Source organism: Musa acuminata, chromosome BXJ2-10 (assembly GCF_036884655.1).
Source record: "Musa acuminata AAA Group cultivar baxijiao chromosome BXJ2-10, Cavendish_Baxijiao_AAA, whole genome shotgun sequence".
Taxonomy (NCBI): Eukaryota; Viridiplantae; Streptophyta; class Magnoliopsida; order Zingiberales; family Musaceae; genus Musa; species Musa acuminata.
In genome coordinates this window covers 3,185,851-3,257,939 of record NC_088347.1, presented here as the reverse complement: position 1 = coordinate 3,257,939, position 72,089 = coordinate 3,185,851, and the positions used below count along the sequence as shown (strand labels likewise).

Genomic DNA, 72,089 nt, shown 5'->3' with positions numbered 1-72,089 from the left:
TCTCATATCCGAACCTCTACTCATCGCAATGCCTACCATATGTGTGTTACCCTCTAGGCCCAATATCGAGCTGGCCGTGAGTCATACCTGTCAGAACTCCTTCTAACTCAGTGAATTATTATCTCTGTAATAATTCACTCGACTCATCGACTACGGAAGTACTAGGCCACTACGCCGTAGTCCCCAGACGATACAGGGGAATCCAATCCATTGGACCTGTCTGTCCTCAGTTACCATGTACCTATAGTCCCTCATCCATCTAATATCCCAGAGACCGTATATCGAGCATGGTGCTGTCAGACCCATACGGTTTCTACTTGAGTCTCGCTCTAATCGGATTCTCCCGGAGAACTCTTTCTCTCTCAACCCGAATGACCCTGGCCAGGGATTTGTCTAAGCAAGAACACATGGGATATTCCTCTCATGATGCCGAGAGTGGATGATCCTCTGTCGACACTCAATAGCCCTCGTAAGGTCGACTACCACTCCCAATGACCAGCTGTACTAGATCTGGGAACAGCCAAACCTATAAGTCTGGTATCAAAGAGTGGAGCACTCATACAGGACATCCTTGGTGTCTCAAGTCTAAGAACCAGATACACCACTAGGACTACGGAATCGTTGTCTGACAATAAGGCATCATCAACCATCCAGCATTCCGTAAGCGGATCAATCAGTGAACTCATTCTCCAATGAGCACTTGTACTGTATCCCTAGTGTCCCTACACGAGCAGCTATGAGATCAGCTGCATCCATCATATGAACGGGTATACAGCACACCAGTCTATCCGGTTATCACGATGTCCCTCTCGAGTAACCTATGACCGGGATTATTTAGGATATGTGTTTAAAGGTGAATCGATCTCATTATCATGATCTCATCACGATCCGATTCCCATTGCACAAATCCAAGGACATCACAATATATGTATGCATTTATGCAATAGTTATAAAGTGATATATGCCAAAATATAATAAGCAAAAAGATTCTGTATCAAGTCACACGTGCCATCACTCACGTGATTGGCTTGCTGGGCACCTATGACTAGCATATTACACGTCCACCCATGTTCAGTGGGACGAACTACACCTACTGGAAGACCCGAATGAGGATCTTTCTTATTTCTATGGATTTTGAACTATGGAATCTTGTCGAAAATGGATTTTCGAAGTCTTCTCTTCCAATGATCGATTGGAATAAATTGGAGAAGAAGGCTTTCGCTCTTAATGCAAAGGCTATGAATGCCTTATTTTGTGCACTTGATAAAAACGAGTTTAATCGTGTTTCAACTTGTGAAATCGCATTTGATATTTGGCACACACTCGAAGTGTCTCACGAAGGCACAAGTAGAGTGAAAGAGTCAAAAATCAATCTGCTATTGCATTCTTTTGAACTTTTCCGGATGAAACCGAGTGAAACCATTGGCGACATGTTTACCCGTTTCACGGATGTCGTCAACGGTCTAAAAGGACTCGGAAAAAGCTTTTTGGATTGAGCTCATAAATAAGATACTAAGATCCCTTCCTAAGAGTTGGGATCCTATAGTCACTGCTATTCAAGAGGCAAAAGATCTGCGCAACTTCCCTCTTGAAGAACTAATCGGGTCATTAATGACCTACGAAATGACTTGTAAAGCTCATGAAGAGCAAGAAGACATCCTTCCAAAGAATAGGAAGGATATGACACTTAAAACTTCAGAATATCACTTAAGAGAAAACTCAAGTGATGAGGACTGTGATGATGACTTGGCACTTCTAATAAGAAAATTTAAAAAATTCTTTAAAAGAAACAAGTTTAAGAATGACACAAAAAATAAACTTGAACCCAAGAAGGACCAAGTTATTTGCTATGAATGCAAAAAGCCAGGACACTACAAGAGTGATTGTCCCCAAGTCAAAAGGAGAACATCAAAGAAGAAGGCGCTTCAAGCAACATGGGATGACTCGAGCGCATCCGAAGAAGAGGAGTCCAACACCGAGCAAGTTGCTCATAACGCCTTAATGGCCATCGGAGATGAGGTAACAAATTTAATAGATGCAGATTTATCATTTGATGAATTATTAAATGCTTTCCATGAATTATTTGATGAATGTAAAACTATTAGTAGAAAATATAAATTGCTAAAAAAGGAGCATGATAGTCTTATTTATAATTTTGATAAGTTAAAAGCTGAACATCATGATAGTTTAAGCTCATGCATAAAATGCTATGATCTAGAAACCTTCCAAAAGGAAAACATGCTACTTAAGGACACCTTGAAGAAATTCGAGGTTGGTAGCAAGTCATTAAACATGATCCTTGCAAACAAGGGCCATGTTCCGAAAAGAAGTGGAATTGGATTCGTGAGAAGTCCTCACCAAAATTCAACCACCTTCATAAAAGGCTCCATCTTACATGTTCGACATCAAGACAAATGTAACTTTTGTTGCAAATTTGGACACAAGACGCATTATTGTCCATTCAAGAAAATAAGTCCAAACAACTTGATTTGGGTTCCTAAAGGAACCATGATAAATTCTATGCAACATGATAGACAATGTAGATCTATTTGTGAGGCACCCAAAAGCAATTGGATACCTAAAAATCATCCCTTCCTATAAAAACATTAAAATTTTAGGCTGGAGCAAGAAATAATATTCTGCTCCTTGATTCTCGATAGTCATGACCCAAGATTCAAAAAGGAACTCGCAACGCTTAAATAACAAGTGGAAATTATGAAATCACAAATGCGATTTGAATACAACCTTATTTGACTTTTCAGAATTAGAAATGTATGATTCCCAAATTCACATATCCCCTTGATCTTCGAACCCGTCAATTTCATCCATTCATCATCTTCAAATCCAACCTTGTATCATGAAGAAACTAAGTATGTCATGAACTTGAAAGGGTTACTAACTTGAACAAACTATCACAAACATGTGTACGACATTGGGAATATGCACGTTAAAAGATCTATCTTGATCGTACAAGAGTTTTTGCCTTAAAATAAAAACTCATACGTAATTACGTAAGAAAAGTTAATTGCTCTGAATGAAAACTCTTCTCAAGACAAAAAACTCCCAAATCAAATCACGCTGATCAAAACAAAGTGCTCACTGCCTGCAGGCGGTGGCACCTCCCCAGCTGGCGGTGGCACCTCCCCAGCTGGCGGTGGCACCTCCAGCTATCACGGGATGCCAGCGGTTTCACCGCTCCAGCCAGAGGTGTAACCGCCCGCAACTCTGCCCCTTTTTAACCCGAGCTAGGGCCGGCGGTGAAACCGACCCCAACTCACTCCCTTCCCTCCTCTACTCCTCCAAGCCTCCTCCATCCCTATTTCACCCCATTTAGCATCCCAAATACCCCTCATTTCTGAGCAAAACATCAACAATCCTTCCCTCTCTTGAAGATTTCACTAAGGTACTCTCTAAGAACCCCTTAAACTCTGTTTTTACATTCATTTACTCTTGCTTATCACTATCCCTCTAAACAACAGTAGTTATGGGATCTAGAAGATCCTCAAGGGACAAGGGAAACAGGAGATTAGTAGAAGATTTTGATCTCACCCTTTTTTATTCAAAAATCCATGCTGAAAAATTTTCCTCTTTCGAACTTAGGAGTGTCAATAAAGGAAAATACGTAGATCTGCATGAACTAAGAGACTTAGAGACTATCCAATGGTTTGCAAACCTAGATCTACTTCCAATCTTGCAAATTAACGAACCCATCTATCCAAGACTTGTTAGATTATTTTACAATAACATACAAAAAGATGATGAAGAAAGAATGTCCACCTATCTTTTAGGACAACACATCTCAATCACTGATAGATTCATTTGTGACATGATAGGCATTCCCATGAAAAGCATAGGACTTTACTTTAGAGGATCATGGGATGATGAAACTATTGGAACATCCTATGTTGAAGCCTTAGGAACAATCTTTGCCAATCCCAACTTAGCATTTGTTCCTAAAAGTTGTGAACATCTACTGCCTTTAAATACTAAGATACTTCATCATATCCTGACTAGCATAATTCTTCCTAAATAATACCATCATGATGAAGTGAGTCAATTAGAATTTGGAACTATGTATTTGATCATGAAACAACATGACATCTGTCTTGGTTATCTTATCCAACAAAACATGTTAGAATTATCTAAGAAAGACATGATGCTCCCATATAGTGGTATAATCACTAGAATAATGAAAGCTTACGATATTCTAATACCACTAGAAGAAGAAGTAATAAAAGTAGATAGATTTAGCATAATAAACAAAAATCTACTTCACCGACTAAGATGTTATTATAGAAACGGTAACTGGGTTAGAATGCCAAGAAGAACTGATCCCCCTCAACCTGAACCAGAACCGGAAACACCAGTATTTAGGGGTACCCAATCTCCTCCGATCTGTCCCTTTGAGGAAACACATCCATTTGAGCAAACTCATACATCATTTGTCGAAGATATTGGGATTCGGATGAACCAATTCGAACAGAGACAAGAACAGATTGAACAACGACAAGATCAAATCCTATCTGAGCTGCAACAAATTCATAGTCAACTTGACTCCTTGTTTAGGCACTTTAATTTTCCACCTCATGAATAAGCTTGTATGAACACAATCAGCTGTTGTTGTAAACTCCTTATGTTAAGCACCATGATGTACTTTGTCTTGATCCTTGATATGGTTGCCTGATATATTTTGAGCATATGTGGAGTTGTAAACATCTATCATTGTAAATATATGCTTTGTGCCTTGTGGTAAATATAAACTAAATTGTTGAATCTTGGATTTTATATTGAAACTAAAAGTTTTGAAAACCTTGTACTTTGATTTCCATGACAAATATAGATTGAAAAAGTAATACCAATACATTTGATAAGTGATTGCCATTACATGTGCTGAAATGTTTTGTCTTCATGATTATATTTGAAAATCAGTAGCATAATCTTGTCCGAATGCATCTCATTATCTGAATTCTATAAAATCAGATTTTCTCGTACACTTTTATCAAAAATATTTTTCTGAAATAAATTTGATGAAATGATTCCTGCGTATGAATTCTATCTTGAAAAATCTTTACTTGTACAAAGGATTATAAAAAAAGGGGAAGAAATATTCAAAGCAATCTATGTATAATACCTTCCTCTATATGCTTGCTTATATTATTTTCCTGGTATCATAACTACCATGCTTTTTATTGATGACAAAGGGGGAGAAATGTATGAATTGATGCTATAAACACCGCTATAATTATGCCATGCTTGCATCACCGAGAAATATATGAATTGATGCTATAAACACCGCTATGATTATGCCATGCTTACATCACCGAGAAATATATGAATTGATGCTATAAACACTGCTATGATTATGCCATGCTTGCATCACCAAGAGATATATGAACAGATGCTATAGTTTGCATTATGTCTTGAGTTGATACCTTACCATGTGAAGAAATGCAACACTTGCTAAGATATTTGAAATGTGTACATCATGTAATGATATCAAAATATTACTTCACAGCTTTATATGTTGATATTCAACTACATAATGAATAGTTACAATTTTCATTATTCAAACTTGTTATATAAAATCTGATGATGGATGTCAAGCCTTGACATCATCCTTAGAGAGATACATCATGATGGGTATCATGATGGGAGTATTGATAAGTTCAAATGATTTAACTTTTCAATATGTCGCTTGAATTCTCAGGTCTTGAATTCAAGGTTGACTTATCTCAACTATGGCATATAGACAGGGGGAGTTAAGGATAACTCCATTATCAATTGATTGTCATCATCAAAAAAGGGGAGATTGTTGAATCTCGGATTTTGATGATGAAGTCAATTGTCATTTGTTGTCTAATCTATGTGTTGAGATAAGTGTGCAGGATTAACTACGATGAAAGTTAGACAAGCAGCAGGAGTTGCGCCAGAGTCAAGTCAATGATCACGTTGGGAGTTCGAGAGTTCGACGGTAGTTCGGACAGTCGTCGGAGGTTCTGCGGGAATAGATCCGAGAAGTCCAGAAGCTTGCCAAGCGAAGCTCGTTGGAACTCGCTAAGTGGATCGTCGCAAGTCCAGGAGTTTGCCGGAAGTCCGCAGGAGCATCACCGAGGGTTCATCGGATGATGGACGGAAGTTCGCCGGAAACTCGCCGGAAGAAGCGAATGACGCACCGAAGCAAAGCTGCAGAAATTGTCTTAGAATTAATCATAGTTAGCACGTTGATTAAGTTGGAAATGGGAGGTGATCCCATTAGCTTAATCTTGGGGCAATTGGGCCCCTGAAAAATCGAAATTGGGCCGAATTGATCTACCCATTCGGACCCTGATTGCACTAGGAGGTGCAACCGCCCAAGCTAGGAGGTAGCACCGCTTGGGCTAAGTCTCCCAGGGAGACTGGGCGGTGCAACCACCCCAACCAGGAGGTGGCATCGCCTGGGCTCAGTCTTCGAGCAAGACTGGGCGGTGCAACCTCCCCTGACAGAGAGGTAGCACCGCCTGAGCTCGGTCTTCGAGCTCTGGCAGGCGGTGCAACCGCCTCAGTCAGGAGGTGGCACCGCCCAGGCTCAGTCTCCGAGCCAGACTGAGGCGGTGCAACCGCCCCTGACAGAGAGGTGCAACCGCCTGGGCTCAATCTTCGAGCTCTACCAGGCGATGCAACCGCTCCAGTCAGGAGGTGCAACCACCTGATCCCGGAATTCCGTGATTTGATCGTTTTGAGCTCCAAATTTGAACTGGGTTGGGGCCTATAAATACCCCACCCATTCAGCACTGAAAATATACAGACCTACACCGAAATCTTGATCTTTTCTGTGATTCTAAGAGCTCAAAATTGTTGTAAAGCCTAAAAGTTCTCCTCCCTCTATTCTTCAAGTTTTGAGTTGTAAAGAGAGGAGAGAAAAGTTCTGTAAGGGTTGTCTCCTGAGCCTGTCAAAAGGAGTGAAACTGTAAAAGGGTAGTTGGCCATCGCCTATTGAAGGAAGGCCTCTAGTTGACGTCGGTGACCTCGTCGGTGGAGGAAGCCAAAAGTGGAGTAGGTCAAGACTGACCGAACCACTCTAAATCTCGGTTTGCATTTACTTTGAGCACTTTATCATTACTGCAAACCTCCTAAATAGCTATTGCCTTCTGCGCTTTTACGAACGAGTTTTCTAAGTTCAGATCTTTCCGAATATGCATTTAGACGTAAATCGACGTTTTCGTACGATCATTACATTGCAGTTTACGTTTACGTTTTGACTCCAATTATAAGCAAACTGCCTTCTGCGGATTTACAAAACATATCTCTAAGTTCAGATCTTTCCGAATCTACGTTTAGACGTAAATCGGCGTTTTCGTACGTTCATTACACTGCAGTTTACGTTTACGTTTTGACTCCAATTATAACTGCAATCTGCCTTCTGCACATTTACAAAACATATCTCAAAGTTCAGTATCTTCAAAGTTGACGTTTAGACGTAAACCGGTTTTATCGTACGAACATCGCATTTCAGTTTGCGCTTGCATTCTGATTTTTATCATAAACTGCAAACTGCCTTTGTAGATTTACTCTAACGTCATCTCACTTAATCTTAAGCTAAAGTAGTCCAAGAATCTGATTTTACATCGAAATCATCTTTGTCGCAGCTTTCGATTTTAATCACAGAAAGTTTTCCGCTGCACTAATTCACCCCCCCCCCCCCCCTCTCTTAGTGCTCTTGATCCTAACAGTTTGGTCTTTTCATTAGGCCCAACTAGCCCTTAATTAGGTTGGCCCAAATCCAATACCAATTACATGCTAACTATGAAATCTAAGGCATACTTAAGCTAAACAAGTCCCTAGGTCTTGGTTTCTTCCGATGAGCTTCCGGTGATCTTCCGACGAACTTCCAACAATCTCCCGGTAATATTTCAATGGACTTCCGGCAAGCTCCTAGACTTCACGATGATCTTCTTGGCAAGTTCCAATGAGCTTCTTCCGGCAAGCTCCTAGACTTCACGACGATCTTTTTGGCAAGTTTCGATGAGCTTCTCTAGCAAGCTCCGAGACTTCTTGGCCAATTCCGATAGAACTTCCGACGAACGTCTGGACTTCCGATGAACTCTCAAACTCCCAACAAAATCGTATCCTTGACTCTGTGACTTTATTTTGCTTTATTCCTTGCTATCGTAGTTAATCCTGCACATGTAAAAACACACTTTGATCTAGACAATTAATACTAAGTATTAATCATGTTGTCCGGCATGTCATTGGTCCCTCGACGCTTCGTCCGATTCTTCGGCGCATCGTCCTCTCTTGTGGCCTATTGCCCAATTGGCCAGTTGACTCCATAACTCCGATATCCTTGGCGCAATATCCGCTCTTCTTGTCCCGCTGCCCAAATCCATGGCCCGAAGCCTTTTGTTGATACATTGATCGATCTTTAATTGTCTCATCCTGATTAAAGCATCCTACGTCACTCAAAATACAGATTAAATCATAAAAACTTATCAATTTGTTTCATCATCAAAATCCGAGATTCAACAATCTCCTCCTTTTTTATGATGACAACCAATTGATGACGGAGTTAACCTTAACTCCCGAAGTTTAAACAAACTCCCCCTATCAATATACCATATTAATAAAACCTTGAATTCAGACCGAATTCAAGTCATTATAAATTTCATCATGAATATTTGTAAAACATCATCATGCATAACATGATCATACTTCTCCCCCTTTGTCATCAACAAAAAGGAGAAGTGCAACTTTTAAGTGTTTGAGATGTAAGTTCAAATCATTATATAATAAATATAATTTCTAGTTTTATCATTATGCAAGCTAGCAAATTTAGCAAGTGCTACATTATATTAGAACCCGCAAGCTATCAATATATAGTAAGTTCTACAACATACAAGCTAGCAAATTTGAGATGTTTAAAAATGCAACTATTGCTTCTTGAAATATGCAAGTTTGTAAATTTTGCTAGATGTGCAAGTTAGCATATTTTGCTTCTTGAGATAGGCAAGATAACACTCCTTTCTTTTGAGATGAGCAAACTAATAAGTTTTGCCTCTTTTTGCGATATGTATGTTTGTAACTTTTGCTTCTCTTTAGATGTGCAAGTAAGCAAGTTTTTGTATCTTCTTGACTTGTGCAAGCTAGCTATCTCCCCATTTGTCATTATTAAAAAGAAGGGAAGAATACAATGTTATAATTCTTTTTCCCTTTACGTCAATTTCTAAATCATGACAAAGGTAAGTAATCATTCTTATTTCAAAATACCATAATTAAGATAAATCTTGAATTCAAATCAAAGCAATCATGATTCACATCATATGCAATACATCACATTCATCATCATAATTAAAAAGTATAAGTATTGCATGCATAATACCAAATCATCATGTATATTTTCAAAATATAAAATCATCATTCCAAATCATCATTTATAATTACATCAATATTAGCAACAAATCATAATATTTCAAATCATGATAGTATTAATTTGTCAAATTGCATCCTACCATGCATGATCATAACTCTTCCCTCTTTTATCATTGTAAACAAGAAAGAATAATGGAAGAACAAAATAGTGTAAAATATTTCAATCATTTCAAGGCATACAAGCCATAAATACAAAACATCATGGCATGAAAGATAAGACCTCTTGAATTCCAAATGATATGATTCATTTAATCAAATCTCTTCTTTTTATAAATAGAAAAAATAAATATAAGAGATTAAATGATACAATATCTTGATTCATGCATAAGAAATCTCAAGTTATAAATCTTGAAAAATTGAGATAAAGCTCGTTCAAATTCAAATCATCAACTCAAAATTATTTTTAAAAGATTCAAAAAAATAACAAAGATACATTCATTGATATCCCCTTTTTGAAAGATTGATAAAGTAGAGATTGAGAAATTCTTTAAGAAAAATATTTCCTTCCCCCTTTTTTATTTGATTTATTTCACACAAGCATGCCCAAGTATTTGTTCTTATGTCAAAACCATGCATCAACATTTACAACAGAAAGATAAAAAATCATCAAGATCAAAAAGAGTAACACATAATTCCAAAACATATGATTTCAAATCATTACTTCAAGTCCTCATACATAAAAATCATCAAGTATGATACAAACATTTATTTTCAAAACATTCATCATGATAAGATATTTTTTAATCAAAATCATTTTGTTTGTTTATCATAAAACATGTAATTTTCATGATTATTTTTAAAATCACTAAAAAGGTAAGCATGATCCAATTTTATTTTTTTTTATTTTCATTAAACATGAAATTCTCAAGAAAAATAATTATTCTAAACTAAATTAAAAATAACTCATGAAAAGCATCATGTAATTTCGAAATAAATTAAAGGCATTTTGATTACCTCATCATCGAATGTTGTTAAGACATAGTTTGCCACCTTGCCTTTGTTGGTTTGCTCCACGTCTTCGGAGGTACTCGTTTCGTCCCAAAGTGCTTTCTTCTTCTTCAATTTATTTTTATTTTTTGATTCTTGCTTTATGTACCTTTTAAGTTTTATTATGATAAGTTCAAGTTCATCATCACTTGAGCTTTCGCTCAAGTGGCCTTCTTTTGTTCGATGTCCGAAATTCTTCCTGCTCTTTGGAAGGTGGTTCTCAAGTTCTTCACGTGCATTGCACGTCATTTCATTGGTCATCAAAGACCCTACAAGTTCTTCAATTGGTAAATGGTTTAGGTTTTTTTATTCTTGAATAATCGTTGCTTTTGATTCCCAAGTTTTATAAAGTGAGTGTAAAACTTTATTCACAAGTTCAAGATTCGAAAAACATTTGCCAAGAGCTTTTAAACTATTGACGACATCCGTAAAGCTGGTGTACATGTCAATAATAGTCTCGCTCGGCTTCATTTTAAACAGCTCAGAATCATGTATTAAAAAATTAATCTTCAAATCTTTTACTCTATTAGTGCCTTCGTGTGTGATTTCGAGAGTGTGCCAAATATCGAAAGCTGTTTCGCACATAGAAACCCGATTAAACTCAGTTTTATCTAAGGTGCAAAACAAGGCATTCATAGCCTTTGCATTTAGAGAAAAAGTCTTCTTCTCCAAATCATTTCAATGGTTCATTGGAAAAGAAGATCTTTGAAAACCAAATTTGGCTATGTGCCATAAATCGAGATTCAATGAGAGCAAGAAAACTCTCATTTGAGTTTTCCAATAAGTGTAGTCCGTCCCATTGAAAAAGGGAGGACGAATGAGAGAGTGACCCTCTTGAAAGCCAAAAAGAACCATTTCTCTTTAGGTATTAAACCAAATGAGAAAAATGAGGCTCTAATACCAATTGTTAGGAATAGGGGTCGGTACTAAGAGGGGGGGGGGGTTAATTAGTACAGCGATAAAATCATGTCGATTTCAGAAAATTCTTTTGTATGTTAAAAATCGATTTCGGATACTTAAAAGCATATGCGAGTGTAGGCATAATAAAAGCACAATAAAGAGGAGAGGCAGTTTGCTATAAAAGTAAAGTGCTCAAAGGAAACGCTAACCAGATTTTTATAATAGTTCGGTCATCGTAACTTACATCCACTCCACCGATTCCTCTTCCGTCGAGGCCACCGGCATCCACTATCGATCTTCTTTTAATATGCGACGATCAACCTCCTTCTTACACCCTTCTTCTCATTTTCACAAGTTTAGGAGACAACCTTTACAAGCACTCACTCCTCCTAAATAGAATTCTAAACTTAGACTAGAGGAGGGGATCTCTCAAGTGATCTCAACAGCATTTTTCCACTTTTAAGCTCTTTGTGCTTGTGTATGTTAATCAAGGATGAGAGGGATATTTATAGGCCTCAAGTTGATTCAAATTTGCAGCCTAAAAACATCTCATCCCGGGTTTCCTAGGTCTGGGCGATACCACCGCCAGTGTAAATCTGACATTGACACTGCACTGGGTGGTACCATCGCTCAGACTGGCGGTACCATTGTTAGCAGCCTCTCAAAGGCTGTGTTTGGGCAGCACCACCACCTGACATAGTCTCGGAGACTGTGCCACAACGGTGCCACCTCTTGGGTCACTATTTGGGCCTTTCATTGGGCCCAACATAGTCCTTATATGGGCCCAACTAGCCCCTAATTGGGTTGGCCCAAATGCAATCTCAATTATGTGCTAACTACAAAATCTAAGGCATACTTAAACTAAACAAGTCCTTAGGTCTTGGTTTCTTCCGACGAGCTTCCGGTGATCTTCCGGCGAACTTCTAACGATCTCCCAGCAATGTTCTAACATACTTCCAACAAGCTCCTAGACTTCACGATAATCTTCTTGGCGAGTTCCAATGAGCTTCTTCCAGTAAGCTCCTGGACTTCATGACGATCTTCTTGGTGAGTTCCGACGAGCTTCTTTAGCAAGCTCCGAGACTTCTCGGCCAATTCCGACAAAACTTCCGATGAACGTTTGGACTTCTAACGAACTCTTGAACTCCCAACAAAATCGCATCCTTGACTCTGGGACTTCATTTTGTTTTATGCCTTGCTATCATAGTTAATCCTACACATGTAAAAACACACTTCGATCTAGACAATTAATACTAAGCATTAATCATGTTGTTCGGCATGTCATTGGTCCCTCGACACTTCGTCTGATTCTTCGGCGCATCATCCTCTCTTGCGGCCTATTGCCCAATCGGCCAATTGACACTACAACTCTGATATCTTTGGCACAATATTCTCTTTTCTTGGCCCGATGCCCGAATCCATGGCCCGAAGCCTTCTGTCGATGCGTGGATTGATCTTCCCGCTTGACGTCCAATCTTCTGATATGTTTTCCTTCGGCCTAACATGATTCTTCCTACTTTAATCGTCTCATTCTAATCAAAGTATCCTACGTCACTCAAAACACAAATTAAATCATAAACACTTATCAATTGGTTTCATCATCAAAATCCAAGATTCAACATGATAGAGTTGAGCGAGGTTGGAGAACTTAGATCAAGTATCACTCCACACCCCGAGTTTGTTAAGGCACCTGACCTGGCACACAAGTTTCGACTTTACATAGGTCTGATAGAGTATTCCATCCTCCTAAGAGATATGTGGGACATATTAGACGAGAGAATGTTAAGGATATTAATCCTCAAACCTATAAGGAGGCTATTACTATTGAATCTTAGATTTTGTTGATGAAACCAATTGATAGAGTTTATGATTTGATCTACATTTTGAGTGACGCAGGAAGCTTCAATCAAGGAGAGATAATTAAAGCAGGAAGAATCATGTTGGGTCGGAGAAAAACATGTCAGGAGATTGGACGTCGTGCCGAAGGATCGGTCGATGTATCGATAGAAGGCTTCGGGCCATAAGTTCAGGCATCATGCCAAGACGAGGAGATATTGCATCAAGGAAATCAGAGTTGCGGAGGTCAACTGACCGATTGGGCAATAGGCCACAAGAGAGGACAATGCGCCAAAGAATCAAATGAAGCATCAATGAACCAATGACATGTCGGACAGCATTTTATTAGCTTAGTAATAATTGTCTAGATCAAAGTGGGTTTTAAGTGTGTAGGACTAACTACGATAATGAGGCATAAAGCAAAATGTAGTCCCGGAGTCAAGAACGTGATTTCGTTGGGAGTTCGAGAGTTCATCGGAAGTCTGAACATTCATCGAAAGTTCTACCGGAACTGATCAAAAAGTCTAAGAGTTTGCCAACGAAGCTCATCAGAACTCGCCAAGAAGATCATCGTGAAGTCCAGGAGCTTACCGGGAGTCCGCTGGAACATTACTGAGAGATCATCGGAAGTTCGCCAGAAGATCGTTGGAAGCTCGCCGGAAGAAACGTAGACTTACGGACTTGTTTAGCTTAGTAAATATCTTAAATTTTGTAGTTAGCATATAATTGGGATTAGAATTAGGATAACCCAATTAAGGCCAGTTGGGCCTATGTATGGACTATGTTGGGCTAAGTGAAAGGCCCAAACAATGACCCAATAGGTGGCACCATCGTGGCACAGTCTCCGAGACTATGTCAAGAGGTGGTACCACGAGACTGGGCGGTGGTACCACCTAGTGTTAGTGTTAGGTGGTGGTACTGCTAGTCTGGGTGGTGGTACCACCTAGACATAGTCTCCCAAGCGATGATAACACTAGATTAGGCGGTGGTACCGCCCAGTGTCAGTGATACAAGCGGTGGTACCACCCAGCACAGGCGGTGGTACCTCCCAACACAGGCGGTGGTACCGCCAGGACCTGGGAAACCCGGGATAAGACCTTTTTAGGCTCCAAGTTTGAATCAACTTGAGGCCTATAGATACCCTTCTCATCCCTAGTTAACACACACACAAGCATAGAGAACTTAAAAGTGAGAAAACGTTATAGAAATTACTTGAGAGATCCCCTCCTCTAGCTTAAACTTAGAATTCTGTTTAGAGAGGAGTATGTGCTTGTAAAAGGTTGTCTCCTAAACCTGTGAAAAGGAGAAGAGGGGTGTAAAAGGATAGTTGGTCTTCATCCATTAAAGGAAGACAAATAGTGGATGTCGGTGGCCTCAATGAAGGAGGAAACGGAAGTGGATGTAGGTCACAACGACCGAACCACTATAAACTTGGTTTACATTTATTTTTAGCAATTTACTTTAATTGTAAACTTCCTTACTTGCTATACTCTTCCATATGCTTTCAGTTTAAGCATCTTTACGAAATGGGTTTAATCAAAATGAATTTTTTAAACTAATATGATTTTACTGCTGCACTAATTCACCCCCCTCTTAGTGTCGACTCATTCCTAATAGTTGGTATTAAAGCCACATTATTTCTCATTTGATTTAACACCAAAGAGAAATTGCTCTTTTCGACTTTCAAGAGGGTCACTCTCTCATTCGTCCTCTTATATTCAATGGGACGGACGACACATAATGAAAAACTCGAACGAGAGTTTTCTTACTTTTTTTAGATTTGAATTTATGGAATATTGTTGAAAGCATTTTTGTAAGGTTTCTCTTCCAATGAACCATTGGAATGATTTGGAGAAGAAGACTTTTTCTTTAAATGCTAGAGCTATGAATGCTCTATTTTGTGCTTTAGATAAAAAGGAATTCAATCGGGTTTCTACTTGTAAAATGGCTTTTGACATTTGGCACACACTTGAAATCACACACGAAAGCACTAGTAGAGTTAAATATTCTAAAATTAATTTTTTGATGCATGATTTCGAGTTTTTTCATATGAAACTAAGCAAAACTATTATTGACATATACACCCATTTTACGGATATCGTCGATAGTTTAAAAGCACTTAGTAAAAGTTTTTCGAATTTTGAACTTGTTAAAAAAGTTTTACATTCACTTTGATATTCTAAAGTAACGATAATACAAGAATCAAAGAACTTGAACCATTTTCCTATTAAAGAACTGATTGGGTCTTTAATGACCTATGAAATGAATTATATGGAATAAAATAAACTTGAGAACAACATTCTAAAGAACAAGAAGGATTTTGCACTTAGAACAAAAGAAGACCACTCGAGCGAAAGCTCAAGTGATAGTGAACTTGAACTTCTCACTATAAAATTTAAAAAGTTCATGAAATAAGAATTAAAGCATAAAAATAAACTTAAAAAGAACTTAACTACTTGCTATGAATGCAATAAGAAGGAAGCACTCTGGGATGAATCAAGCTCATCCGAAGATGAGGAGAAAACCAACAAATGCGAGGTGGTAAATTACGCTTTAACGACTTTCTATAACGAGGTAATCAACGTCCCCTTAGTTTACTTTGAAATTACTTGATGTTCTTTATAAGTTATTTTTAATTTAGTTTAGAAATTTTTTTTTTTTAAATTACATGTTTAATAATGTAATGAAAATGCTAAAAAATTGGGATCATGCTAGTAATTTTAAAAATGATAATAAAAATTACATGTTTTATAAAGGAATAAAATGTTAGATTTAAATCTAATGATAATTCTATGTATGTTTTTTAAGAAGAAATAATATGTATCTTGATGATTTTCGATTTTGATTGAAAATACTTTATGTCCAATGAAATCATGCTTGATGTCTTAATGAAAATGTTAAGAGGTTTGATATCATGCTTAATGTGAAATTGCCCAATGAAATAATATGTCTCTTGTATTGCCGTTACTTTGAAATTATGCTTAATTTGATAACATGAAATTGTGAATCTCATGAATTATGAAAATGATTTGAATTTAATGGGTTTTATTGAAATCATAATCTTGATTTCTTGTGATTTATAACTTGAAATAATTTATGAATCAAGATCTCTTATTATATGTTCGTGTATCTTCTTATTGAGATTTATCCAAATGAATCATGGTTTCTCTCTTGATTTTTCAGAATTTATAACATGAGATTACCTTTGAAGATCATTGATTATTTAATCTCCTAAGATTTCTTTTTGTTATTTGAAGGAGATTTGTCAAGATGAATCATTTGTGAATTGATCTTTCTTGATCTTTCATCCTTCGTGTCATGAATTTCATATGATTACCTTTGTATTTATGTGATGCTTAAAGCATTGTTGTAAGAAAGAAATAAATTGTACCATTAAAAATTCTTCTTTCTTATTTACAATTACAAAAGGGAGAAAGGAAATCACTTGCATTTAGAAAGATCGATAAATCTCTTTATTTCATTTTGAATCTCTTGAAAGTGACTTTATTGATTTGACAAATTAAATGAGTTGAAAATAATGATGAATATTTTGAAAATAAATTTTTATATCATGTTTGATGATATTACATTTTGATATTGTGCATGATGAGTTGTAGTGATGATTGATTTATTTTTGGTATCATACATGAAGTAAGAATGAAATATAAGGTTTTAAAATTATACATTTTTTAATTTGAAACTATTATGATGCACAAACATATTGAAAAAAGATTGATACTTTAACTTTGTCATTATTTGAAAATTGATGTAAAGGGGAAAATAATTACAATATTGTATTCTTCCCTTCTTTTCGACAATGACAAAGGGGGAGAAAAATTGCTAGCTCAAGATGCAAAATTTTTTCCAACTTTCATGTGTGAAAAATTTACTAGTTTGAACATCATAAAGAAAAGCAAACATACTAACTTGCACATTTAGCAAAATTTACAAACTTGCAAAACTTAAAATTTGCTAGCTTGTATATTTTAAAATGATGCATTGTTATCTTGCTAGCTTGCAATCTTGCATTCTTTTTCAAAAACTTGTTAACCTTTTTACTTCAAAAAGAAGTAATACTTGCCAAATTGTTAGCTTTCATGTTGTAAAATGATGTAAAATTTTGTTAGCTTACAAAAATTATACTTCTCAAAAGATTGCTAGCTTGCCTATCTTAAGAATAAAAAATGCAAACTTACAAAATTTACAATCTTGCACATCTTCAAAATTAATGATGATTTGGTGATTATGCATGTTGTAAGGTGATGAACAAATTTGTTAGCTATATATTATAAAACTTGTATGATAATAAAACTAGAGATTATGCAATGATTTGAACTTGTATGTCTAAAACACTTGATAATTGAACTTCTCCTTTTTGTTGATGACAAAGGGGGAGAAGTATGATATTATGCGTGATTTTATCATGATATGTTGCTTGGATTTTTGAATTCAAGAGTTCTATGGCATATTGATATGGGGAGTTAATGTTAACTCCGTCATCAATTGGTTATCATCATCAAAAAGGGGGAGATTGTTGAATCTTGAATTTTGATGATGAAACCAATTGATAGAGTTTATGATTTTCTACGTTTTGAGTGACACAGGAAGCTTTGATTAGGGAGATACAATTAAAGTAGGAAGAATCATGTTGGGTCGGAGAAAAATATGTTAGAAGATTGGACGTCACACCGAAGGATCGATCGACGTATCGACAGAAGGCTTCGGGCTATGAGCTCGGGCATCGAGCCAAGAAGAGTGGATATCAGAGTTGCGGAGGTCAACTAGCCAATTGGACAATAGGCCGCAAGAGAGGATGATGCGCCGAAGAATCAGATGAAGCATCGATGAACCAATGACATGTCGCACAACATTTAATTAGCTTAGTAATAATTGTCTAGATCAAAATGGGGTTTAAGCATATAGGATTAACTACAATAGTAAGTCATAAAGAAAAACGAAGTCCCCGAGTCAAGAACGTAATTTCGTTGGGAGTTTGAGAGTTTATCAGAAGTCTAGACGTTCGTCGAAAGTTCTACCAAAATTGATCAAGAAGTCTAGGAGCTTGCCAAAGAAGCTCGTCAAAACTCACCAAGAAGATCGTCGTGAAGTTAGGAGCTTACTGGAAGTCTGCTAGAACATTGTCGAGAGATCATCGAAAATTCGTCGGAAGATCGCTGGAAGCTCGTCGGAAGAAACATAGACTTATGGACTTTTTTAGCTTAGTAAATATCTTAAATTTCGTAGTTAGCACATAATTGAGATTGGAATTAGGCCAACCCAATTAGGGGCTAGTTGGGCCCATGTTTGGACTGTGTTGGGCCAAGTGAAAGGCCCAAACAATGACCTAACAGGTGGCACCATCGTGGCACAATCTCCGAGACTATGTCAGGAGGTGGTTCCGCCAGACTAGGCAATGGTACCGTCCAGTGTCAATGTTAGGCGGTGGTATCACTAATATGGGTGGTGATACTACCTAGACAAAGTCTCCCAAGCGGTAGCACCACCAGACTGGGCGGTGGTATAGCCTAGTATCAATGCTGCAGGCAATGGTACCGCCCAGCACAAGTGGTGGTACTGCCAGGACCTATGATGAGACCTTTTTAGACTCCAAGTTTGAATCAACTTGAGGCCTATAAATACCCCTCTCATCTCTAGTTAACACACATGACCACAGAGAACTTAAAAGTAAGAAAATGCTATAGAAATTACTTGAGAGATCCCTTCCTCTAGCTTAAACTTAGAATTCTATTTAGAGTGGAGTGTGCGCTTGTAAAAGATTGTGTCATAAACCTGTAAAAAGGAGAAGAGGGGTGTAGAAGAGTAGTTGGTCTTTGCCCATTGAAGGAAGATTGATAGTGGATGCCGGTGGTCTCAACGAAGGAGAAATCGGGAGTGGATGTATGTCACGCGATCGAACCACTATAAACTCGGTTTGCATTTCTTTTGAACAATTTACTTTAACTGCAAACTTCCTTACTTGCTATACTCTTTCATATGCTTTTAATTTAAGCATCTTTATGAAACAAGTTTAATCAAAATGAATTTTTCGAACTGATGTGATTTTATTGCTGTACTAATTCACCCCCCCTCTTAGTGCCGACTTGTTCCTAACAATTACGAGTATAGACTCCAGGAAGTAGTAAAAAACCATGATTTCTGAAATGGATTTCATGTACTCTAACAAGGTTTGGAACCTAGTTGATGCACCCAAGAGTATTGTACCCATTGGTTATAAGTGGATCTTCAAGAAGAAGATTGAACTAGATGAAAAGGTAAAAACCTATCAAGCGAGGCTAGTGGCTAAGGGGTATCATCAAAAGCAAGATGTTGACTATGACGAAACCTTCTCACCCGTAGCCATGCTAAAATCTATCCAAATACTATTGGCTATTGTAGCATACTATGATTATGAGATTTGGCAGATGGACGTAAAAACTACGTTTCTCAATGGCAACCTCGAGGATGAGGTGTATATAATACAGCTTGAGAGATTTGTGTCTAAGGACTGCCTAAATAAGGTGTCCAGGTTACTTAGGTCTATTTATGGACTAAAGCAAGCTTCCCGAAATTGGAATAAAGATCTAATGAGGCAATCATATCTTATGACTTCATTAAGAACGAAGATGAGCTTTATGTATACAAGAAGGTAATTGGGAGCGCTATCACCTTCTTTGTATTATATGTAGATGACATCATGATTATTGGGAATGATGTATGATTACTATCCACAATAAAGGCTTAGTTATCTGACACTTCTCCATGAAAGACTTAGGGGAAGCATCCTATATCTTGGGGATTCGATCTATAGAGATAGATCCAAGAGGATACTTAGCTTGTCTCAATCCAGGTACATAGACACTATTGTCAAAAGGTTCGACATGAAAAATTTCAAGAGATGTCTCATACTGATGAGACATGAGATATCGCTTTCTAGGAGTATTTTCCCAAAGACTCATAAAAAAAGGGCGAATATGGATAGGATACCCTATGCCTCAATGATATGGTCTATCATGTATGTCATACTATATACCAAGTCTAATATAGCGCATGCTTTGAGTGTCACAAGCAAATATCAAGAAAATCCAAGCTTGGTGCATTGGAAAGCAAAAGGACTAAGGATCTTTTATTGGTATATAAAGGTAGTAGCCTTAGGTTTGAATGCTACACAAACTCGAGTTTTTAGTCTGATGTCGATGATAGTAAGTCGAATTCGGGGTATGTGTGCACCATGAATGGAGGAGTAGTATGCTAGAAGAGTTCCCAACAAAATACTACTACTGACTCGACCACAGAGGTAGAGTACATTGCTGTAGTAGAGGTAGTAAAGGAGGGGATCTGGATGAAGAAGGTCATAATATATTTGAGAGTTATGCCGGGTAGCGAGGAGCTGATTCCCTTATATTACAATAATAATGGGGTGATTGCTCAAGCAAAGGAACCTAGGTCTCATCAGAAGTCTAAGCACATTCTAAGAAGGTTCCACCTAATTAGAGAGATCGTGACCCGAGGAGATGTAGTAGTGGAAAGAGTTCCATCCGAAGATAAAACTGTAGATCTATTAAAAAAGTCATTGTCTCATATTGTCTTTGAGCATCATATGGGCCTGATGGGGATTAGACACAAAGTTAATTTACTTTAGGTTAAGTGGGAGATCGCTAGTCATAGGTGCCCTACAAGCTAATCACATGAGTGATAGCACGTATGACTTGACACACAGTCTTTTTTGCTTATTATTATTTAATATTTTATCACTTTATATTGTTTATTACATGAATATATTATGATATCCATGGACCTGTGGAATGAAAATTGGATCGTGATGAGATCACAATAATGAGATCAATTCATCTTTAAATATAGATCCTAAATAATCTCGATCATAGGTTACTCAAGAGGGATATCAAGATAACGAGATAGACTAGTGTGTTGTATACCCATCCATATGATGGATGCAGTTGGTCTCATAGCTGCTTATGTGGGGACACTAGGGATATAGTGCATGTGCTCATTGGAGAATAAGTTCACTGATTGATTTGCTCACGGAATATTTAATGGTTAATGATGCCTTATTGTTAAATAGTGATTCTGTCATCCTAGTGGTGTATCTGGTCCTTAGACTTGAGACACTAAGGATGTACTATATGAGGACTCCACTCTTTGATACGAGACTTATAGGTCTGGAGGTTCCAGATATAGCACAATCGGTCATCAGGAGTGGTAGCCAACCTTATGAGGGCTATTAAGTATAAATAGATGATCATCCACTCTTGGTGTTATGAAAGGAATATCTCATGTGTTCTTGCTAAGACAAATCCTTGGTTAGGGTCATTCGGATTGAGAAAGAAATAGTTCTTTGGGAGAATCCGATCAGAGTAAGACTCATGTAAAAACTATATGAACTTAATAACACCATGCTCAGTATACAGTCTATGGGTTATTAGATGGATGAGAGACTATATGTATATGGTAATTAAGGATAGATAGGTACAAAGGATTAGATTCCACTGTATCGATTAGGGACTGCGGCGTAGTGGCCTAGTACGTCCACAATCGATGAGTTGAGTGAATTATTATGAAGATAAAAATTTACCGAGCCATAATGAGTTCTGATAAGTATGACTCATGGCCAACTCAATATTGGGCATAGAGGGTCATACACATATAGTAGGCATTGCGACGAGTAGAGGTTCGGATATAAGATATTCATTGAAGCCCCTATCTTATTGGATATTTAATAAGCCCTTGAATTATTAGATTCTATAGATGAGATCCAATAAGAGCTAATAAGAGATTATTAGGTAGAGACCCACTAATCTAAGAGGCTTGGGTAGTTAGATGGAGATCCAGTATCCAATATGGTAGGATCCATTAGGGTTAAGTTGACAAGGGGCCTCTATAAATAGGAGATAACCAAAGACCGATAGACTAGAGGTTCTTTTTTGCTGCCTCCTCCTATTCTCCTCTTTCCCTCTCCTCCTTATATTGCAGCCTATTGAGAAATCCTTGGGGGCGACATCATATGCGCAGCAGAAGAATAAGAAAAACAAAATCCCCGATTCCCAAAGAGATGTTCGTCGTCGTGCGAAGATTGGTATGCAAAATCCGCGAAACATGAAACTGTGTATAGAGTAGATTGTGTTACCTAGGGAGATCGTATATCCCTATTTCCTTGCAGATCCTTAGGAGAGGATGAAGGAGGTCAAGCGTCCTCCTCTCTAGCGGTGATCCACACAGCAGGGTTGCGACGATGCTCCTCAAAACTCCAGACCTACTCTGAGGTGGAGATGGAGAGGAGAATAGGAAAAGGCAAACAAAAGCTCTCTAGCCCATGGGGCTCTGAATCCCTCCTATTTATAGAGGTCCCCTGTCAAACCCTAATGGGTCCTCCCCTTGTGGGTATTGGATCTGCATCCAATAAGACAAGGGCTCCGTTGGATATCTCATATCCGAACCTCTATTCATCGCAATGCCTACCATATGTGTGTGAACCTCTAGGCCCAATATCGAGTTGGTCGTGAGTCATACCTGTCAGAACTCCTTCTAACTCAGTGAATTATTATCTCTGTAATTATTCACTCGACTCATCGACTATGGACGTACTAGGCCACTACACCATAGTCCCCAGATGATACAGGGGAATCCAATCTATTAGACCTGTCTGTCCTCAGTTATCGTGTACCTATAGTCCCTCATCCATCTAATATCCTAGAGACCGTATATCGAGCATGGTGTTGTCAGACCCACACGGTTTCTTCTCGAGTCTCGCTCTAATCGGATTCTCCCGGAGAACTCTTTCTCCCTCAACCCGAATGACCCTGGCCAGGGATTTGTCTGAGCAAGAACATATGGGATATTCCTCTCATGATGCCGAGAATGAATAATCCTCTATCGACACTCAATAGCCCTCGTAAGGTCGACTACCACTCCCAATGACCAGCTGTATTAGATCTGAGACAACCAAACCTATAAGTCTGGTATCAAAGAGTGGAGCACTCATACAGGACATCCTTGGTGTCTCAAGTCCAAGGACCAGATACACCACTAGGACTACGGAATCGTTGTTTGACAATAAGGCATCATCAACCATCCAGCATTCCGTAAGCGGATCAATCAGTGAACTCATTCTCCAATGAGCACCTGTACTGTATCCCTTGTGTCCCTACACAAGCAGCTATGAGACCAGCTGCATCCATCATATAAACGGGTATACAACACACCAGTCTGTCCGGTTATCACGATATCCCTCTCGAGTAACCTATGACCGGGATTATTTAGGATATGTGTTTAAAGGTGAATCGATCTCACTATCATGATCTCATCACGATCCGATTCCCATTGCACAAATCCAAGGACATTACAATATATGTATGCATTTATGCAATAGTTATAAAGTGATATATGCCAAAATATAATAAGCAAAAAGATTCTGTATTAAGTCACACGTGCCATCACTCACGTGATTGGCTTTCTGGGCACCTATGACTAGCACAACCCCTATTTGAAGTGTGTGAACAGTAAGAAGGGGCAGCCCCTTCTTGATTGCATGGTGCGCGCGAGGAAGAGTTTTGGGCAACGATTTAAGGAGCATCTTCGCAGCCCTTATCGTAAGGATCACTACTAGAGAGGAGGATAGTTGACCTCCTTCATCCTCTCCCATAGATCTACAAGTTTTCAAGAATATATGATCTCCCTAGGTAATTCTTTTACATGTAGTTTTTTTTATTTCGTAGGTTTTTGCGCACCAATTTTTGTACGACGATGAAACCTTCTTTTCTACGAAAATTTAGAATTTTGTTTTTGTATTCTTCCACTGTGCATGTAATGTCATCCTAAATTTTCCAATACCTCATCCATCTAATATCCCATAGACCGTATACCAGACATAGTGTTGTCAGACGTATACGATTTCTACTCGAGTCTCACTCTAATCGGATTCTCCTAGAGAACTTTTTATCTCTCAATCCGAATGACCATAATTAGGAATTTTTCTGAGCAAGAACATATGGGATATTCCTCTCATGATATCGAGAGTAAATAATCCTTTATCGATACTCAATATTCCTCGTAAGGTTGGTCATCACTCCCGATGACTAACTATGTTGGATTTGGAACATCCAGGCCTATAAGCCTGGTATCAAAGAGTGGAGTACTCATACAAGACATCCTTGGTGTCTCAAGGTCTAAGGACTAGATATACCATTGGGACAATAAAATCATTGTCTAATAATGATGTATCATTAACCATCCAACATTTCGTGAGTTGATTAATTAGTGAATTCATTCTCCAATGAGCACATGCACTGTAGCTCTAGTGTCCCTACATGAGCAGCTACGAGACTAGTTGTCTCCATTATATGGACAAGTATACAACATACTAGTTTATCCGGTTATCTCGATATCCCTCTCGAGTAACCTATGACTGAGATATTTTAGGATTTATATTTAATAACGAATCGATCTCATTATTGTGATCTCATCACGATCCGATTCCATTGCATAGATCCATGAACATCACAATATATTCATGCAACAAGTAATGTAAAATGATAAAATATCAAATAATAATAATAAGTAAAAAGACTGCGTGTTAAATCACATGCCATTACTCACATTATTAGCTTGCAAGGCATATATGACTAGCAGAAACGATAATCGAGCGAATAACACGGTAGAAGAGGTGGCACATAGGATGGTGGTTATCAACAAGGATTGTAATGACGACAATTAGTGGTTAATGTTATTGCTCTTTTTGGTTGTGGTAGTAGCGGTGCTATGATAGTAATGGTGCTATGATGATTAAAAGTGAATGAAAGTGAAGGAGAAGGATGATGGTCACGTGGATAAAGGAAATAATAAATATGGTAGGGTCTCTCACTCGTAAGGACTCTCTTATCATTTATGCACGGTTCTCGATAACTACATACTCTCAATTCTTTCTTTATTTATTTTTTTAAGATATAAAAGGTAGCTATAAGCTCTTAATTCTTTATTAATTTATTTTTTTTAAGATATAAGATTTATAAAGATAAATATCTGTTGTGTACGAATATGATATGTCTAATTTTACAAGAGTTATGTGTAGAAAATCATAGCATGAAAATATGTATCCCCCGTTACATTATTTTATTGTCATATACTTCCTTCTACCACGAGGAAGGATCAGAGATTCATAACATAAATAATGTTTAAACGGAGGATTAGGGATTTATAAGATAATATATGTTTCCATTTTAAGATTATCTATCGTATGCATCTTAAGAATAATATACATGACATTCATTTTGATAATCCCATACAAACTTAAGCCCAGATTTTAATATAAGTGTATCTTATTTTTAAATTCTATTATAATTTAATAAAAAACATATAAGATGAATCGTTCATGAGTATTTATACCCATATGACTTTGATATAATGATGTGGAAATTTTTTATTCTCTTGCATCGCGATAATAGAACGACGATGTTCTGATCCCATCGTCTAAGAACGCAAATCTGGGTTGATCCAAGAGAAATGATCGACGGGCAATAAATAAAACATGTTTCATTCTTCTATTCTGGCGTGGACGCCACCGTGTTGGCTGGATAAGTGCTGGAGCTTGTTCGTCAGAAACAGCAGGATCTGCCGATGACAGCAGATCCGGGATCCGACACAATATAACGTGGTCGGTTGCGCGTCGTCGGATTTTTATTCCAACTCTCCCACCCATGACGGTAAACCAAATGTAATAAATTGTTCTACAGTAGCGTGCTGATTCAATTCCAGACTGATCTCATTTATTCACAGGAGTGGACGAGTTCGCTGCAGTCAAAGACTCCAAAAACCAGCGAAAAAAAAGTAGCTCGTAAGAACCTCTGCCGCCGCCATGAGTACCATGAAGTTTTGCCGAGAATGGTAAACCCTCGCCGAGAAGAACTCCATCATGCCTGCCTTTTTCTCCCTGCTAATAGGTATTCCTCCTCTGGATTGGTACAGCAACAACATACTGTACCCTAAGGAAGACAGGGAGCAGAAGATCCTCCTCTATGCGTGCCGCAACTGCGATCACCAGGTTCCCTTCCCACCTCCCAAACTTTCTTTCCCTGTTTGGTCTCTTGTCTCGGTCTTTCTAGCGGAGAATGCGGGAGCTTGAGGTAAACAAAAGGATTAGTCCTTTTATTGAGCTCGGAACAAACTGTGAGGCATCCATTTAAGGCGCGTTTGTCTTCGTTTTCATCGTCTCTTTTCTGCTTGGCTGGTGATGATTCACTGCTTTGTTCTCTAAGAGATTCATTTATCTATTTCTGGAGAGGTGCCTGCAGATTGATTGAATTGATTAAAGCCATGCCTCATGTGACGCCAGATACTAACGGGAACCTTATAGTGATTTTTCGCTGCCAATAACAATTTTTCTGAAGTACTTACATCTCAATTTTCAGTGACATCTGGATTATTTGTGCTAGTTGCAAATGTAAGTTCGTCCAAATTTTGCCGTAGTAACCTGTTGTAAAATGTGGGCACGATCTTGGAAGATAGATGATGGTGCTTTATTTGAGGAATGGTTTGGTACTATTACAAGACGATAAAGGTAATTGTGCAAATCTTCAAATTTAGTGTCTGTCTTGCACAAGTTATATCAACCGAGTTGGAAGCCTTGACTGTGCAGCTTGTGAGGCATCATGTGTTGATTATAGATCCATGTGGCTGCATCATTTTTGTTCTTGAGCTGTTTGAGTGTGTTCTTAACTACTGCATAATTTAGGGTGAAGGTATAAGGGGGAGAGTACAGTTAGTTTTATTCTTCTTCATGTAATCCATATAATCTCAATAACTTTTACCTTCTTGCTGCTTTGTTGACATGAGTTCAAACAATGATTCTAATGCAATTTCCCAACTGGTGGGTATAAAATAATTCCAAAGTAACTGAGCTATGAGGAATAGTTATTAGAATAAATTGTACATTAACCCCACCAACCATCAGTGCACTGAATTACTGGTTAGACAGATGGATCAATTGGTTTGATAATAAATTTAATAAAATATGCTACAAAAGCATGTAATAATAGTTTTTGTTGTTTCTTTATTTTATTTTTCTTCTTTCTTTTTCTCCTCCATCCTCTCTCTGTTCTCCTCCTCTTCCTTTTGCTCTTATCTGCCCTTCTCCTCTGCCATCTTTTCCTTTCTGTCCTCTTCTCTTCCTTTTCCCTCTCTTTTTCCTACTTTCTTTCCTTCTCGCATTTCTCCTTCTTTCTTTCCATTTTTTCCTTCCTTTCCTTTCCTCCTTCTCCTCCTCCTTCTCTTCTCTACTTTTATTTCCCTTGATTCCCTTCTTCCTCATTTATCTTTTCCTTCTCCTCAACTCCTTGGTTACGACAATTAGGGACTGATTAAGATGGGAGGACTTATTAAATGTCACAGAAATTTTTTGAATGTGGGTACTGATATTACTCAGTTGCACCTACTAGGATTCCATTTGATTCAGACAAAAAAGGTATTGCTTACTTCTCATATTGAAAAATCCATTCAGTTTTGCTTACTTGATCAGTTCTTGTGGTTTATTGAAGAACCATGTAAGTTGGCTGGTCTATCCCAATTCCCGGAGTCCAAAAAATTCCAATCTTTTAATAGAATTAGATCATTTCTTTGAGCTAGTTCATAGTTTCCATGATCAAACCTATGGATGTCGGTCCTATTCTAATAACTGTGCTATAAGATATGATTGAAGTAACCTTTTCTTTTGGAATTGTGTCCCTTGATGGGTTTATTTAAGCTTTGGAAGCATCATTTCTATAACTAGTTAAAGAATTCTTGTTTAATTCATTTTCTTGGTTAAGTTATATGCCATTCACGATTAGGTAAATTTGATATTGCACCTCAGTAGGACATAGTCATCATTAATGATCAATTCCTATAATTTCGCTCTTTGATTCATGAATTGGTTTTACACATTTTGTAGTAAAAAATTGTTTTAAAGAATTTCATGTATGAGATAGAGATAGAGATAGATTATTGATTAGTTCCACATTGTTGAGGAATTAAGGTGTCATGCTGTATATTCTGAAATTAGCTTGCAACTTAAACAACTTATGCTATTGGATTGTAAAGGTGTACAATCACCATGCATGATAGCCTTGACCAGATTCTCTCATATTTAACATAATTTAAAAAATCAAATATGTCAAGTGTTAACGCTTGAACTAGATGAAGTAGAATAAAATAATTGAACTAGGTTACATGAGTCGGATAAGGCCAAGCTAATTAGCCAAAAATCAAGTGATATTTTTAAGTCGAGTAAAGATGGATAGATGCACAAGTGAACTACCCCATAATGGGGAGATATGAGGAAGGCATGAGCAAACCTAGGGAGAAGATTCATACAGGTACTGGTAATAATATCAAACTACATAAGAAAAAGGAGATGTTGAAAGAAAAATTCATGATATGACTAGATTTGACGTCAAATTAGAAGTCAACACGTGACATCCAATCAAATCATGTGCAGGGCCATGGGAGACCAGCTAGCATGGTGATGATGTGGAGCCACCTAATCCTACCCAAATAGCATGGTAATGATGTCACACCACCTAAGCATGCCCTTTCAACGTGACATCTAAATGAAATATACCCCACTGATACCCTAGCTTAGGCTTATGCAAGGAGAGTCTTTCTAAGTATGCACTAACCTCTATATTCTCCGAATTAGACTCATTACTTTTAGCTCTTTATTGACTTAAGCATGAGAAGAGCCCTGTTGGACATGCCTTTGGATCATTTTTGCTATTTCCTCCTATTTGGGAGGAGTCTGCTCTTAAAGAGAAGAGACGAGATGAGAAGGAACAATCTGCCCAGACCTTCTCAAGGGGCATCTGATTTTCTGATGTGATTGCATTTGGAAAACAGATCAGTTTGGGTCAATTCCACCACGTGGAATTCACAACCAATTCTGACACTAACAATTCATATAATATTCACGATAAAGATATAAATTGCTGGAGGTTGGTCCCACATTGCTAAGGAATTTAAAGTTGAGCCATATATATTGGAGTTGGTTCGCAACCACTATGCATGATAGCCTTGACAAACCTGATTTGGCCTCAAATTGAAAAGAAAATTCTAACAAAAATGTGTATGAGATTTGATGAAAAGTTGCTTTTTGGTAATGTGGGGTGTGGGATATTTTATTTTGCATTTTGGGTTGGATTTTGAGAATCTCATACATTAAATTAATTTTTCTTTCATAAAACTTAAGAACAAGCTAAATCTCTTTGAGCAAGCAAGTCCACGTCGGACACTGACTCCAAGATTGCATTTTACACTGACTCCAAGATTGCATTTTACATTTTAATATTTTGTAACCAACTTCTGAATAAAGATCTTGATGTGCATCATAATAACTTCAAGAATACAATTTTTTTGCCCATATTTACAAATTATGGAGTCTATAATGGGATTCACAAGGTACCATGACTTTTATATTTGATCTATTAAATATTTTTTCTCTGTTCTTCTATAACATGTGTTCCTTGGGACACTTATGCTTATTGTCATGTTATTCTCATATAGCATATTTCTTGTATATCCGGTCATCAGTTTTTTGAAATATATTCAATGTAACAATGTCTTGAGAGTTGTTGGGCTCTTATTCAGGAGGTTGCTGACAACAACTGTGTATATAGAAATGAGATACATCACTCGGTTGGTGAACGTACACAAGTTTTACAAGATGTTGCTGCTGATCCTACTCTTCCTCGTACAAAGTCTGTCAGGTGTGCTGTGTGCGGTCATCCAGAAGCTGTTTTCTTTCAGGTATGGACTCCTTTGTCTTGGATGGTGCTGAAAATTCATCTTCTTGGATTTAATGGCTTGTATGCTGCATACACATCTATGTTAAGGTTGCATTGACTTGTCATTTGTTCCATCCTTGGTTTCATGCAAAGAAAGTTCCGATTTCAGTTTTGCTATCGAAGATGATTGGTGTTTATATTTAGAATTAACCAAGTTTTGATTTATGTTTAGTCGCTAAAGATGGAAAAATTATTTTTATAAACTATTTAATGAATATTCCACACATGACTTAGATTTAACGATAAATAATGGTGGTAGATTTAATAATTATAGATTTATTCATAAAATTAGCTACTGAAGTAAAAGATACATTAATAAAGATAAAAATAATTGAGAGTGTGGGGCATCATGGTATCTCTATTGAGATCTGGAAAAGTTTAGGAGATAAGGGAGTAGCTTGGTTAACTAGTTTATTTAACAAAATCATAAGATTTGGAAGGATGCCTGATTAATGGAAGGATGCCTCGTGGGTCCCGCTATCGCTTCCATGCTCCCTCTACGCCTCCTCATGTAATGACAATATAATTACAAGCACGTAGGCCCAACAATAAATGAGAAAAAAATTGGAGACTCGCAGGCCCCAATAATAATAATAATCACATCACATATATCACATCACACGTTCCATGATCATCCGTCCACATCTTACATCATATGTACACATCATTATAGAGGACTACTAGATAAATAATAATATTTAATTAAACTTTTTAATTAACTAATATTTTTTTGAAATTCGGGACATAGGAATTTTTTGAATTGAGGGGTATTTAGGTAATTTGGACAGAAAGGACAAACTAAAATTTCTCAAATTCTAAAGGGGTAAAATTAACCTTTTGCCCCAAAATTCCCTAATCCCCTTCCTTCTTTGTTGCCTGAGGGGGTGGGGGCAGTGCCCGCAGGCGCCAATGCGGGCGATCGCCGCGAGCGAGCCCCGCCTCCCGCAGGCGCTGGCCGCCCTTGTAGGCAGGTTGCCCATAGGTCACCTGCACGCAGACGGCCAAGGCTGCAAGCAGCCTTTGGGCACTTATGCGAGGGCTGTTAGGATTAAGAGCGGCACTAAGAGAGGGGGTGAATTAGTGCAGCGAAAAAATTTTCCGATTTCAAAGGACTAGTTTCGATTAAAAACTGATTCCGACGAAAATGGTTTTGATTCAATTCGTTTCGGAGAGAATTTGAACTTGAAAGCTTTCGTAAAAGTGCAAGAGAAGATTAAGGAGATTTGCAGTAATGTAAATTGCACAAATGAAAAGTATCGATTTCGTAAAGTCTTCGTACGATTAAAGCTGATCTCGGAAGGTGTTTACTTGAAAGCGTATGTAGGCGTAGTAAAAGCACAATAAGGAGGAGAGTCAGTTTGCTATAGAAGTAAATTGCTCAAAGTAAAAGCAAACCGAGTTTTAGAGTTGTTCGGTCAATGTGACCTACATCCACTTTCGGATTCCTTCTCCGATGAGGTCACCGGCGTCCACTAAAGGCCTTCCTTCAGTAGGTGAAGATCGAATACCTCTTTACAGCGCTTTCTCCTTTTCTCAGGTTTAGGAGATAATTCTTACAAGTCTCACTCCTCTTTCTTGGATGGTTACAAGGCAAAGAGATGAAGGAGGAGACCTCTAATTTTTACAACACTTTTATGACTCAAGACTTCAAGATTAAGCCAATACTTTCGTGCCCTTTCATGCTGAAAAGGGTGGGGTTTTTATAGGCCCTAATGGCTTCAAAATTGGAGCTAAAAAGTGTCTTATCCCGGATTTCCGGGGTACTAGCGGTACCACCGCCATTATTGGGCGATACTACCGCCTGTACTCTGATATTGGGCGGTACCACCGCTGGCAGCAATAACTGCCGGCGGTACCACCGCCCAGAAATCCAGGGTCACTGCCTTCCAAGCGGTGCCATCGCCGACCATGTTTTCAGGGGCTGAATTGGGTGCTCAATTCGGCCCAATTCAACCCTGTTAAGGGCCTAGTTGGCCCCTAATTAAGTTAGTGGGATTACCTCCCAATCCTAACTTAATTTACGCTCTAACTACGATAACTAAGACATGATTACAGTGCTGCTTGTTCTGGTGCGTCAATTGCTCTTCCGGCGAGCTTTCGGCGTACTTCCGACGAACATCTGATGAACTCTCGGCAATGTTCCGGCGGACTCCCGGCAAGCTCCTGGACTTTACGACGATCTTCTTGGCGAGTTCTGACGAGCTTCTTTGGCAAGCTCCTGGACTTCTTGGTTGGTTCCGATAGAACTTCCGACGAACGTCCGGACTTCCGTCGAACTCCCAATGTGATCTCGATCTTGACTTTGGCACAACACCTGCTTGATGTCTTACTGCTATCGTAGTTAATCTTGTACACTTTTCTCAACATATAGATTAGATTAAACAAATTACAATTGACTTCATAATCAAAATTTGAGATTTAACAATCTTTCCCTTTTTAATGATGACAATCAATTGATGACGGAGTTAACCTTAACTCCCCTTATCTATATGCCATACTTGAGAAAAGACATTCTTGAAGACCTTTGAATTCAAGAAATAAACTGATAAGATAAGTTCATTAAACTTATCAACATACACATCATGATTCCTATCATGATCTATCATTCTCAAAATACGATGTCAAGTATTTATCAAAATGATGTCAAGGCATGACATTCAATTTCAAGTATGATATTTCAAATATAAAAGATGACAAAGATAGCAATTCATCATTCTATGACAAGTTATCAATTACAAAATAACAAGTTAAACTCTAGATATCTTATCATAATGAAAGAAATTTATCAAGCAAACATTTCAAGTATATATAATGAAATACATTACATACATTTGTCATCAATTTACCACATTTTGGTGTTATTTCTCCTCCTTTGTCATCAACAAAAAGAAGAACAATTCAACAATGCAAGTGTGGTAAAAAAATCAAGCAAGTTTCACACTCAAAAGTTCTCATCATTAAATGTTATCAACATTAAAACGATAGATTCCAACAATTTATCCCCTTTTGTCATCACATTTTGCATGAAGAAGAGGAAAGAAGGTAAGGAGGGAATCCATTAAGAACTAAATTTGTGAAATGATTTGAATCAAGTCAAAAATGATAAATAAGTTTTCGTTAAAACATGCTTTCATTTTGACAAAGAGAAGGGATTCATGAAATGGATCGAGATATCCATATGAAATCAAATCCCTACGAAAATTATCACACACATGCTTTCATTATCACACACGAAAATTCATCTTGCAAGGATTAATATATCCATTGAAATTCCTTCAATTATTTATGGGAGAGTAATATCACATGAAGGAGAAATTCAAAAATAAAACTTCACAGTGAGAAGAGCATTACATCAAATTTATTTTTCATTAAAAATTCATAAGAGTGAAATCCGTGAGAGATGCATTTGTTAATGACTTCCATGAATCAAACATCAACACTTCATGCATTTATAAAAGGTTTCGTCATAGCCTTTCATCACCACTTGCATAAGGTAATATCTTGTAGCACTCAAAAATTAAGAATCTGATATTGCATCATGTATGATTAAAACTTCTCAATATTCAATAGAGATCATAATCATCATATAAATTTCCAGCATCAAAGTAAACACGATATTGCATTATTGTATGATAACATGCTCATCATTTAAAGAGATCACAACATCTTAAGTTTACAACATCAAAGCACATAAATTTTCAACATCAAAGCAAACACAACATTAAGGTAAATAATTTTCAGCATCATAAGAGGAGAAGATTTAAGTGAGTGATCCAAATAAACAAGAAAGTCCGAAAACGAAATTTGACAAATTCATGCAGTCGGACAAATTAACATTCCTAATTCTCTTCTAATAAAATCAAATTGTTCTTCACTTAAGGGCTTTGTAAAATTATCGGTTAATTGATGTTTCGTATCAATAAACTCTAAGATTACATCATGATTATTGACATTATCTTGTATAAAGTGATGCCTAATATTAATATGTTTAGTTCTAGAATGTTGAATGAGATTTTTTGTTAAACATATTGCACTTGTGTTATCACATTTTATGGGAATGTTTTTAAGATGAATCTTATAATCTTCTGAAGTGTTTTTTATCCACACAACTTGTGTATAACATGCACTTGCTGTAATGTACTCAGCTTCGATTGTAGATAGCGCAACCGAATTTTGTTTCTTGGAAGACCAATAAACAAGTGCGTGTCCTAAAAATTGACATGTTCCGGATGTGCTTTTTCTATCTAATCTACATCCAGCAAAATCCACATCAGCATAAGCAATTAGTTCAAAGTTCTCGGATTTTGGATACCATAATCCTAGATTTGTGGTTCCTTTAAGATATCTAAGTATTCTCTTAACTGCTTTAAGATGAGATATCTTAGGATTAGATTGAAACCTAGCATAAAGTCCTACACTAAACATGATATCCGGTCTAGTTGCGGTGAGGTAAAGTAAACTTCATATCATACCCCTATAAGCTTTTTGATCAAAGCTTTCTCTAGTTTCATCAATGTCTAACTTAGTGGAGGTACTCATAGGAGTATTGATAGCCTTTGAGCTATCAATATTAAACCTTTTTAGCAAATCTAAAGCATATTTTGTTTGACCAAGAAAAATACCATTACTTAGTTGTTTGATTTGTAAGCCTAAAAAGAAAGTTAATTCTTCCATCAAACTTATTTTAAATTTAAAACTCATTCTTTTAGTAAATGATTCACACAGAGATTCATTCGTGGAACCGAAAATAATATTATCAACATAAGTTTGAACAATAAGAAAATTATTTTCAAAATTTTTGATAAACAATGTAGTATCGATCTTGCTTTTAGAGAAATTATTTTTGATAAGAAATGAACTAAGTCTCTCATACCAAGCCCTTGGGGCTTGTTTCAATCCATAGAGAGCTTTAGTCAATTTAAACACATGATTAGGGAGATTATCATTCTCAAATTCAGGAGGTTGTTCAACATAAACTTCTTCGGAAATAAAGCCATTAAGAAATACACTTTTAACCAAGGTATGCAATATCGTATCGTACCGGTGTTTCGAGGTTGGCTCGGTACGGTACGGTATCGTGTACCGCTCAGTACACCAGGGTGTACCGAGTGGTTTTAAATATTTCGTCCTCTTACTGTAGCATTGTAGTAGTGCTACAGTGTAACACTGTAGCACTGTAGCACGTTCCGCCCGGTAGTGGGCGGTTCGCGTATTGGTATGCCGTCGGACCGGTACGTACTGCTCGTATCGGGCGGTACTATTCGAAATTGCATACCATGCTTTTAACATCCATTTGAAACAACTTAAAATGATTACTACTAGCATAGGCAAGGAGCATCCTTATGGCTTCTAATCATGCCACAGGAGCGAAGGTCTCTACATAATCGATCCCTTCTTCTTGGTTGAAACCTTTGGCCACTAATCTAGCTTTGTTTCTAACCACTATACCGAGTTCATCTTGCTTGTTTCTAAAGATGCATTTAGTACTAATAACTAAATGGTCATTTGGTCTCGGAACAAACTTCTACACATCATTTCTCTTAAATTGATTTAATTCATCTTGCATTGTGATGATCCATAAATTATCTTTCAAGGTCTCGTCAATGCATTTTAGTTCAATTTGGGAGAGAAAAGCGGTGTTGGCATAAAAATTCTTAAGAGAAGAACGAGTTTGAATCTCTTTAGATGTATCTCCTATAATTAGTTCCTTGGGATGAGCATCTATATACTTTCATTCCTTAGGTAAGGAAGTTTCGGAAGAAGATGCATCCAAGTTGCTAGGTGGAGAAGAGGATTCATTTAAATTCAAAGTATCAAAATTAAGATTATCATCAAAATCATTTTTCTTAACTTCGAAAATTTCATTAAAAACAACATGAATATATTCTTCTATAACTAAAGTTCTTTTATTGAAGATTCAAAAAGCCTTTGAAATAGAAGAGTAACCAAGAAAAATTCTCTCATCGGATTTTGCATCAAACTTTCCTAAGGTATCTTTTTCATTCAATATAAAGCATTTACCCCCGAAAACTTTAAAATATAAAACATTGGGTTTTTTGTTGTTCTACAACTTATAAGGAGTTTTGGAAAGTAATAGTCTTATTAGAACCCTGTTCATGACATAGCATATCGTATTTAGTATTTACGGCTTCGGCCCAAAAATATTTGGGTAGGCTATGTTCATTTAAAATGGTTCTAGGCATTTCTTGTAAGTTTCTATTTTTTCTTTCTACTATTCCATTTTGTTGAGGATTTCTTGGAGTAGAGAAGTTGTGGTTGTATTTATTAGATTCACAAAATTCTTGGAAATCACAGTTTTGAAATTCACCACCATGATCACTTCGAATTGATGAAATCATAAATCCCTTTTCATTTTGAACTAGTTTACAAAACATAGAGAAATACCTAAAGCAATCACTTTTGTGTGCTAAAAAGTAAGTCCATGTGTATCTACTAAAATCATCCACAATGACAAACGCATATTTGCTACCTCCTAGGCTTGATGTAGCAATTGGTTCAAACAAGTCCATATGAATCAATTGCAAAGGTCTAGAGGTGCTTATTTGGTTCTTAGGTTTGAAGCTACCTTTTATTTGTTTTCCTAGTTGACATGCATCACACACATTATCTTTGACAAACTTGATATGAGGAATTTCTCTTACAAGTTCTTTAGATGAAATTTGAGAGATTAGTTTCATGCTAGCATGACCTAATCTCCTAAGCCAAAGCCAAGCATCATTATTCAAAACCGAAAAGCACATTTCATTGCAAAGATCATTGATGTCAATAGTGTATACGTTATTTTGTTTTAGTACAATTATATATGTGTTTTTGTAGGGTTTTTCAATAATGCAAACATTAGATTCAAATTTAACAATATATCCTTTATCACACAATTGACTAATGCTCAAGAGGTTATGCTTTAAGCCATCAACTAATAACACATCTTCAATAAAGAAGTTGGATTTGTTACCTACGGTTCCTTTGCCAATGATTTTACCCTTGTTGTTGTCTCCGAAGGTAATATATCCTTCGTCTATGCTAGTGAGCTTAGAGAATTGAGATGGATCTCCAGTCATATACCTTGAACATCCACTATCAAGGTACCATCTCTTGCTCATAGCTTGTGATGGCAAACGTTTCTACAAAAAAGTATGATTTTTAGGTACCCATTTAACCTTGGGTGCCTCAAAAATCGATTCATGTTGCATTGAGTCATTTGAGGTTCTTTTAGGAACCCGTATCAATTTGTGTGGACTACATTTCTTAAATGGACAATGATAAGCTATATGCCCAAATTTGTAATAAAAGTTTCATTTCTTTTGGGGTGAAACATGCAAAGTAGGGCATTTGACAAAGGTGGTTAGATTTTGGTGAGAGCTACTCACAAATTCGACTCCGCCTTTTCTATGAACATGACCCTTGTTGGCAAGGATTATGTTCAAGGATTTACTACCAACCTCAAACTTTTATAAGGTTTTCTTAAGTAGTAAATTTTCTTTTTGAAGTAATTCTAGTTCATCACATTTCGTACATGAAGCTAAACTATCATTGTGCTCAACTTTTAATCTATCAAAATCCCTAATAAGAGAAGCATGATCCTTTTTTAAAGAGTTATATTTTTTATTCAAGGTTCTACATTCATCAAAGAATTCATGAAATGCATTTTAAAGCTCATCGAAAGATAAATTTACATCTAATGAACATGTTACCTCATCTCCAATAGCCATTAGTGCATAGTGAGCAATTTGCTCGGTGATGATAGCCTCCTCTTCTTCGGATGCACTTGAGCCGTCCCATGTTGCTTTAAGAGCCTTCTTCTTTGGTTGCCTCTTCTTGACTAGGGTACATTCGCTCTTATAATGTCCCGGCTTCTTGCATTCGTAGCATATTACTTGATCTTTCTTGGGTTCAAATTTGTTTTTAGTGTCATTTTTAGATTTGTTCCTTTTAATGAATTTTTTGAATTTCCTTGTTAAGAGTGCCAAGTCTTCATTAAGGTCCTCATCACTTGAGTTTTCTTTCAAGTAGTCTTCTTGAGTTTTTAGTGTCATATCCTTCTTGTTCTTTGGAAGGGTGTCCTCAAGCTCTTCATGAGCTTTACAAGTCATCTCATAGGTTATTAGTGACTTAATTAGTTCTTTGAGAGGAAAATTATTTAGGTCTTTGGCCTCTTGAATGACCGTGACTTTAGGGTCCTAACTCTTGGGAAGGGATCTTAAAATTTTATTAACAAGCTCAAAATCATAGAAACTTTTACCAAGTCTTTTTAGACCATCGACGACAACCGTAAATCGGGTGCACATGTTTCCAATGATCTCACTTGATTTCATTCAAAACAATTCATAAGTATGCACTAAAAGATTGATTTTTGACTCCTTCACTCTACTAGTGCCTTTATGAGTCACTTCGAGTGTGTGCCAAATATCAAATGTCGTTTTACAAATGGACACATGATTAAACTCGTTTTTATCTAAGGCACAAATCAAAGCATTCATAGCCTTTGCGTTTAAAGCGAAAGTCTTCTCTAACTCATTTCAATCTTTCATTGGAAGAGAAGACTTTTGAAATCCATTTTCTACAATATTCTATAGTTCGAAATCCATTGAAATTAGGAAGATCCTCATTCTAGTCTTCCAATATGTGTAATCCGTTCCATTGAACATGGGCGGACGTGTAATTGAATTACTCTCTAGGTTGCCGGCAAATGTCATCTCTCTTGGGTTTAAAACCAAATAAGAGTGAACCTTGCTCTGATACCAATTGTTAGGATCAAGAGCGGCACTAAGAGTGGGGGTGAATTAGTGCAGCGAAAAAATTTCCCAATTTCAAAAGACTAGTTTCGATTAAAAACTGATTCCGACGAAAATGGTTTTGATTCAATTCGTTTCGGAGAAAATTTGAACTTGAAAGCTTTCGTAAAAGTGCAAGAGAAGATTAAGGAGATTTGCAGTAATGTAAATTGCACAAATGAAAAACGTCGGTTTCGTAAAATCTTCATATGATTAAAACCAATCTCGGAAGGTGTTTACTTAAAAGCGTATGTAGGCGTAGTAAAAGCACAGTAAGGAGGAGAGGCAGTTTGCTATAGAAGTAAATTGCTCAAAATAAAAGCAAATCGAGTTTTAGAGTGGTTCGGTCAATGTGACCTACATCCACTTTCGGATTCCTCCTCTGACGAGGTCATCGACGTCCACTAAAGACCTTTCTTCAATAGGTGAAGACCGAACACCTCTTTACAACGTTTTCTCCTTTTCTCGGGTTTAGGAGATAACCCTTACAAGTCTCACTCCTCTTTCTTTGATGGTTACAAGGCACAGAGATGAAGGAGGAGAATTCTAATTTTTACAACACTTTTATGACTCAAGACTTCAAGATTAAGCCAATACTTTCATGCCCTTTCATGCAGAAAATGGTGGGGTTTTAATAGGCCCCAATGGCTTCAAAATTGGAGCAAAAAAGTGTCTCATTTCGGATTTCCGAGGTACTGGCGGTACCATCGCTATTATTGGGCGGTACTACCGCCTGTAGTTTGACACTGGGCGGTACCACTGCCTGACAGAGCTCGGAGACTGAGCTCTGGCGGTATCACTGCCTGACAAGGGCGGTACCACCGCTGGCAGCAATAACTATCGGAGGTACCATCTCCCAGAAATCCAAGGGCACTGCCTTCCAAGCGGTACCACCGCCGGCCATGTTTTCAGGGGCTGAATTGGGTGCTCAATTCGGCCTAATTCAGTCCTGTTAAGGGCCCAATTGGCCCCTAATTAAGTTAGTGGAATTACCTCCCAATCCTAACTTAATTTACGCTATAACTACGATAACTAAGACATGATTACAGTGCTGCTTGTTCCGGTGCGTCAATTGCTCTTCCAGCGAGCTTCCGGCGTTCTTCCGGCGAATATCCGACGAACTCTCGACAATGTTCCGGCAGACTCCCGACAAGCTCCTAGACTTTACGACGATCTTCTTGGTGAGTTCTGATGAGCTTCTTTGGCAAGCTCTTGAACTTCTTGGTTGGTTCCGACAGAACTTCCGACGAACGTTCGGACTTCCCTCGAACTCTCGAACTCCCAATGAGATCTCGATCTCGACTCCGACACAACACTTGCTTGATGTCTTACTGCTTTCGTAGTTAATCCTGCACATTTTTCTCAACATATAGATTAGATTAAACAAATTACAATTGACTTCATTATCAAAATCCGAGATTCAACAAGGACAGTAATAGTTGTTGCCCTTTCTCGCCTTTGCATCAACGATTGAATGGATACTAGTCTGTCCGGTTATCTCGATATCCCTCTCGGGTAAATGATGACTGAGATTATTTAGGGTCTGTGTTTAAGGGTGAATCGATCTCATTATCTTGATCTCATCATGATTCAATTCCTATTGCAGAGATCTATGGATATCACAATATATATATATATATATATATATATATATATATATGTAATAAATAATATAAAATGAGAAAATGGCATAATAATAATATATATATATATATATATATATATATGTAATAAATAATATAAAATGAGAAAATGGCATAATAATAATAAACAAAAAGAGTGCGTGTCATGTCACACGTGCCATGACTCACGTGATTGGCTTGCAGGGCACCTATGATTCGCAATCTCCCACTTGACTTAAAGCGAATCATTTATGTGTCTGATTCTCATCTGACCCCTGCGACGCTGAAAGATAATAAGAGACAACGGCTTTGTTGGATGAAACCTCCTCGAGCCATGATCTCTCTTATAAGCTGGAATCTCTTGAGAAAATACCATAATAATAATAAGCAAAACGAGTGCGTGTCATGTCACATGTGTCATCACTCATGTGATTGGCTTGTTGGGCACCTATGATTAGTAGATGGGAGGGACGCTTCTAATTTCATATCCTAGACTCTTTGCTCTTGCCTATAAATATAGAAGACTTCCTAGGGACTGCACACAACACACACATAATTGGATACGCGGATACATTACATTAATGAGAGATTACAGATCTTCTCTCGTCTCCCCTTAGTCATGTGAACCAATCATTGAGAGATCACAGATCTTCTATCATCTTTTCTTTATCCTTACATCCATCGCTCATAGTAGTCCTACGAAGGATAAGATGAGAGGAGAAGGCGAGTCTAATTCTTTTTGGAGATCAACATCACTATAGATTTAAAATCTAATGATGGTGCGCTCGCAGATCAAAAAATGGGTTTTTTGAGAACCATCAAAGGTGTGCATCGTAAATTTAGATATATTGTTATTTGATTTCAGAAATTTAGATATATTATTATTTGATTTCAGATTTTGATATTAAAGTTTTTCACATAATAATAGAATATCATGGTTTTTATGCTTACAATATCAAGTAGTGGATCATTGAGCTTCAAGAGTTTAACATTTGCTAGTAGCCCCTTGTTGCCATAAAAGCTCCAGAATTGACTTGAAGTCAAGAATCCAATTTGAATGCAATGGAAACTATTGACATGGTTGAGATGTTTGAATTTGTGCATTGTTGAATAAAAGTAGAGCTAGGCTTATTCTAATCAGCCCTAGTGGGCAACCTACGAATTTGCTCTCTACCTCGAGTTTAGAGCCATCAACAACAAAGTTGAGTAGAAATCACGGGCTAAATTTAGCCCATCAATTGTTTGGCATTAAGCTAATGGTCTATGATGACTATCAATTTGTCGTCAACCAAGTCCTTGAAGCTACGATGTAGCACATCAACTGTTATTAGGCTAATAGTCTACGATGACTATCAATTTGTCATCAACCGAGACACTATCAATTTATCATCAACCAAGTCCTTAGAAGAAGTTGAAGAAGGAACAATGTTTTAAGGCTTGAGGATGGTAGAACTTAGAAGAATTAGTTGCTAAGGTATATTACTTTGAAATTGTGCAGTATCACAGGCAGAAAATGTCTTGGTTGATGCATTGTCGAAGCTTGCCTTTGGCCGATACCCTAATATAGGAGGGCACATTATGGTCAGGATCCTTGCTGCCTGAAACACTAACCAACTATCCTAATATAGGGTTACACATTTGGGTTAAGACTCTTATCACTCGAAGCATTCACAAATCTTAAGTAGGCAATCAAGAAACGAGTTGAATGAAATCATCACTTAGAAGACCATGAGACTTTGCCATTCGAAAATGCCACAACATAGCTGCTCAAGAGAAGAGAGGCCAATTTTAGCCTTATTAAGTGATCTCTATAGGAGACCCTTCACGCAATCCTACCTGTAATATCTTAGATCAGTAGGCATTGTCCAAGTACTAGAAGACATAGGAAGGTCTATGCGGAGTCCACTTTGGTGGTATGGCATTATTGGCCAACAATAAAGAAGGATACTCTTGCCTATGTACAAAGTGTGACTAATGTTAGCACTACGCCAACATTCCACATCAACCTACAAAAAGGTTCTCTTCGATTAATTGCACCTAGGCATTTGCATAGTGGGGTTGAACATTTTTGGGTCATTCTTGTCCCCCTCAATGCATCACACATATTTGCTAGTTGAGTCATCCACTTCACCAAATGAGTCAAAGTCGGGCTACTTGCTAGCTTAACAAAAAGTGGTTGGTTGAGCAATTCATCTAGAAGAGCTTCGTAATTCAAATTAGTATGTTGAAGGTCCTTGTCTTTGACAGTGAAATCCAGTTCAACAATATAAATTCAAGGAATTCTATGACAAATATAGTATTACTTTATGATTTAGTTGTTGGGAAATCATAGGGGGCGACATCATATGCGCAGCGGAAGAACAAGAAAACAAAAATCCCCGATTCCCAAAAAGATGTTCATCGTCGTGCGAAGATTGGTGTGCAAAATCCGCAAAAACACAAAACTGCGTATAGAGATTGTGTTACCTAGGGAGATCGTATATCCCTGTTTCCTTGCAGATCCTTAGGAGAGGGTGAAGGAGGTCAAGCGTCCTCCTCTCTAGCGGTGATCCACACAGCAGGGTTGCGACGACGCTCCTCAAAACTCCAGGCCTACTCTGAGGTGGAGAGGGAGAGGAGAATAGGAAGGGCAAGCAAAGACTCTAGCCTATGAGGCTGTGAATCCCTCCTATTTATAGAGATCCCGTGTCAAAACCCTAATGGGTCCTTCCCTAGTGGGTATTGGATCTGCATCCAATAAGACAAGGGCTCCGTCGGATATCTCATATCCGAACCTCTACTCATCGCAATGCCTACCATATGTGTGTGACCCTCTAGGCCCAATATCGAGCTGGCCGTGAGTCATACCTGTCAGAACTCCTTCTGACTCAGTGAATTATTATCTTTGTAATAATTCACTCGACTCATCGACTACGGAAGTACTAGGCCACTACGCCGTAGTCCCCAGACGATACAGGGGAATCCAATCCATTGGACCTGTCTGTCCTCAGTTACCATGTACCTATAGTCCCTCATCCATCTAATATCCCAGAGACCGTATATCGAGCATGGTGCTGTCAGACCCATACGGTTTCTACTCGAGTCTCGCTCTAATCGGATTCTCCCGGAGAACTCTTTCTCTCTCAACCCGAATGACCCTGGCCAGGGATTTGTCTGAGCAAGAACACATGGGATATTCCTCTCATGATACCGAGAGTGGATGATCCTCTATCGACACTCAATAGCCCTCGTAAGGTCGACTACCACTCCCAATGACCAGCTGTACTAGATCTGGGAACAGACAAACCTATAAGTCTGGTATCAAAGAGTGGAGCACTCATACAGGACATCCTTGGTGTCTCAAGTCTAAGAACCAAATACACCACTAGGACTACGGAATCGTTGTCTGACAATAAGGCATCATCAACCATCCAGCATTCCGTAAGCGGATCAATCAGTGAACTCATTCTCCAATGAGCACCTGTACTGTATCCCTAGTGTCCCTACACGAGCAGCTATGAGACCAGCTGCATCCATCATATGGACGGGTATACAGCACACCAGTCTATCCGGTTATCACGATGTCCCTCTCGAGTAACCTATGACCGGGATTATTTAGGATATGTGTTTAAAGGTGAATCGATCTCATTATCGTGATCTCATCACGATCCGATTCCCATTGCACAAATCCAAGGACATCACAATATATATGCATTTATGCAATAGTTATAAAGTGATATACGCCAAAATATAATAAGCAAAAAGATTCTGTATCAAGTCACACGTGCCATCACTCACGTGATTGGCTTGCTGGGCACCTATGACTAGCAATCTCCCACTTGACCTAAAGCCAATCACCTATGTGTCTGATCCCCATCAGACCCCTGTGACGCTCAAAGACAAAATGAGACAACGGCTTTGTCAGTGGATCTGCAATGTTATCTTCGGATGGAACTCTTTCCACTGCTACATCTCCTCGGGTTACGATCTCTCTTATAAGCTGGAACCTCCTCAGAACACTTCTGATGAGACCCGGGTTCCCTTATTTGAGTAATCGCCCCATAGTTGTCGCAATATAAGGAAGTCGACTTCTCGCTATTCGGAATGACTCCCAAATCTGTGATGAACATCTTCACCCAGACTCCCTCTTTTGTTGCATCTGATGCAGCAATATACTCTGCCTCTGTGGTCGAGTCAGCAGTAGTATCTTGCTTGGAACTCTTCCAGCACACTGCTCCTCCATTCAAGGTGTACACATACCCTGAATTCGACTTGCTATCATCGACATCAGACTGAAAACATGAGTCAGTGAAGCCTTCAACCTTAAGGCTATTACCTCCATATACTAGTAAAAGATCCTTAGTCCTTCTCAAGTACTTAAGGATACACTTTACTGCTTTCCAGTGCTCCAAGCCTGGATCCGCCTGATACCTGCTCGTGACACTCAGAGCATGCGCTATATCAGGCCTAGTACATAGCATGACATACATGATAGACCCTATTGCTGAAGCATAAGGTATCATATTCATGTTTGCCCTTTGGAATTTTCCATACCAAACCTTTTGACAATGGTTTCTATGTACCTGGACTGGGACAAGCCAAGCATCCTCTTGGATCTATCTCTATAGATTCTAATCCCCAAGATATAGGATGCTTCCCCTAAGTCCTTTATGGAGAAGTGTCTAGATAACCAAGTCTTTACTGTGGATTGCATTCCTATGTCATTCCCAATGATGAGGATGTCATCCACATATAACACCAAAAAGCTAATAGCGCTCCCACTTACCTTTCTGTATACACAAGGCTCATCTTCGTTCTTAACGAAGTCATAAGATCTGATTGCCTCATCAAATCTTATGTTCCAACTTCGGGAAGCTTGCTTTAGTCCATAAATGGATCTAAGCAACCTACACACCTTATCTGGGCAGTTCTTGGACACGAATCCCTCAGGTTGCATCATATACACCTCCTCCTCCAGGTTCCCGTTGAGGAATGCGGTTTTCACATCCATCTGCCAGATCTCATAATCATAGTGTGCTGCAATAGCCAATAGAATTCTGATGGATTTTAGCATTGCTACGGGTGAGAAAGTTTCGTCGTAGTCAACACCTTGCCTTTGACGATACCCCTCAGCCACTAGCCTTGCTTTATAGGTCTCTACCTTTCCATCTACTCCGATCTTTTTCTTAAAGATCCACTTGCAACCGATGGGTACAATACCTTCGGGTGCATCAACTAGGTTCCAAACCTTATTGGAGTACATAGAATCCATCTCAGAATTCATGGCTTCTTTCCACTTCCCGGAGTCTATACTCATAATAGCCTCCTCGTAGGTCTGAGGATCAATATCCTCTACATCCTCTGCTCTAATATGTCCCACATATCTCTCAGGAGGATGGGATACTCTATCAGACCTGCGTAAAGTTGAAACTTGTGTATTAGATACCTGAACAGACTCGGGCTGTAGAGTGGTGCTTGAGCTTGGTTCCCTAACTTCGCTCAACTCTATCATTCTCCCACTGTCTCCGCCAAGAATGTGTTCCTTCTCAAGGAACACTGCTCTCTTAGCTACAAAGACCTTTTGGTCCTCGAGATGATAGAAATAATACCCACAAGTTTCCTTGGGGTATCCCACAAATTTGCATCGCTCTGTCCTTGATTCTAACTTATCGGGGTTGTGTCTTTTAACATAGGCAGAGCAGCCCCAAATCTTAACAACCTTAAGATCAGGCTTCTTCCCTTTCCATATCTCATATGGTGTAGACACTACCGACTTAGTTAGAACTCTGTTCAGAAGGTAAGCTGCGGTTTCTAGGTCATATCCCCAGAATGAGATGGGTAGGTCAGCGAAACTCATCATGGACCGTACCATATCTAATAATGTACGATTTCTCCTTTCAGAGACACCATTGAGCTGAGGTGTATAAGGAGGTGTCCATTGGGATAATATCCCATGGTCCTTGAGGAACTGAGTAAACTCTGTACTTAAGTACTCACCTCCTCGATCTGATCGAAGAGTTTTGATACTCTTTCCAGTCTGGTTCTCCACCTCATTCTTATACTCTCTGAATTTCTCAAAGGCCTCGGACTTGTACTTTATTAAGTACACATATCCATACCTTGAGAAATCATCAGTAAATGTAATGAAGTAGGAGTAACCTCCAATGGCATGAGTTGACATGGGTCCACATACATCACTATGTATGAGTTCAAACAACTCAGTGGCTCTCTCTCCAGTTCCACCAAATGGAGAGTTGGTCAATTTTCCACGAATGCAAGGCTCACAAGTTGCATAAGACACATAGTCGAATGGATCTAGATATCCATTATTTAGCAACTTTTGAATCCTTCTTTCATGGATGTGACCTAGCCTACAATGCCACAGGTATGCACTGTTCACCTCATCTCGTTTCCTTTTGGACACATTTACATTCATGATATGTGGAGTGGTGTCTAACATAAATAAACCATTATGCAATGTTCCTTTCGTGATGATCTTATCATCTAATAATATCGAACAACCATTGTTCTCAAAAACAAATTTATATCCATTAATTGTTAAACATGAAATGGAGATAATGTTTTTGATAATAGAAGGAACAAAATAACATGCATCTAATGCAATAAAAGCTCCATTAGGCAGATGTAGGGCGACCTCGCCAACAGCTAATACAGCAACTTTTGCTCCATTACCCATCTTGAGGTCCATCTCGCCTCTCTCTAGTCTCCTAGGCCTTGCCAGAACCTGCAACGAATTGCATATATGATAAGCACTACCGGTATCCAATACCCATGTGTTATCATAAGAGTCTGACAAATGGAGACTGATCATGAATGTACCTGAAGCTTCATCAAGCTTTTGTTTCGCCCTTTCTGCAAGGTACTCTTTGCAGTTTCTCTTCCAGTGCCCATCTTTACCACAGTGGAAGCACTGGCCTTTGTCCTTTGTTGGGTCTTTCTTAGCAACCTTTGCTTTACCTTGTTTGCCCTTGCCCTTTCCCTTCTTAAGGGACCTTTCTGCTTTCCTTTTCTTTCTGGTCTCACCAGTGTAGAGAACTGGCTTCTCTTTCTTAATAGTACTCTCTGCCTCCCTCAACATATTGAGGAGCTCTGGGAGAGTCACCTCAAGCTTGTTCATATTAAAATTCATTATGAACTGTGAAAAGGAATCTGGTAGGGACTGAAGCACAATGTCCACACACAAGTTATCCTCTAGGACCATTCCTAGACCTGTGAGTTTCTCTATCCACTCAATCATCTTTAGGACATGGTTCTGAACCGGTGTCCCCTTAGTCATCCTAGCGCGGAAAAGGCTCTTGGATATCTCATATCGTTGAGTCCTTCCCTGTTCCTCAAACAATTTACGGACATGTAGGAGAATGGATCTGGCATCCATCTTTTCATGTTGTCTCTGTAACTCTGGAGTCATAGAGCCCAACATATAGCACTGAGCAAGAGTGGAGTCATCAATGTACTTCACGTAGCGAGCGATCTCATCCTCGCTTGCCCCTTCTTCGGGCGTAGGCATCACTGTATCAAGGACGTACACGATTTTCTCCGCTGTGAGAACAATTCTCAAGTTACGGAGCCAATCCGTATAATTTGGACCAGTGAGGCGGTTGACATCAAGTATGCCACGTAAGGGATTTGAAAGCGACATTTTCTGAAAATAAAGATATAGCAAAAATGAATAACATACAGATTTTGCAAGAAATAAACTATCAAGATATGGACTTCTATCTTAATATGCTCCCACTATTTTACTAACGAGTCACGCGACACCCTCAGCACGTGAAACGGAAGTCTCCGGCAGACTTCTAGTGGGGATCAGGATCCAACAGCGTCTTAGTGTAACCTCGAGGGACTCGACCAATCACACTAAGCCTAAAAGGTAGACAACTCTTGCCGATCACAACTCCTTGTGATTCCCGTCCTGTTCGGCCTCCGAATCACCATGGCCTCGAGGGACTCGACCAACCATGATGCTCGGTTAAGTCAACACCTTCGTTACAAGATGAGTCTGATTTGATGATATACCCTCGAGGGACTCGACCAAGCATATCATGCCCTCAGGTCACCGGTGACATCTCTATGTCGTAAGCAAGATAGCGAATCGCGATATAGGTGAGTCTCGAGGGACTCGACCAACTCAACCTACACCGGGATTCGGTTCCTACTCATAACGATGGAAGGCCACGTGGGTCAATCTAATTGCCTCACGTTTACCGACTTAATATTATCGAGAGATGTTTCTATGATTAGGTCTCCTAATATGACATGTCACACATATGCATATTTAATATATATCTACATCGCATGCAAATATATATATATATCTAGTATGTGTATAAGCAATCACACCAGATGATCATGGACCACAACCTAATATGATTAGGCCCGAGCCAGTAGGCCTAATCACTCACATCAAGATCTATGTGTGCAACGGTGCATCTCCATGCCCTGTGATCGTCCATCTCGTCCTCGTCGGTTTCGTCGACATCTTGATGCATCTCCATGCAACACGATCGTCCGTCTCGTGGGTCCCGCTGTCGCATCCACGCTCCCGCTGCGCCTCCTCATGTGATTACAACTTAATCATAGGCACGCAGGCCCGACAATAAACGAGAAATATAACAGAGGTTCGCAGACCTCAATAATAATAATCACAAGTACACACATCACACGGTCCATGATCATCCGTCCACACATCATACATCACATGTATAAATAATCATCATCATGTAGGACTACTAGATAATAAAAAAAATAATAATCAACTAAACCTTTTAATTAATTAATATTTTTCTGAAATCAGGGACATGTAGGGAATTTCTCAATTCCTAAGGGTATTTTCGTAATTTGGACAAAAGACAGAAACTGGAATTTCTCAAATTCCGAGGGGCAAAACTGTCTTTTTCCCAGAAAACCCTAATGCCCTTTCCCCTTTTCGCTGCTGCCGCCGCCGCCACCCTGCCGGCGGCGGCCTGTGCGGCGAGGGGCGGGGCGCTGCCCTCGCCTGCGGGCGGCACGCCCGCTGGCCCCCGCGGGCGTCGCCGCCTCCGCGGGCAGTTCTGCCGGCGAGGCAGCGCCCGCAGGCGGTGCTGCCTCGCTGGCGGCCGCCCCTGCGGGGTTTTTGCCCGTGGGAGCAGCGGCCACAGGCGCCGTTGCCCTGCGGTGCCTCAGCCCGCGCTGCTGCCCCGCGGCGCCTCTACCCGCGGGCTCAGCGGCCGCAGGCGCCTCTACCCGCGGGCTGCCAGCCCCGCCGGCAGCAAGCCTGCTGCAAGCAGGCCGCCGGCCGGCTGCTGCAGACACAGCGCTTGCGCATGCGCCGGCGCTGTGCTGCCTGGCTACGACTGCGGCTGCCGCTGCAGGTGGCTGCAGGCATGCAGATCGAGGGCAGCAACTGTTGCTGCCCTTCCTCGCTTTTGCGTCAACGATTTTGACGTCAATATTCTTCCTAAACACAACACACGCAGTTCAAAACCAATCATTCGCACGAACAACCTGGCTCTGATACCACTGTTGGGAAATCATAGGGGGCGACATCATATGCGCAGCGGAAGAACAAGAAAACAAAAATCCCCGATTCCCAAAAAGATGTTCATCGTCGTGCGAAGATTGGTGCGCAAAATCCGCAAAAACACAAAACTGCGTATAGAGATTGTGTTACCTAGGGAGATCGTATATCCCTGTTTCCTTGCAGATCCTTAGGAGAGGGTGAAGGAGGTCAAGCGTCCTCCTCTCTAGCGGTGATCCACACAGCAGGGTTGCGACGACGCTCCTCAAAACTCCAGGTCTACTCTGAGGTGGAGAGGGAGAGGAGAATAGGAAGGGCAAGCAAAGACTCTAGCCTATGAGGCTGTGAATCCCTCCTATTTATAGAGATCCCGTGTCAAAACCCTAATGGGTCCTTCCCTAGTGGGTATTGGATCTGCATCCAATAAGACAAGGGCTCCGTCGGATATCTCATATCCGAACCTCTACTCATCGCAATGCCTACCATATGTGTGTGACCCTCTAGGCCCAATATCGAGCTGGCCGTGAGTCATACCTGTCAGAACTCCTTCTGACTCAGTGAATTATTATCTTTGTAATAATTCACTCGACTCATCGACTACGGAAGTACTAGGCCACTACGCCGTAGTCCCCAGACGATACAGGGGAATCCAATCCATTGGACCTGTCTGTCCTCAGTTACCATGTACCTATAGTCCCTCATCCATCTAATATCCCAGAGACCGTATATCGAGCATGGTGCTGTCAGACCCATACGGTTTCTACTCGAGTCTCGCTCTAATCGGATTCTCCCGGAGAACTCTTTCTCTCTCAACCCGAATGACCCTGGCCAGGGATTTGTCTGAGCAAGAACACATGGGATATTCCTCTCATGATACCGAGAGTGGATGATCCTCTATCGACACTCAATAGCCCTCGTAAGGTCGACTACCACTCCCAATGACCAGCTGTACTAGATCTGGGAACAGACAAACCTATAAGTCTGGTATCAAAGAGTGGAGCACTCATACAGGACATCCTTGGTGTCTCAAGTCTAAGAACCAAATACACCACTAGGACTACGGAATCGTTGTCTGACAATAAGGCATCATCAACCATCCAGCATTCCGTAAGCGGATCAATCAGTGAACTCATTCTCCAATGAGCACCTGTACTGTATCCCTAGTGTCCCTACACGAGCAGCTATGAGACCAGCTGCATCCATCATATGGACGGGTATACAGCACACCAGTCTATCCGGTTATCACGATGTCCCTCTCGAGTAACCTATGACCGGGATTATTTAGGATATGTGTTTAAAGGTGAATCGATCTCATTATCGTGATCTCATCACGATCCGAGTCCCATTGCACAAATCCAAGGACATCACAATATATATGCATTTATGCAATAGTTATAAAGTGATATACGCCAAAATATAATAAGCAAAAAGATTCTGTATCAAGTCACACGTGCCATCACTCACGTGATTGGCTTGCTGGGCACCTATGACTAGCATTAGTTTGGTAGCAAACTTGTAATCCTATGACAAATATAATATTATCTTATGATTTAGTTTGGTAGACACTTGTAGTCTAATAAGCTAGCCGAGGATATAGACTATTTGATCCTTAATGGCTTGGAAAAGCAAGTGACAAGTGCACAATGAATATAGGTGGAATAACTCCCATGCATTATGTCCACCTATTGTAACGCTCCGACAATATCTATGGGAGGAATTCCCATCTGCCTCACTTATGGGACAGGGGTGGTCCTACCAACGAGGAAAATGGTTAAATCACAATATATTCGGGAAATGGAGATTGCATTAATAGAAAATGAAAGTACACCTGAAATGAGGTCAACCAAATTACATTAGCAAGAAATTTGGTCAAACCGACCTCTGTATAAAAACAAATAGTGGAAAATTACAAGTCTAAATCACTAAATGGCTCTCTAGCTCGGTGTTCCTCCACCCAACCCACGGCTTCACTCTCCTTAGCCTGACGCATTGGACGATCGCCATCCATGAGCATAACTTCTTCATCTGCTGATGCTTAGAGCTTGTTGGGGCAAATTAGGATTATGTTCAAGGCATTTTAAATCATTATTATATTGCCCTCCTTCTAGCTGATAAACATGTTCATCAACCTCATGATCAGTCTATGTGCTAGCGGCCAACTTTGAGCATTTGCACATCACTTTTGCCTAAACATGGCAGAGGGCATTCCTATATAGAGATGTCAACCGGGTAAATTGAAGAAACCTATGAACACTTCTAGTCTTCCATAGCTATGTATGTTCGCTCTATCAACTCATCTACCATGCTCTATAGTTTAGCAAATGTTCATGCAGAATTCTACACCTGTTAGTGGAGACCAACATTGTCATTTTGCACTTGGACCTGCTGTTGGACATCATATAGCTCCTTTGGTTTTCATAATTAGTTCTCACCTTGACCATTTGCTTCTTCCTTCTATTGATTACAAATTAGTGCTTCTCCCACTCTTCTTTTAGTCTAGTCAGGTTGTCCTTGTTCACCATAGTATTTTGTTTGGTTAGTCTATTATATTATTCAAAGAGTCAATTAATCTCCTCCATCAGCTCTATAACCGTGAACTTGCATCTTGATCTCAAGCAATAAACGTGACATTTAGGTGGAAGCTCTACTTGACAATATTAATATTGAATAAGAAAGAAGAAAAAAACGTAGAAAGAGGGGATCGTTGGTGAGCCTTAGAAATATGGCATCTTGGACAAAGGTTGTATCTTCCTTCATGGTCTTCCATGCTTGGTCATGCCAATCATTCTCTAGCGAGAGTTGATTTCCTCACTCGTCAGGTTGGTCAGTCGCTCAACCACAATTACTTGGTTGAAGAAAGAGGGGATGAATCAAGCTCCTTGCTCCTCTTGCCAACTCCTTTTCAAGGGACCCTCCCCTTCTCTTGGTTGAGTCAAGTTGGTGAACAGGATGACTACCTCCAACTTCCCTCCTTTCAAAGGTCTCTTCCCAAGCTCTCTTGTTGACAAATGTAGGCCACAACCATTGTACCGCCATTGGTTGAGGATGCCTCAATAGGACAAGGTGCAATAACAACTGGTTGGAGGGTCACCTAGGCTAACCTCTCATGGTCTCTTGGTCCCTGGGTATAACACCCCGGTTAGTCCCACATCGAATGTGAGCAAGGCTAAGATAGATTTATAATGGTCTGATGGGTATTATATTATCAATTTTAGTTTAAGATCTGACATTCCAACTCTTGTAAAGGTAGAGGGGAATTAGCTCTCACAAGGTTAAAGAATTGGGATCAGATGTCGGAAACCCCTTGGAAGAAGAGGGCAAATGAGGTGGAAGGGCTAGGGGAGAAGACCTACTAGTTTTTAGAAAATGATATCACATCAAAACTAGGCTCACTTACCAAATGTTGAGGATTCAAAGCCTTATTCAATATGTTTTGTACTCATCAAAGGTCAAGGGTTTGAAACCTCATCCGATATATATTTTTAAAGGTGCTAGCTAGTTTAGCCTGTAAAAGGCTCAATAGATCACTGCAAGGTCTTAGGATCAAATCCTGCCTTCACAACTTATCCTGTGCCCCCCAAAAAAGAAACCCTAAATAAGCACTCTTCAAGTGCTATTGGTGTAACATCAGCTGAAATAGTCAAGGACAAGGTTGTTGAAGACAAGGCAGGAAGACAGTTTAGAGAGCTTAAAGGTTGCATGAACAAAGAAAACACCCTAATTCTAATTTATGAGGTTGAAGTGATGGTTCATTTCCTATTGCCAAGCGGTCAAAGAAACTCGGGGACATGTGACATTTCCCAGAAGGTGGAACAAGATTTGAATCGACAAAAAATATTTGTTTGCACAGAAAAGATAGGATCTTCTCAAAAGAAAATAGCAGAACCACCTATCTCGGCAAAGCTTAAGCTTCGCCATCAAGTAAATTTGAGATTGATCATGACAGACTCAAGTAAATGTTTCCATGATCCATGTTGGTAGCCTAGATTATCCTATTCTACAACAATTGCAGATTTAAGTGTCAAGGTTGGCGATCTACACTCCACTGGAAAAAGCAATGCATTCTGATACCTAAACTGGTCTCAGAATGGGATGGGGGCAACTGATGTGTGGAAATTTTTTATGTCAATGGAACACTATCATATGTGCAACAACATGCTCCTCACGATCCATAAAACAACTAGATATTTCATTCAGTCTGAAGTATTGGATGCAAGGTGGCAACTTATAACAACCTCAGTCAGGACAACTAAGGTTGAGACTACCCGGATCAGCACAGCACAATTAGGAATTAGCTAAAATTGAAACTATTTAGGTTGGCATGACTCGGGTGATTCGGCTTGGCCCACGTGACTCTTAGTAGGTTGGAGGCTTGGCCCATGTGATACTTAGTAGGTTGGAGACATGGACCTCGGTTCGGACTGGGGGTAGGTTGGGAAGGGCTATGGTGTCTCCATAAAGCTCAGCCCATCCCAGCTTGACCATCACTCTTGCAATTCGGCCTCCATCTTGCACTGGAGCATCAATAAGAATATTCTCAATGACCATATGGATTTGGAGGATCTTCTTCAATGATGCACCATTATTCTCTTAGCACCATAAAAGACATCTATGGGTATGGTAAGAAAGGGAGGAGAATCCCAAAAAGGGAGAAAAACAAATAGAAAAGCCATGTCTAACTCTCACTTTCTCAGAAAGAGTGCTCACAAATCCATCACTCTCTTGGGGCAGTTCTTGATCTGAGCATTAAAGGAGGTTTTCCGAAAAAATTCCCAATGGCCTCTATTTTGCAGATCTCTTTGACATCAAGGGGCATTCATGCTCCTCATGGTAGAGTAATCCTCCATGCACTTCTGATGAAGTTGAATTAGTTCTCCAAGCCTATGCTTCTGAAGCATGAGGAAAAGGGATCATGTCAACTCCATTCTCTCATTGGGTGGACAGCCACCAGTTTGACCTCATTAGGTTTTCTAGTCACAATTTCCAAAATAGCCAATATGAATAATGGGATAAAATGTTAAGATCAGAAGTGTGCTCTTTATTTAACTATCTATTAATATTATTAGAGAACTCCGAAGTTGTTTTGGAACTCTTCTTAAGCTAGAGTTTATTTCTTCCAAGGAGAATCTTTTGCCAGATGGAGAAGGGTTCCCTAAATTCTTGCTCATCTTTCCAGCTAATGAAATTTAGTTGTGTACTTGCCTTCAACGGTCACCAGTGTTGAGCTAACCATGCTTCGCAATTCCTGCTGGCTGTTCGTTTTTGTTGAAGTGTGCCTATGTGTCCACAAATTGGCTAGGTGTTCCTATTTGGTTACCTATCTTGGATGCATCATTCCCTTGTGGAAGATCACTAAAAGTCACTAAATTACACCAAAATTCAGAAACTGCCAACATGTACTATACCTCAAAACTTTGAGTTCCAACAAGTGCCCAAAGCAGTAGTTGTAGGCTTCTCGCTCGAACATGGTAATCTCTGAAGTAGGACACTGTACTTGCCTCTCACATCTAGTTTAGGTTGTGATACATTGATGGTTCCCCATATGATTGATTGCAGGCTACCAGCAGGGGAGAGGAAGGTATGACCCTATTCTTCGTTTGCTGCAATCCAAGCTGTGGCTACAGATGGAGAGACTGAAGCGATACATGTCTTCTTTTTCGTGTGTCAGTTTTATCAGATTGAGTTGACACTTTGTTCGTTGTTTTATCAATAAGAGTGGACCGATTTTAACTTATTGGTTGCAAATCAGTGGACTCTTTTACATTAGCTACAAATGGTCAACAGTCAAGACAATGTTTTGCTAGGATGCTGCATGCTACATACAAATATGGCCATCTGTCAAAATGTTATATTAATTTCATCACTCCATTTAATCGGATTTCTATGTGATTCATTGGTAAAATCTTGCAAGATCAGTGGGCTTAATTGATTGTTAATACCAGAAAAGATTAGTATTGTGTACTTTACATTAGAGCTTGGGCTTGTTGGGGATGGAGGAGCAAGGAAACGATAAAACAGAATACTACGATGCAAGTAAAAGAATCCTTTCGATTCAAGAAAACTGATGTAGTATTTAAAACAAGAGGATTCATAAGAATACTTACAAGATATTCTCAAGTGCACACACTCTCTACATCTCTTGTTTCATGAACTATGATCCTATTTATAGGACATAGTGGTAACCATCCTATAACTACTAAATCATGATTGAGGTAGTTATTGAAACCATCCTATAACTACTAGATCATGATTGAGGTAGTTATTGAGATCACCCTGTAACTACTAGATCATGATAACTACCTAGATAACTATGAATCAAATCTCAACACTTCCCCTTGATTCATAGTTGCATACACCTCCCCTTGATTCATAGTTGCATACACCGATTTGCGACATGAAATAAATATGCTTTTGAATTGGAACCGACTTGGTGAGGATATCTGCAACGTACTCATATGTTCCATAATACTTCATTGCTATGGCTCCACTTGTTACAAGATCTCGGATGAAATAATACCGTATCTCTATATGCTTCGTTTTTCCATGAAACATTGGATTCTTCGTCATTGCAATTGTGGCTTTATTATCATAATATTTATGTTGCTTCTTTTTGTTCTTGATGAAGATATTCAAGAAGTCTTCTAAGCCATATTGCTTGACAAGCTGCTGATGTTGCGACTACATATTCTGCTTCTGATGTCGATAACGCAGTTGTTGCTTATTTTTTAAAACTCCAAGATATAGCTCCTGATCCGAGGCTAAAAACATTGCCTGAAGTACTCTTTTGATCATCTAAAGCTCTTGCCCAATCACTATCAATGAAATCAGATAATTTACAATTAAAATGATGAGAATACCATATACTAGTTCCAACAATATAACATAGAATTCTTTTAACAGTTCCAAGATGATGTTTGCTTGGGCTATACATAAACCTGAATACTACACCAGAGAATGCAATATCTGGTCGAGTATGAGTTAGATAAATCAAACCTCCAACCAAACTTCTGTAGTATCTTGCATTTGTCAGACTTGTACCATCTTTAAGTTTCAATTTCTCATTTACATTCATGGGTGTTGCTGTAGTACAATTAATCATGTTAGATTTTTTGAGTAGATCCATTACATGCTTTCGTTGTGAAATAAAAATTCCATATGATTCTTACTTCACTTCCAACCCAAGAAAATAGTGCAATAGACCTAGATCTGATATTTCAAAACTATTCATCATGTATTTTTTAAATTTTACTACAGAAGAGTTAGATGAACCCATATATATAATATCATCAACATAGAGGTAAACCATTAGAATATTATGTTCAGCTACACCTTTTTACTTCGGTGTATATGGTGTTATCAATTCTTCGTGAATACCATTTTCTTTAAAAAAAAATTAAACTCATTAGATAAAAATTCACCACCTCTATCTATCTGAAGTGTCTTTATATATCTGCCACTTAGCCTTTCTACAAGTACTTTGAATTTTCAAAAATTATCAAATGTTTCATATTTCAGTTTCAGAAAGTATATCCAACTCATACGGCTATAATCATTAGTAAACAATAAAAACTATTGACTTCCATCAAATGATTTTGTATTCATAGGTCCACATGAGTCAGCATGAATTAATTCAAGATAATTAGATGCTCTCCATGCTTTTTCAATAGGAAATGATTTTTTACTTTGTTTGTCATAAATGAATCGTTCACATACATCAAGTGTATTAATTTTAGGTAATCTGAAAACCATTCCTTCTTGACTTAACAACCTTAAACCCTTAATGTTAAAGTGTTCATATCTTAAATACCATAAGTTAGACTCGTTCTTTTGAGTTGCGACAAGTGCATGCATTTCAATATTTGACACATCAAGTGGAAACATCTTGTTTTGCGTCATACAGACATTTACTGTAATTAAACCAGATTTTTTTTATCTTTAATAGTGCATGAACCATCATCAAATATTACTGAATATCCATCATCTATCAATTGTTCAACACTCAACAAATTATGTAATAAAATAGGAACAAAGAAAACATTATCACCTTTTCCTTCCACTTGGATTTGCTTGTTATATCCAAGTCTAACTTTCAACTTGTGAGTTTCATCAATATCTCTAAATATTAATTTTATGCCTGATATATGATTAGAACATCCACTATCCAAAAATTAAATATTATTTTATGAGTCATAAACAACTTACTATTTTTTTCATTTTCCTCCACATAACTTGCTTGCTTTTCTCTTTTCCAACAATCTGCCTTCATGTGACCAAACTTTTTACAATAGACTCTCCCTTAACCTGAAATGCTTTCTCTTCACTTTTTTCAAGTGACATATTCAACCTTACTCCATGTGCTTGCAAGGAACCCATTAGTTTATCAAATGAATATGTAGATAAATCTTTTGACTCCTCAATTGCGACAACAACATGATCAAATTTCGGAGTTAAACTTCTCAAAACTTTTACAACAATTATATGATCAAGAAGATGTTCACCATAAGATTTCATTTGACTAATAATTTCAGTCACTCGAGAAAGAAAATCTTGTACCGATTCATTGCTTTTCATGAACAAAATTTTAAACTCACAACGAAGGATTTGAAGTTTTACCATAATCACCCTTGATGAGCCTTGAAATTCATTTTGAAGTATCAACAAGCTTGCTTTGAGGTACGATGCAAGTAAAAGAATCCTTTCGATTCAAGAAAACTGATGTAGTATTTAAAACAGGAGGATTCATAAGAACACTTACAAGATATTCCCAAGTGCACACACTCTCTATATCCCTTGCTTCATGAACTATGGTCCTATTTATAGGATCTAGCGGTAACCATCCTATAACTATTAGATCATGATTGAGGTAGTTATTGAAATCACCCTATAACTACTAGATCATGATTGAGGTAGTTATTGAGATCACCCTGTAACTACTAGATCATGATAACTACCTAGATAACTATGAATCAAATCTCAATAGAGCTTCCATTTATTAGATAAATCTCAGAAATGGTTAATATCTTATTGAGTTCTATTGTGGAAATTTATTATTGGAAGAGCAAGCCAGAGCTCGGACATCCATTTTATCAAATAACGTGTCTATTGACAATGTATGAACGTATGTTTATATTACATTATTAATCGATATTATTCTCGGACATACACTTCTAAAGTCGAGAAGATGTTGGCAGAGTATTGGATGAGAGCTTCCATTGGTTATTTATTTAGGTAGTGAGTCTTTGCATTGTATATATGAATAATGCATTTTAGATTTCTCGATTGTTGAGCAACCACCGGCCCTCCCATACATAACTAGAATGAAGAATATGAGATAGGTTATGAACCATCTTCTTAATTGATAGGTCATGTCTAAACCTCAAGTGTCATGAAGTATGTGAAAGTCTTTAAGCATTCAACCACTTCACTATTAGTCTTTGGACCGAACAATTTAGTCATCCACATCACCACTTAATTATAAGCAATCAACCACTTCGCTGTACATCTCCACTTAATTATAACAATGTTATGAGCAAATTGCTTCTTTTTCATATGGATGGATATGAAAAAAATGTTATTTTTATATCCCAAAAAAAGAAATTAAAAGAAATTTATTTTAGTTACAAAATACTTAAATTTTGTTGCTAATTCTTATTTAAATGAAAAGGACGTTGATAATTTAGTCACAGACTATCTTGTCAATAATAACTTTCTTTTGACAACATTTCAATTTTTAATATTTCTAATAATTTCGAAACCATATTATAATTCTCAACAATTTCAAAGTAAAAAATAAAAAGAGATCAATATTTAAAACTTGGATAATTTCCATAGAAAAGTCCCTAGTTTTCACTTTTCCATCTTTGCTCCCCCTTTTCCATTTATTACAGTAGAGAACCCCTAATTTTTAAAATGACAAAATAACCCTCAACTACTTTTTGTCTTTTCCACCTTAAAAATCTATAGCCTCTCTTGCCCTTTTCAAATTCATGACATTCAACTAAATACTCAATTTATTATAATAATAAAATATACATATAAATTATACTTTTGTCCATATGAGATTATTTCAAAGGTTTTCATAAAGTTTGGGCTTATTTTCACCGAGTTTAGACCCAGCTATACTGTTTTGGATTAGCTACAAAAAATAGTATAGTTGGGGTCTAAATCTTGGCATTTTTGAAACAAGCTTACAAACCAATTATCAAGTACAAATGTTATAAAATAGTTTATGGATTCATCAAAATTGTAAAAATTTTACGAAGTTCAAAAAAATTTGGCTTATTCACAAGCTGAATTAACCACAAAATGGCCATTTAAAATCCTAAAGATAGAATATATTGTACTTTTGTCTATTGAAAATCCACAAAATGGTCATTCAAAGGTTTCTATAAAGTTTGAAGTTGTTTTTGACTAGGTTTAGATCGAGTTGTACTATTTTTTAATAGAGCCTAAAAAATAATATAATTGGGTCTAAATCTTGGTATTTTTGAACCAAACTCTCAAAATAGCTTTCAAACCAATTATCAAATAAAAATGTTTCAGAAGACTTATTGGATTTATCAAAATTTATCAAAATTAAATCAATTAGAACATTTCAACCTTTCCCAAGTTGAATTAACCACAAAATGGTCATTTAAATTCTCAAGTAACTTTTATCCATCTGATACTATTTCAAAGGTTTCTATGAAGTTTGACCTTGTTTTGACTAAGTTTAGACCTTGGTACACTAGTTTTTAAAAAGGGCTAAAAAATAGTGTAACTAAGTCTAAAACATTTAAAAAGAGTTCATGGATTCATAAAAAATTATCAAAATTTGGTGAAACTAAAAAAATTTGGCTTATTTGCAAGCTGAATTAACCACAAAATAGCCATTAAAAATCCTAAAAATGAAAAATATTGTACTTTTGTCTCTCTGAAACCATTTTAAAGATGTTCATAAGGTGTAGGCTTGTTTGTTTTGATCTGTTGCATTGTTTTTTGATAACTGTGTCTAAATCTTAATATTTTTGAACCAAACATTCAGAATAACTTTCAAGCAAATTGCCTGTTAGAGCTAGCCCCAGGATATTTACCAAAGGATAATTTTGGCAACACAACAAGATAATAAAGCGGAAAGAATAAAGCGACAAGAACGAATAAAACACCAGAACACCAGATATACGTGGTTCGGTCAATTGACTTTGACCTACATCCACGGAAGAAAGAGGAGCAAATTACTACTATAAAAGAGGGACACTTACAAATGCCTTAGGAAATGTTCCTAGGTCATAAAACACCTTCAGCTTCCTAAACAAGAAGACTTCAAACCATAAGCAGGTTTTCTTGTGATGCCTGCTGTACTTCTTGTGGTGTCTGTGGTACTTCTCGTGGTGTGTCTGTGGTGTCTAACATCAAAGCTCAGGCCCTTATTTATAGTTCCAAGACGAGACAACAAGTCTGATTTTCCCGATGTGGGACTATGGGACTTGCCAAACTAACAAATCTCCACCTTGGCATGTCCCAACAAAACTTGCTCCACCTTCTTCACAAAAGCCCCAACGGGCAATCACCAACAATGAACACCAACCAAGTCCAAGCACTGCTTGAACTTGTAAACCGGAAGAGGCTTCGTAAACATATCAGCTGAATCGTCCTTCGTATGAATTCTCTGAACAAGGACTTTCCCCTCAGCAATCAACCACTTAGCGGAATTATCACAAGAAACTGCATCTGAATAGGAAGTAGGCTCACCAACTTCACTTGTTTCTTCTGCAACAGACAAAGCATATGCAACCAAATTTGCATACCTTTGTGGTGGTCGAATATTTCTCATATGACGTATATGCCATAATTTGGTGATGTCAGAATCAGACAATGATGATGACGAAACTGCAACTGAACCTATGACAGTAGTTCCCTGCAGAATATACAAGCTACCAGACCTACAAGCTTTCATAACAATAAGAGCACTTCTAGAAACTTTCATAACTCCACCTTCAGCTGTGTATTTACACCCAAGGGCCTCTAGGGTGCCTAAAGAGATGAGATTCTTTTTCAAATCAGGAACATGTCTAACATTACTGAGCGTCCTCACAATACCATCATGCATTTTAATTCGGATTGTTCCTCTACCAACAACATCACATGCGGCATTATTGCCCATCAAAACAATTCCACCATTACAAGATTCATATGTGGAAAACAAATCCCTATTGGGACACATGTGATAAGAACAACCTGAATCTAAAATCCATTCATTTTTAGACTTTGTCCTGTCATCAGTAGCAAAGAAAATATTTCCAAAATTCTCATCAGAAGCTACACTAGCTTCAGCGGATTCAATAGTTTTCTCAACAAATTTTTCCTTTTGCTTTAATTTATTTTTCAATTTAAAGCAATCAGATTTAATGTGCCCCATTTTATGACAATATCTGCATTCCAAATTTCTATGTCTGGATTTAGATCTAGATTTAGATCTACTACTGTCAAATTCTCTTTTATCCATTTTATCCCTGACAACCAGACCCTCAGCCTGATTTCCTTTACTTTCCCCAGTGATATCTCTGTCTATTTGCTCCTTAGATTTTAGTGCAGATTTAATTTCCTGATACGAAACTGTTTCTTTTCCATAAATCAAAGTATCACGGAAATGCTTAAAAGATTGGGGATGAGAACACAAGAGCAACAAAGCCTTATCCTCATCATCAATTTTTGCATCTATATTCTCCAAATCCATAACCAAAGAATCAAACTTATCAAGATGCGAGAGTATAGATGTACCTTCAACCATCCGAAGCATATACAGTCTCTGCTTCAAGTAGAGACGATTCTCCACTGTCCTCTTCATGTACAAAGCTTTAAGTTTGTCCCACATGCTCTTAGCCGTAGTCTCCGTAGCTACCTCCCGTAAAACCTCATCAGAGAGATTTAGAATGATGCTGGATCGGGCCTTCTTATCCATACCCGCAAGATCTTCTTTTGACGTACCATCTGGAATGTTCTCAGCATCCTGAAGTGCCAAATCAACTCCGTCTTGAACCAGAATGGCCTCCATCTTGAGTTGCCACATGCCGAAGTTGACATTTCTATCGAATTTCTCGACAACGATCTTTGATATTGTCATTGTTGCCAAAAGATCCCAGAACCAGGCTCTGATACCAGTTTGTTAGAGCTAGCCCCAGGATATTTACCAAAGGATAATTTTAGCAACACAACAAGATAATAAAGCGGAAAGAATAAAGCGACAAGAACGAATAAAACACCAGAACACCAGATATACGTGGTTCGGTCAATTGACTTTGACCTACATCCACGGAAGAAAGAGGAGCAAATTACTACTATAAAAGAGGGACACTTACAAATGCCTTAGGAAATGTTCCTAGGTCATAAAACACCTTCAGCTTCCTAAACAAGAAGACTTCAAACCATAAGCAGGTTTTCTTGTGATGCCTGCTGTACTTCTTGTGGTGTCTGTGGTACTTCTCGTGGTGTGTCTGTGGTGTCTAACATCAAAGCTCAGGCCCTTATTTATAGTTCCAAGACGAGACAACAAGTCTGATTTTCCCGATGTGGGACTATGGGACTTGCCAAACTAACATTGCCAAGTGCAAAAGTTACAAAAGAGGTTTTAGCCTATTCACAAGCAGAATTAAACACAAAATGGTCATTTAAATTCCTAAAAATAAAATTATTGTATTTTTCTTTTCATTTGGGACTATTTCTAAGGTTTCTATGAAGTTTGGCTTTGGTTTGACCATGTTTACACCTAGGTATAATGTTGTATGAATAGAGTTAAAAAAAAAAATCAAACTAGGTCTATATCTTGGTATTTTTGTACCAAGCTTTCAAAACAGCTTTTTAAATCAATTATCAATGACAAATGTTATAAAAGAGTTCATGGATTCATCAAAATTTATGAATTTTGGGTGAAATAAAAAAAAAGAAAGCTTATTCACAAGTTGAATTAACCAGAAAATGATCATTTAAAATCCTAAAAATAAAAAATATTATTATTTTACCATCTAGGATCATTTCAAAGTTTTTCATGAAGTTTAAACTTATTTTTGCCAAGTTTAGACTCAATTTGCTTAGAATTAGGCCCAAACAAAAGGATAACTAGGGTTTAAATTTTTGTTTCTTTGAACCAAACTTTTAGAATAGTTTTCAAACCAATTATCAAGCACGGATGTTATAAAAGAGTTTCTGGATTTATCAAAATTAGGTGAAATTGAAAAAAAATTCAGCTTGTTCACAAGCTGAATTAACCACAAAATGACCATATAAAATCTTAAAGATAGAATATATTGTACTTATATCCATTTGAGATCATTTCAAAGGTCTGTACAGTTTGGACTTGTTTTGATCCGGTTTAGACTTAGTTACACTATTTTGAACAGGGACAAAAAATAGTTTGTATTTATTAATATTTCTCATAAAATTAGAAAATTTCTATAGTACTTGAGTCTCATACTGTTTGAACTATATATATATATATATAATGATATTTATGCTTCATAAATATGAAAAATGACATACTTATATTTTCATCTTCTAAAGTTAAAGTATATGCTTTCCAAAAAAAATATTATTCTCAGTATTATATGAAATGTTATATGAAATATTGGTTGAGTATGTATAAGTATTAATATTTACTTTAATCATAACACAATATACTAAGGTATGCTAGTAGACTTGAATATGAGATTAAGTTATAATAATAAGCATGCATATAGTAACTAGAAGTTACGATTGAAGTTTAATCGATCTTAAGTGAATCTCAATGCTTAGATGAGTTTGACCATGATTAACGCGAGGAAGTTTAATTTTAAATATTATGTATGTGGAGAATCATAGGTTATTTTAGCATACATGGAGTAATAAAAAATTAAATGAAGATACAAATGAAAGAGGTTATAATAAATATTGAGATACAAAAGTAAGATTGAAAGATAAGTTTAAACCAAAAATATCATTTTTGTCAAATCAAATTAAACTCAATTGAAGTTGCTATAATATTAGAATTATATTAATAAAAAAATAGAAAAAAAAATTGAAATGAGACCTAGTAGGATTGAACCATAGATCTTAAAGTAACCTCTTAAGCACCTTTGTCAAATCAAATGAATGCTTTATTTTTTTACTTTGGATAAAACCGAATTCAATTGAGTTTCTATTTGTGAAACGGCTTTTGACATTTGACATACACTTGAAATCACACACGAAGGCACTAGTAAAGTTAAATATTCAAAAATCAATTTTTTGATACATGATTTTGAATTATTTTGGATGGAACTAAGTGAGATCATTGGAGACATGTATACTCGGTTTACGGATGTCATCAACGGTCTAAAGGCAGTTGGTAAAAGTTTTTCCAACTTTGAACTCATTAAGAAAATATTGAAATCCTTTCCAAAGAGTTGGGACCCTAAAGTAACGATAGTTCAAGAGGCCAAGGATTTGAACTATTTTTCACTTAAAGAATTTATCAGGACTTTAATGACCTATGAAATAAGTTGTATGACACAAAACGAACACGAGAACGAACATTCCAAAAAACAGGAAGGATTTGACACTTCAAACAATAGAATACCACTTGAGTGATAACTCAAATGATGATGATAATGATTTTGAACTTCTCACTATAAAATTTTAAAAGTTAATGAAACAAGAATTAAAGAATAAAAATGAACTTAAAAAAAAGTTGCTAAAGAATAAGAAAGTATTCAAGGCGGTTTAGGACGAATCGAGCTCATCTGATAAGGAGAAGCAAACCAACAAAGACAAGGTGGAAAACTATGCCTTAATAGTTTTTGATGCCCCTTTACTTTATTTTCAAATTACTTAATGCCTTTTCATGCGTTATTTTTAAATTAGATAGTAAAAAAAGGAAAAAAAAAGAAAAAAGAAAAAAAGGGGATCATGCTTTTCTTTCCGGTGGTTTTGAAAAATTAAAAAAATTATCATGATAATTACATCTCTTTATGATAAAGGAACAAAATATTAGATTTAAATTTAATGCTTATACACCTATTAAGATTCATTCGATGTATGTTATAAGAAATAATTATATGTATCTTAATGATTTTGTATTACTTTTTTATTTTAAACATGATGGATGGTTTTTATACGAAAAACTTGAGCATGCTTATAAAAAATCAATCACATAAAATGAAACACATAAAAAGGAAAATGTATCAACATTGGAATCAAATTAATAAATCAAATTGCTTGTTTAAAGAAGCCTTATATTTAATGTGTTATATTTTTGGTCATGATGATTTTGATGTTGAAATTTATTTTTCGATTTTAATCAATGATGCATGGAATTGGCATAAAAGAAAAGGGCATGTATGTATGGAATCAATCATATAAGTTGAAACAAAAAAGAGGAAATCTTTTTTCTTTAAAATTTTTCAATCCTTACCTTATCGAGTTTAAAAAAAAAGGAGATTGATGAATCTATTTGTATCATTTTTATAAATCTCTTGGACTATGAAAATAATTTTGATGATTTAAATTTAAATGACTTTTATCTAAATCTTTCATATATTCTTGAGATTTATGAATCAAAATCTGATATCTCCTATGCTTCTTCTTGTCATTTACTAAAGAGGAGAATTTTCTAGATGAATCATGATTTTTTTGGAATTATTACTATTTTTTTTTTAATTGAGACATTATGACTGAATTAAGTTTTCTTATGAATCTATCTATATTGCCTTCATTGAATTTTCCAAAAAGTGATTTTGATGATGATTTTGGATCTATTTTCATATGACAAATCAGATAATATATCCAACTAAATCATCTATCATATTTACGACTTCTGATATATTCAACATGAAACATATGATCTATTTTCCAAACATCTTTCTTGGTGCACATATGATTCACTCTTTTAAGAGAATGTTTATCAAATTGTGATAAGTTGAGACTTTCTTTATATGAATCAAGATTTTTTATTATTCTCCTATGATTCTACTTGCTATATATATTAAAGAGAAGCTTTTTTGATGTTATGATCTTGATTTCTCGTAATTATAATTTGAATTTTTTATTGAATGAATCAAGATTATTTCTATTTAAAAGAAGATTTGTCAAAATAATTCATGGTCTTTTGGTATTATCTTTTATTTTTGATGATTGAAACATTGATGTAAATCTATCCTTGTTATTTATATTTGTTATAATTTGAAAATTGATGTAAAGGGAAAAGAATTACCATATTGTATTCTTCCCTTTTTATGACAATGACAAAGAGGGAGAAAGAATTGCTAGCTCAAGATGCAAAATTTGGAATCCTGCACATTGCAAAAAGAAGAAAAACTTGCTAGCTTGCATGTTCTAAACTTGTTATTTACTATCTCATATTCTTTTTAAAAAACTTGCTAGTTTGAACATCGTCAAAAAAAGCAAACATGCTAACTTGCATATCTAGCATAATTTATAAACTTACAAAACTCAAAATTATTTCTAGCTTGTATGTTGTAAAATGATGTAAAATTTTGCTAACTTGCGCTTTGCAAAGGAAGCAAAAATTGCTAGCTAGAACATTGCAAAGGAAGCAAAAAATTGCTAGCTTGCACTTCTCAAAAGAGAAAAAAGAACTCACTAGCTTACATCTTCTAAAGTGATGGGAAAGTTGCTAAATTCGTAAGCTTATACCTCTAAAATATTGATAGTTGCACTTCTTCTTTTTGTTGACGACAAAGGGGGAGAAGGTATAATGATGATTATGCATGATATGATGTATTTTTATATTTTAAAATATTACATGATTTTCTAAATTTAAAAGTTCTATCAATATGGCATATTGATAGGGGGAGTTAAGGTTAACTCCGTCATTAATTAGTTGTCATCATCAAAAAGGGGAAGATTGTTGAATCTCAAATTTTGATGATGAAACCAATTGATGTATTTATGATCTAATCTGTGTTTTGAGTGACGTAGGAAGCTTCGATCTATGAGAAACAATTAAATTAAGAAGAATCATATTGGGCCGGAGTGGAACATGTCAAAAGATTGGATGTCGAGCCGGAGAATCGATCGACGTATCGGTAGAAGGTTTCGAGCCATGGGTTCGGGTATCGAGCCAAGAAGAGTGAAAATTACACTAAGGAAATAAGAGTTATGGAGGTCAATTAGCCGATTGGGTAATAGGCTGCAAGAGAGGACGATGCGTCAAAGAATCGAACGAGGCATCGATGAACCAATGACATGCCGGACAACATTTGATTTAGCTTTGTAATAATTATCTAGATCAAAGTAGGTTTTAGGTGTAATTGGATTGGAATTGGGCCAACTCGATTAGGGTCCAATTGGCCCAAGTTTGGGCTATGTTGGGTCAAGTGAAAGGCCTAAATAGTGACCCAAACTAGTGGAACCGTTGGTGGCACAATCTCCGAGACTGTGTCAAGCGGTGGTACCGCTAGTCTAGGTAGTGGTACTGCTTAGACTCAGTCTTCGAGACTGTCAGGTGGTGGTACCGTCCAGACACAATCTCTCAAGCGGTAGAATCATTAGACTAGGCGGTGGTATCGCCCAATGTCAATGCTGCAGGTGATGGTACCGCCCAGCATAGGCAGTGGTACCACCCAACATAGGCGATGGTATTGCCAGACTTGATGATGCTACCGCTAGACTCGACGATGGTACCGTCTAATGTCAATGCTACAGGCGGTGGTACCACCCAACACAAGCGGTGGTACTGCTAGTACTCGGGAAACCCGACATGAGACCTTTTTTGGCTCCATTTTTTAAGCCAATTGGGGTCTATATAAACCCTAGCTATTTCTGCATGATGTAGTAAGAATTGAGCACAAAATTGAGTTGATAAAAGGGGGAAAGAATACTTGAAAATAAGGAAACTCCATTAGGATTTAGGATCACTTCTTCCAAATATTTAGAAGTTCGTCTAAAGGGAGAAGGGAGATCTAAGAAAGAGAGGCTTGTAAGGATTGTCTCTTAAACTCATAAAAAGGATGTTAGGATCGAGTCGGCACTAAGAGGGGGAGGGGGGGGTAAATTAGTGCAGCGGATAAATCACATTGGCTAAAAAATCTCATTCGATAAAAAATGATTCCGACAAAAACTATTTCAGTTTTCTTGAATGATAGAGAAGAGGGGATTAGATAGTTTGTAATGAAGTAAAGTTGAATGCAATAAGGAAAGAACACACCAGAATTTATAGTGGTTCGGTTATCGTGACTTACATCCACTTCCGATTCCTTTTTTGTCAAGGCCACCAGCATCCACTAGTAGTCTTCCTTCAATAGGCAAAGACCAACTAACTTCTTACAACTCTATTCTCCTTTTACAAGTTTAGGAGATAACCTTTACACCCCCACTATTGAATCTCGGATTTTGATGATGAAGTCAATTGTAATTTATTTAATCTAATCTATATATTAAGAAAAGTGTGCAGGATTAACTATGATAGCAGTAAGACATAAAGAAGATGTTGTGCTGGAGTCAAGATCGAGATCTTATTGGAAGTCCGAGATTTCGTTGGAAGTCTGGACGTTCGTCGGAAGTTCTGACGGAACCAACCGAGAAGTCCAAGAGTTTGCCAAAGAAGCTCATCGGAACTTGCCAAGAAGATCATCATAAAGTCCAGGAGCTTGTCGGGAGTCTACCGGAACATTACCGAGAGTTTGTCAGATGTTCGTCGGAAGTACGTCGAAAGCTCATAGGAAGAGCAATTGATGCATCAAAACAAGAAGCGTTGTAATTATGTCTTAGTTATCGTAGTTAGAGCGTAAATTAAGTTAGGATTGGGAGGTAATCATACTAACTTAATTAGGGGCCAATTGGGCCCTTAATAAATTGGGCCGAATTGAGCAGCCAATTCAGCCCCTAAAAACATGGTGAACAGTGTATACTTAAAAACAGGTATGCATTGTTCACCTCATCTTGTTTCCTCTTAGACACACTTATATTCATGATATGTGGAGTAGTGTCTAGCATAAATAAACCATTATGTAATATTCCTTTCGTGATGATCTCATCATCTAATAATATCGAACAACCATTGTTCTCAAAAACTAATTTATATCAATTAACTGTCAAACATGAAATGTAGATAATATTTTTGATAATAGAAGAAATAAAATAACATGCATCTAATCCAATAATAGCTCCACTAGGCAAATTTAGGGCGACTTCACCAATAGCTACTATAGCAACTTTTGCTCCATTGCCCATCTTAATGTCCATCTCGCCTCTGTCTAGTCTCCTAGGCCTTGTCAAAACTTACAATGAATTGCATATATGATAAGCATTATGATATCCAATACCTATATGTTATCATAAGAGTTTGACAAATGGATACTAATCATGAATGTACCTGAAGCTTCTCTAAGCTTCTATTTCGCCCTCTTTGCAAGATACTCTTTGCAGTTCCTCTTCCAGTGCCCATCTTTGCCACAGTGGAAGCACTGGCCTTTGTCCTTTGTTGGGTCTTTCTTAACAACCTTTGCTTTACCTAGTTTGCCCTTGCCCTTACCCTTCTTAAGGGACTTTTCTGCTTTCATTTTCTTTTTGGTCTCACCAGTGTAGAGAACTGGCTTGTCTTTTTTGATAGTGCTCTCTGCCTCCCTCAACATATTGAGGAGTTCTGGGAGAGTCACCTCAAGCTTGTTCATATAAAAATTCATTATGAACTATGAAAAGGAATTTGGTAGGGACTGAAGCACAATGTCCATACACAAGTTATCATCTAGGACCATTCCTAGATCTGTAAGTTTCTCTATCCACTCAATCATCTTTAGGACATGGTTCTGAACCGATGTCCTCTTAGTCATCCTAGCACGGAAGAGGCTCTTGGATATCTCATATTGCTGAGTCCTTTCCTATTCCTCAAACAATTTTAGGACATATAGGAAAATGGATATGGCATCCATCTTTTCATGTTGTCTCTGCAACTCAGGAGTCATAGAGCCTAACATGTAACATTGAGCAAGAGTGGAGTCATCAATGTACTTCACGTAGCGAGTGATCTCATCCTCGCTTACCCTTTCCTTAGGTATAGGCATCACTATATCAAGAACGTATGCAATTTTCAAGTTGCAGAACCAATCCGTATTATTTGGAACAATGAGGTGGTTGACATCAAGTATGCCACGTAAGGGATTTGAAAGTGACATTTTTCTGAAAATAAAGATGCAGCAAAAATGAATAACATGTAGATTTTACAAGAAATAAACAATCAAGATATTGTCTTCTATCTTAATATGCTCTCACTATTTTACTAGCGAGTCACGCGACACCCTTAGCATGTGAAACGGAAGTCTCTGGCCGACTTCTAGTGGGAATCAGGATCCAATCAGCGTCTTAGTGTAACATCAAGGGACTCGACTAATCAAACTAAACCCAAAAGGTAGGCAACTCTTGTCGATCATAACTCCTTGTGATTCCCGTCCTGTTCAGCCTCTGAATCATTATGGTCTAGAGGGACTTGACCAACTATGATGCTCGATTAAGTCACCACCATCGTTACAAGATGATTCTGATTCGATGATATACCCTCGAGAGACTCAACCGAGCATACCATGTCCTCAGGTCACCGGTGACATCTCTATGTCATAGGCAAGATAGTGAATCGCGATATAGGTGAGCCTCGAGGGACTCGATCAACTCAACCTATACCGGGAATTGGTCCTTATTTATAACGATGGAAGGCCATGTGGGTCAATCTAATTGCCTCATATTTACTGACTTAATATTATCGAGAGAGGGGTTTCTATGATTTGGTCTCCGAATATGATATGTCACATATATACATATTTAATATATATCTACATCGCATGCAAATATATATACATATCTAGTATGTGTATAAGCAATCACACCAGATGATCATGGACCATAGTCTAATGTGATCAGGCCTGAGCCAATAGGCCTAATCATTCATATCAAGACCTATGTGTGCTTCGGTGCATCTATATGCCCTATGATCGTCTATCTTGTCCTCGTTGGTTCCGTCGACATCTCGACACATTTCCATGTATCGCGATTGTCCGTCTCGTGGGTCCTACTGTCACTTCCAACGTCCACTGTGCCTCCTCGTATGATTACAACTTAATCATAGGCATGTAGGCCCGACAATAAATGAAAAATATAATAGAAGCTCGCAGGCCCCAATAATAATTATAAGTACACACATCACACGGTCCATGATCATCCGTCCATACATCATGCATCACATGTATAAATCATCATCATGTAGGACTACTAGATAATAATAAAAATA

At 37.8% G+C, this 72,089-nt stretch overlaps 1 protein-coding gene across 1 annotated transcript; it reads left to right on the top strand.

Moving 5' to 3' along the window:
- Window positions 1-25,892: 25,892 nt before the first annotated feature.
- On the top strand, window positions 25,893-55,745 carry LOC135625909 (DNA-directed RNA polymerases II, IV and V subunit 9A). Its single transcript, XM_065131038.1, has 4 exons — window positions 25,893-26,022; window positions 26,104-26,179; window positions 29,755-29,913; window positions 55,418-55,745. Exons 1-4 carry the CDS (start codon window positions 25,994-25,996, stop codon window positions 55,496-55,498), a joined length of 345 nt encoding a protein of 114 aa, XP_064987110.1. The 5' UTR covers window positions 25,893-25,993; the 3' UTR covers window positions 55,499-55,745.
- Window positions 55,746-72,089: the final 16,344 nt, after the last annotated feature.

Coding starts and splice junctions, on each gene's coding strand:
- LOC135625909 (XM_065131038.1), top strand. CDS start 25,994: ATGAGTACCATGAAGTTTTGCCGAGAATG. Junction 26,180..29,754: donor GCCGCAACTGCGATCACCAG/GTTCCCTTCCCA, acceptor GCTCTTATTCAG/GAGGTTGCTGACAACAACTG. Junction 29,914..55,417: donor CAGAAGCTGTTTTCTTTCAG/GTATGGACTCCT, acceptor GATTGATTGCAG/GCTACCAGCAGGGGAGAGGA.